The 72,089-nt window shown below is 44.9% G+C and overlaps 1 long non-coding RNA gene across 1 annotated transcript; it reads right to left on the reverse strand.

Moving 5' to 3' along the window:
- Positions 1-12,471: 12,471 nt before the first annotated feature.
- On the reverse strand, positions 12,472-13,925 carry LOC143770184 (uncharacterized). Its single transcript, XR_013214567.1, has 3 exons — positions 13,530-13,925; positions 13,214-13,370; positions 12,472-12,595 (listed from the first exon to the last, which is right to left on the reverse strand). It is a non-coding gene; the product is annotated as an uncharacterized LOC143770184 (long non-coding RNA).
- Between the last annotated feature and the right edge of the window lie 58,164 nt (positions 13,926-72,089).

Consider the following 72,089-nt stretch of genomic DNA (forward strand, 5'->3'; position numbering starts at 1 on the left):
TCTCTCCCGAATCGGGTGATCCATTCGAATTGCCTGGGTCATGGCTGCCCCCAGGGAACAGGGTGGGGTATGCAAATCCAGAGTGTCTTTTAGAGTATCGTGTCTTCAAAGGGAGATTTGTAGTTAACATTCTGCACTGCCGCTAAGATGAATTTCAGGAGAGTATAGTTGATTCAACTATACTCTCCTGAAATTCATCTTAGCGGCAGCGCAGAATTTTAACTACAAATCTCCCTTTGAAGACATTATTTTCTCTGGTCGGTGAAGACCTGTGGATCTGCAGCAGCCGCTATCTATATGCTCTAATCTCATCCTAACGAACTGAGCAAATTTGGTGTATATTCTCCTCTGTGTAACGTGGATAAGACCCTATTGCGCTCTTTGTCTCCCCATTGTTTTGCTTTAGAGTATCAGAAAGGCCATGGCAAAACTGACATCTGAGAGCTGCATCATTCCTCAAAACCTCAGAGGACCATTGCCAGAACTCAGAGCTATAGTCCCCTGCAGTGCGGCTGGAGCCTCCGCCAGGGCTGTGGGAAGACTCGGTACCGGGCTGTTTTTAAGGGAGAAATGTCACAGCAGCAGTGACCTGGTCCTTGGCCCTGGGCATCCAATAAAAGATGTGAAAAAAGGGAATTAAAGTTTATAGGATTACATGTTCGTGATGCCACATGTTGACAATAAAGGTGATGTTAGCCGACGCTGCTTAAAAAGACCGCTGGGGCTGAAGTGATGCACCAGAGTTAGTTACAGCTCTCCACAGGCAGAGCTAAGGTCCCAGGGCACTAAGGTTGTAAAAGATAAAGATGCTGATGGTGGATGTGGTGCAGGGTGGATGGTGCAGTAAATAAGTGTGAGGACACAGCAAGGTGCAGTTTCAAATGCTTTATTCACAGTTCTTAGTTGCCCCAGCCCGAGTACTGTGTCCTCCGGGTTTGTGGTCCAGCCAACTCTCAAGCAATTTGGGTGCACTTTCCAGAACTCTCTTTCTTATGTCCTTGCCTGGCCGTCTCTCTGCGCTGGCTTCCCCTCTCCTGCCCTGCACCTGCCAAACAGTGTCCCAAGCCAGCAGCCATGGATCTTGTCAGGCGGTGAGCTCTAATCCCCCTGGATCCTATCCGGCTGTCTTTTCAGCGAATGTGTGCAGATGTGGCTGTGCTTCTTGCAAAGCCACAGCCTCCGGTTATCTAGCTGAGTCCTTAGTTTCTCTACTAGAATGGGGCCGGTTCCCTGACTGCGACCTGGTCCCTCCACCTGACTATGGTCAGTGCGAATATGATCCCCACGGGTGGACTTCTCACTACCCGTGCCTCTGGGACCCCTTCCTTCTCTTCCTTCTGTAGTTTAACTTTCCTTCAGCTTTTTCTCTCTATCTCCCTCTGAGAGGGAGCTCCTTCTCAGCATGTCTGCTTATTTTCACATCCTATCACTTACTGACTAACTTTCTGGATCTTTCCTGACTCCCCCTACTGTTTCCATGACATCTTTCTCCACCCACACCCTCTACCTATTAACCCTCTCCAGACTGGGATGAGGCCATCCACCCTAAGGGTATACCCAAGTGCCCTGACCGAAGTGTCTAGTGTTGGATGCTGGTGTTAGGGTTCTGTGCAGTGCCCCCTCCTTATCTGAGAGCGGAATACCACACCTCTGGATGAGGTGCAGTATCTCTGTGGTGACTGGACCCCAGGGGCGCCACACAGCCACCCTGCATCAGGTTCATGATCTTAGCTTCTGTGACCCTGTCAGGTTCATCATAGATCATCCCTAAGGTGTCAAAAAAGGCATCAATGGAAGACCATTCTGGGGCTCGTGGGGACAAAGAATGCCCAAGTCTGAGGACCCCCTCACAATAGGGACATGATTATTCCCACTCGCTGGGACTCATCCCCTGAAGACCTGGGTTGCAAGGTAAAAATAGATTGCAACTCTCCCTAAATACCCTAAACTGATCCTTCTCCCCCGAGAATTTGTCAGTAAGGGCAACTACAGGTTCAGGAGAGACCAACTGCACTTAAGAAGGTAAATGATTCGTTACTACAGTTGATGAGCAATTGGAAGCATCCATAGTTGTAGAAAACTGACCCTGCAGCTGGGATTGTGAAGATTCTAGTTTTTGGTGTTCCCTTGCGAGATCCTGAACCATCTAGGTCAGATTAGTCACCTGATCACAGAGTGCACTAATAGCATCCATTGGTGAAGATAGAGAGCGAAAAAAAGAGTACTTTTGTGACCAGTGAAAATGTGACGCTAGTGAATCCATGCAGCCAGACATTCCGGGGTCAATAACAAAAGATCACGTTGTTAGGGTTGGCGGAACGCACCGAATATATATTTATTAGAAGTAGTAGGTGTGTTTGCAACCCGGGATCCACCGTGCAGGAAAGAACCTGCTGCTAGATATGGCGGTACAAAATAGTAGTATAAACAAACTCTGTTACTTCACAGAGTCTGTTAGCAAAGAGAACGCTGTGCCCTGTTTAGCTCACAGAGGAACACAGCTACTTAGTAGAGCAGATAGTGGTCATGCAGTCAAATGCAAACATGCAGCTCCTCTCCGGTGGAGCCGGAATTCTAATGGCTATACGCCAGCCCTGACTCCCCTCACATTAAACTCCTCGCCAGAGGTGCCAGCATTCTAGGGGCTTATTTCAGCCGGGTCCCTGACTGCATACAAAACACGACCACACTGGCGCTGAGCTCATACAAAATTGACACTAGCGCATGGCCGTGCGGACCTGCGGATGTTTTATAGTTGCACCTCTACAGGACCTTCCCGGAGGACCAATGGAAGCTGCCACAGGGCCTGAGCGTGTGACCCCCTACCTCCAATGAGAGGTCCTCCCGTGGGCATGCTCAGTTTGTGCAAAGCAGGACTTAGTCCCAGAAAAGCCTGCTTGCCGCAAACCAGTAAGGCTACTTTCACATTTGCATTTTAATCTGCAGCATTTAATCCGCAAACGCAAGGACACGAAAAATGCAAGAAAATGCGTGTAAACGCAGCGTTTTAAAACCGCATACGGTTACCGCATGCGTCATTAAAACGCTGCGTTTACATGCTTTTTCTTGCGTTTTCCATGCGTTTGCGTTTTTTTGTGCGCATGTTGAAAAAATTTACAGGAGAAAAATCTAGATCACAAGAAACAGCCAATGGGACTACAGAGGGCGTGTATTATGGGATATCTATATATAGACCCTAGGACAGCTGAAATCTTCAGATTTTGCTCCTGTATCCTGTGACAAGATGGATCTTCACATGGATAGCTTTTACTTCAAACTGGATCTAAGCATCAAGATTTTTCTGGCGTGTGCGTTTGCTTGGGAGCAACACTGAAACCGGGAAAGACAGAGAAGGACACGGTGTAGGCGGTTTTGGCAACACCCCATAGTAGAACTGCGGGAGAGCCGTGGTGCATATCACACCCTGTATGGCGAGCTCAATGAGAACCCAGAAAAATTCCCGGAATATACAAGGATGTCACAAGACTCTTTCCGGGATTTGCTTGATCGCGTCCAAGGAGCCATCCGGAGACAGGACACACAGCTCCGTAGAGCCATTCCACCAGAGGAACGTCTCCTGGTTACCTTAAGGTACGTAATAATTCTAAACAAAAGCTAGCCATAATTTTTGCAGGTCTGACTTGTATTTTTGGCATTTTTGTAAATTATTTATTCTTTCTACAGATTTCTAGCAACTGGAGAGAGCTTGTCATCCCTTCATTTCCAGTACCGCCTTGGAATTTCCACGCTGTCCGAAATTGTTTTTGACACCTGCCGGGCTTTATGGACCATTCTCCGTGAGGAATTTATACCCATACCCACGGAGGACATGTGGAAAGAAATTGCTGAAAAATGTTGGACTGTTTGTGATTTTCCCAACTGTTTGGGTGCGGTGGATGGGAAGCACATCCGGATTATCAAACCAGCCAGAATGGGATCACAGTTCTTCAACTACAAAAAATATTTTTCAGTAGTTCTCATGGCAATAGCCGATGCGGACTGTCGCTTCATTGCTGTGGACATTGGTGCTTTTGGCCGTGGCAACGATTCACAGACTTTTAAAAACTCTGATATGGGCCGACGTGTTTATGGCAAAAATTTTAATTTCCCACAGCCACGACCACTCCCCTACACTCAAGGCCCACCGCTGCCATTTGTAATGGTTGGGGATGAGGCCTTTCAGATGAGTGAAAATCTCCTGAAGCCCTATTCAAGTCGGGACTTGAACCGCACAAAATGGATCTATAACTACAGACTAACCAGGGCACGCAGAACAGTAGAGTGTGCCTTTGGGATTATGGTGTCCAAATGGTGCATTCTAGCAACTGCCATAAATCTAAAAATGGAGACAGTGGATGAGGTGGTTAAAGCCTGTGTGGTTCTCCACAATTTCATTCTGGCTAAGGAGCGACCCACCATAGAACTTGATGAACCTGTTGCAAACCCTTTGCCTGATTACCGTCATCACCCGCTGCGGTCAACAGTTAAAGTAGGCCACATGCGGGACCAGTTTGCTGCCTTTTTTGATTCTGACATTGGACGTGTGCCATGGCAGGACAATATGGTGTAAAATGTACTGCTGGCTTCGGGTCTGCAAAGTTATGTTTGAAATGTTAACGTTTTTTCTAATAAAATAATTGTGTTTTACTTTCTTCACCATGTCATCTATTTCCTTAACAAACCACTTTGGGTTTTTGGGCTTAGGTTGTTGACGTCTTTGAGTCCTGTCTTGGTTCACCATTAGCTATTTGCCGCAGACTGTATAGACGATGGCTGTTATTGTCGCAGTATTTGTCCAGTATTTAACATCAGTATTTGTAAGCCAAAACCAGGAGTGGTAGTTAAATGCTTTTAGTGGTGCATATGTGTTTATTGAACTTTTCCTCACATAGCTCCACTCCTGGTTTTGGCTTACAAATAGTGCTGTGAAATACTGAGCAAATACAGACAGTGTGACGGCAGACTTCACCACAGATCTATAGTCATCAAGTCAGGTGTCAGAAATAATGAATTCATGATGCAAATGGCTCTTGAATTCATTTTTCCTGACACTTGTCCGGGTGAGTATATATATGCCATGTATGACGTAAATTGTCCCTTCACTTTGTGTGAAATATATGTAATGTACCAAGAAGATAAAATGGAGGTAATACAATGCATTTCTCAAATCAGCAGGTCAGGGGTCATAAATAATGTTTCTGATAAGACACGACCTGTTGAGTATAGTTGTGCTGTGTATTACCACCATTTTGTCTTCTGTGGGCGACAAAAAGTCATGGAGTAAACAGAAAGAAGTGTTTTTGGAGAAAATACAAGTGTTATTTTTGGGGTCAACCTCATATCTCTCAACCAAACACACACCAAGCTTCAGTGTTCTGCTAAGTAAGTACTAGAGATTGGAGGTGGCCCCCAATAAAGTGTTCGATGCATTTTTTGTTATTGGCGCACGGTGTGTGTTGACGGCGGCGAAATACACAATTAACCAAACCTTATTGGGGCAAAACACAGGTTTATTTTAGTAAACACAAACAACAACAAAAAAAAATTAACTGCGCCTGCTTGGGGTTGAGTGCCGATATTGTGGGGTGTCGAGCTGTGAGGTCTGACTTATTGTAGCCGACATAGGGGTGGCAGGAGAAGGCGCTATAAAACTGCTGGGGTCAGGAAATTCAGGGATTGGGCTAGACACATGAGAGGGCTGAGACACACTGGAAGGGTGAGACAAACCAGACATTACAGACACATTGGAAGGTGAGGGGGGAGGGATAGCTATGTTTTGTTTTTTTTTTGTTTTGCCTTTCCCTTTCTTTGGTTGGCGCGGGTTAGTTGTTTGTTGTGAATTTGGATTCTGGGCTCCCCCGGTGGCCGCTTGTGGAATTGGACTTGTCATCCTCTTTCCTGTTTCACCTGATTCCATCAGTAGTGGGTGTCGCTATTTAAGCTCATTTCTCTGGTGGTTTCTTGCCGGTCATCAATGTTATCTGATGCCTCTCAGTGCTTGTTCCTGCTTCTGACAACTACTAGATAAGTTGGACTTTTGTCCATGTTTTGTTTTTGCCTATTTGTTCCAGTTCACAGCTGAAGTTTTGTTACTGTGTCTGGAAAGCTCTCGTTGATCAGGGATTGCTACTCTGGCGTTATGAGTTAATGCCAGAGTTTAAGGTAATCTCTGGATGGTGTTTTGTTAGTGTTTTTCTGCTGACCATGAAAGTATACTATCTGTCTTCTGCTATCTAGTAAGCGGACCTCAAATTTGCTAAGACTATTTTCCTGCTGCGTTTGTTGTTTCATCTGAACTCACCGTCATTATATGTGGGGGGCTACTGTCTTCTTTGGAATATTTCTCTGGAGGTGAGCCAGGTCTTATATTTCCCTCTGCTAGCTATTTAGGTCTTAGGCCAGAGCTGGGCATCTAGCGATAAATAGGAAATGCTACCTGGCTATTTCTAGTTGCGCGGCAGGCTTAGTTCATGGTCAGTATAGTTCCATCTTCCGAGAGCTTGTCCCTCTATAGGCTTGCTATGATCTCTGCCTGCAGAGATCATGACAGTTTGACCGGCCAATAAAGTGTTAAAGACCCAGGTTGAGAAAGGAGAGTTATAAGAAGTCTGCTGGAATTTTTTTTTTTTTTTTTTTTTTTCCTCCAGTCTGCCTTGCTGCAGTCTTTTTTCTCTCTCTCCTCCTAATCTCTGTATGCTCTGTGTGCACCTGACAATAATGGATCTCCAGAGTGTAACTGCGGGTTTGAATAATCTCATCACGAAAGTACAAAATTTACAAGATTTTGTGGTACATGCTCCGGTATCTGAGCCGAGAATTCCTTTGCCGGAGTTCTTCACAGGGAATAGAGCTAGCTTCCAGAATTTCCGAAATAATTGTAAGCTTTATTTGTCCCTGAAGTCTCGTTCAGCTGGAGACCCTGCTCAGCAGGTTAGGATTGTGATTTCCTTGCTCAGGGGTGACCCTCAAGATTGGGCCTTCTCATTGCCAGCAGGGGATCCTGCGTTACGCGATGTGGATGCGTTTTTTCTGGCCTTGGGCTTGCTTTATGAGGAACCTCATTTGGAACTTCAGGCAGAAAAAACTTTGATGGCACTATCTCAGGGGCAAGACGAAGCTGAAGTTTTCTGCCAAAAATTCCGTAAATGGTCTGTGCTTACTCAGTGGAATGAGTGCGCCTTGGCGGCAACTTTCAGAGAAGGTCTCTCTGATGCCGTTAAGGATGTTATGGTGGGGTTCCCTTTGCCTGCAGGTCTGAATGAGTCCATGACAATGGCTATTCAGATTGATAGGCGTCTGCGGGAGCGCAAACCGGTGCACCATCTGGCGGTGTCTATGGAAAAGACGCCAGAAAGTATGCAGTGTGATAGAATTCTGTCCAGGAGCGAGCGACAGAATTTTAGACGGAAGAATGGATTGTGTTTCTATTGTGGGGATTCTACTCATGTTATATCGGCATGCTCTAGGCGTACAAAGAAGCTTGATAAGTCTGTTTCCATTGGCACCATTCAGTCTAAGTTTATTTTGTCTGTAACCCTGATTTGCTCTTTGTCATCCATTGCCACGGACGCCTATGTTGACTCTGGCGCCGCTCTGAGTCTTATGGATTGGTCCTTTGCCAATCGTTGTGGTTTTGATTTAGAGCCTTTGGAGACTCTTATTCCTCTGAAGGGGATTGACTCCACCCCATTGGCTAATAATAAACCACAATACTGGACACAAGTAACCATGCGTATCAATCCGGATCACCAGGAGATTATTCGTTTCCTGGTGCTGTATAATTTACATGACGATTTGGTACTGGGATTGCCATGGTTGCAGTCTCACAACCCAGTCTTGGACTGGAGAGCAATGTCTGTGTTGAGCTGGGGATGTAAGGGTATTCATGGGGACGTACCTTTGGTTTCTATTTCGTCGTCCATTCCCTCTGAAGTCCCTGAGTTCCTCTCTGATTATCAAGACGTCTTTGACGAACCCAAGCTTGGGTCGTTACCTCCGCACCGTGAGTGCGATTGTGCCATAGATTTGATACCGGGTTGTAAATATCCAAAGGGTCGTTTGTTTAATTTGTCTGTGCCGGAACATGCTGCTATGCGGGAATATATAAAGGAGTCTTTGGAAAAGGGACATATTCGTCCATCTTCTTCTCCCTTGGGAGCTGGGTTTTTCTTTGTCTCAAAAAAAAGACGGCTCTCTGAGACCATGTATTGATTATCGGCTTCTGAATAAGATCACTGTTAAGTATCAATACCCATTGCCATTGCTTACTGATTTGTTTGCTCGTATAGAGGGTGCTAAGTGGTTCTCTAAAATTGATCTTCGTGGGGCGTATAATTTGGTGCGGATCAGGCAGGGGGATGAGTGGAAGACCGCATTTAATACGCCCGAGGGCCACTTTGAGTATTTGGTCATGCCTTTTGGTCTTTCTAATGCCCCTTCAGTTTTCCAGTCTTTTATGCATGATATTTTCCGCGATTTTCTGGATAAATTTATGATAATATATCTGGATGATATTCTGGTTTTTTCTGATGACTGGGACTCTCATGTCCAGCAGGTCAGGAGAGTTTTTCAGGTTCTGCGGTCTAATTCTTTATGTGTGAAGGGGTCTAAGTGCGTTTTTGGGGTCCAGAAAATTTCCTTTTTGGGGTATATTTTTTCTCCCTCTTCCATTGAGATGGATCCCGTCAAGGTGCAAGCTATTTGTGACTGGACTCAGCCCTCCTCTCTTAAGGGTCTTCAGAGATTTTTGGGCTTTGCCAACTTTTACCGCCGATTTATTGCTGGTTTTTCGGATGTCGTTAAACCACTGACTGATTTGACCAGACAAGGCGCTGATGTTGCTAATTGGTCCCCTCATGCTGTAGAGGCCTTTCAGGAGCTTAAGCGCCGTTTTGCCTCTGCCCCTGTGTTGCGTCAGCCTGATGTGAATCTGCCTTTTCAGGTTGAGGTTGACGCTTCGGAGATCGGAGCTGGGGCAGTGTTGTCGCAGAAAGGTTCCGACTGCTCCGTCATTAGGCCTTGTGCCTTCTTTTCTCGCAAATTTTCGCCCGCAGAGCGGAATTATGATGTTGGGAATCGGGAGCTTTTGGCCATGAAGTGGGCGTTTGAGGAGTGGCGCCATTGGCTCGAGGGGGCTAGGCATCAGGTGGTGGTATTGACTGACCACAAAAATTTGATTTATCTTGAGACTGCCAGACGCCTGAATCCTAGACAGGCGCGCTGGTCTTTATTTTTTTCTCGCTTTAATTTTGTGGTGTCATACCTACCGGGTTCTAAGAATGTTAAGGCAGATGCCCTTTCTAGGAGTTTTGACCCGGACTCTCCTGGTAATTCTGAACCCACAGGTATCCTTAGGGAGGGAGTAATTTTGTCGGCCGTTTCTCCTGATCTGCGGCGGTCCTTGCAAGAGTTTCAGGCGGATAGACCGGATCGTTGTCCGCCTGATAGACTGTTTGTTCCGGATGATTGGACCAGCAGAGTCATCTCTGAGGTACATTCTTCTGCATTGGCAGGTCATCCCGGAATTTTTGGTACCAGGGATTTGGTGGCAAGATCCTTCTGGTGGCCTTCTCTGTCACGAGATGTGCGAGTCTTTGTGCAGTCATGTGACGTTTGTGCTCGGGCCAAGTCTTGTAGTTCTCGGGCTAGCGGACTGCTGTTGCCCTTGCCTATTCCTAAGAGGCCTTGGACACACATCTCGATGGATTTTATTTCAGATCTGCCTGTTTCCCAGAAGATGTCTGTCATCTGGGTGGTCTGTGACCGTTTCTCTAAAATGGTCCATTTGGTTCCTCTGCCCAAGTTGCCTTCTTCTTCTGAGTTGGTTCCTCTGTTTTTTCAGAATGTTGTCCGATTGCACGGTATTCCTGAGAATATTGTTTCTGACAGAGGTACCCAATTTGTGTCTAGATTTTGGCGGGCATTCTGTGCTAGGATGGGCATAGATTTGTCTTTTTCATCTGCTTTTCACCCTCAGACTAATGGCCAGACCGAGCGGACTAATCAGACCCTTGAGACATATCTGAGGTGTTTTGTCTCTGCTGACCAGGATGATTGGGTTGCTTTTTTGCCATTGGCAGAGTTCGCCCTCAATAATCGGGCCAGTTCTTCCACCTTGGTGTCCCCGTTTTTCTGTAATTCGGGGTTTCACCCTCGATTTTCCTCCGGTCAGGTGGAATCCTCGGATTGTCCTGGAGTGGATGCGGTGGTGGAGAGATTGCATCACATCTGGGGGCAGGTTATGGACAATTTGAAGTTGTCCCAGGAGAAGACTCAGCGTTTTGCCAACCGTCATCGTCGTGTTGGTTCTCGGCTTTGTGTTGGAGATTTAGTGTGGTTGTCTTCTCGTTTTGTCCCTATGAGGGTCTCTTCTCCTAAGTTTAAACCTCGGTTCATCGGCCCTTATAGAATATTGGAGATTCTTAATCCTGTTTCTTTCCGTTTGGACCTCCCTGCGTCCTTTTCCATTCATAACGTTTTTCATCGGTCGTTATTGCGCAGGTATGAGGTACCTGTTGTACCTTCAGTTGAGCCTCCTGCTCCGGTGTTGGTTGAGGGTGAGTTGGAGTACGTTGTGGAGAAAATTTTGGACTCTCGTGTTTCCAGACGGAAACTCCAGTATCTGGTCAACTGGAAGGGTTACGGCCAGGAGGATAATTCTTGGGTCAATGCATCTGATGTTCATGCTTCTGATCTTGTTCGTGCCTTCCATAGGGCTCATCCTGGTCGCCCTGGTGGATCTGGTGAGGGTTCGGTGCCCCCTCCTTGAGGGGGGGGTACTGTTGTGAATTTGGATTCTGGGCTCCCCCGGTGGCCGCTTGTGGAATTGGACTTGTCATCCTCTTTCCTGTTTCACCTGATTCCATCAGTAGTGGGTGTCGCTATTTAAGCTCATTTCTCTGGTGGTTTCTTGCCGGTCATCAATGTTATCTGATGCCTCTCAGTGCTTGTTCCTGCTTCTGACAACTACTAGATAAGTTGGACTTTTGTCCATGTTTTGTTTTTGCCTATTTGTTCCAGTTCACAGCTGAAGTTTTGTTACTGTGTCTGGAAAGCTCTCGTTGATCAGGGATTGCTACTCTGGCGTTATGAGTTAATGCCAGAGTTTAAGGTAATCTCTGGATGGTGTTTTGTTAGTGTTTTTCTGCTGACCATGAAAGTATACTATCTGTCTTCTGCTATCTAGTAAGCGGACCTCAAATTTGCTAAGACTATTTTCCTGCTGCGTTTGTTGTTTCATCTGAACTCACCGTCATTATATGTGGGGGGCTACTGTCTTCTTTGGAATATTTCTCTGGAGGTGAGCCAGGTCTTATATTTCCCTCTGCTAGCTATTTAGGTCTTAGGCCAGAGCTGGGCATCTAGCGATAAATAGGAAATGCTACCTGGCTATTTCTAGTTGCGCGGCAGGCTTAGTTCATGGTCAGTATAGTTCCATCTTCCGAGAGCTTGTCCCTCTATAGGCTTGCTATGATCTCTGCCTGCAGAGATCATGACAGTTGTTGTGGTGGCGGGGAACGCCAGGCCAGGGTCCGGCAACGGCACTCTTGTGGTGGTGGCGGGGAATGCCAGGGCATGGTCCGGCAACGGCAGTCTTGTGGTGGTGGCGGGGAACGCCAGGCCAGGGTCCGGCAACGGCACTCTTGTTGTGGTGGCTGGGAACGCCAGGGCAGGGTCCGGCAACGGCACTCTTGTGGTGGTGGCGGGGAACGCCAGGCCAGGGTCCGGCAACGGCACTCTTGTTGTGGTGGCGGGGAACGCCAGGGCAGGGTCCGGCAACGGCACTCTTGTGGTGGTGGTGGGGAACGCCAGGCCAGGGTCCGGCAACGGCACTCTTGTTGTGGTGGCGGGGAACGCCAGGGCAGGGTCCTGCGGCGGCAGCATGGTGGTGGCAGTGGAGGAGGCCCAAGCAGGAGCAGCAGTTGTCATGGTGGTGGTGGTGGGCTGACCCACTGCACTGGGCATGGTGGTGGTGCTATAATACGGTCCGGCAGTGTTTGGAATGGAGGTGGCCGGGCAGTGGTAGGCAGCAGATGTTGGCATTGACGTAAAGCGTGACAGTGTGGGCACTGGTGGAAATGCCCCAACTGTCTGCTGAAAATACCGACTCTGCTGCATAGCCTGCACGTAAGCAGCATTGCAGGCCTGCATAACAGTAATCTGGAGATCGGGACTAAGGTGTTCCGACATGCCCTGTTCTATCTGATTAAAAAAATGATGTGCTGGCTTCTGGAGGTTGGCTTTCACTTGGGCAAGGGCTGTGGTAACCTCCTGGATACGTGTGCTCATATGACTAATGGCAGTAACCAGTCGGTCACCCATTGCCTTGAGTCCCTCGTGGAAGACCGAGCTCAAGTGCAAAAACTCGGGCATGAGTGACCTGTCTGCGGCCCTCTGCCGCTGCCGGGAGGAGCCCATAAAAAATTGGCTAGAGTCAGAGGGCTGGGAAAGGGGAACACCTGATGGACCAGCTTCCTGGTCTCCAGGTTGTGTGGCAGGCCCACTTGCTGCAGCGCAGGAGGATGGCTGGAACGGGTCCGTGGCTGACTGATGAAGGACCGCTCCAGAACCTGGGCCAACAGTGGAGCTCCAAGTGCTGTGAAAAAAAAATAAAATAAAATTAATACAAAACATTTACAAAAAGATAACTACAGAGTTATATAAACATTCAGATAGGGAGAGGTCACACTAGCACTATTTTGAGTGAATTTTACATCAGAATTTGCAAGCCAGGAGTACAACAGTAGGAAGAAAAGTTTCATAAAACCACATGCTCAACTTCTGCATGCATCAACCACTCCTTGTTTTGGATTAAAAAAACTGATGGAAAATATTAAGAGACGATGGAGGCGATACAAGCCATATCTCTATACAAGCCACATGTATACTCACCAGGACAAGTGCCAGGAAAAATGAATTTAGGAGCCATTGGCATCCTGAATTCATTATTTCTGACACCTGACTTGATGAGTATAGATCTGTTGTGTAGGCTGCTGTCACACTGTCAGTATTTGCTCTGTATTTCAAATCAGTATTGGTAAGCCAAAACCTGGAGAGGAACTATGTGAAGAAAAGTATTCAAAGAACACGTATCCCACTTCTGCATGTATCAATCACTCATGGTTTCGCATTCCAAATACTGATTCAAAATAGTGACCCAAAAAAGCTAGCATTATACAAAACTTTTTTTTTCTTTTTTAACCAATATACTTACGTTCTTCGTGCAAGGACCGGTCTCAAAAACGCAAGGATGCGGTGGTACTTGTATTTTCGTATCCTTGCTCCAGAACCACTTGGAAGCCGGCTCTCTTGGCGCAGGTCCTTGTTGAAGCGGTCCTTCATCGATCGCCAACGTGTTTTGACTTTTGACACTGTTGACAAAACAAAACATAATTGTTAGGACAATGGTCTTTTGACCCTGGTCACACAACTGTGTGTGCTGTGAAAAAGTAATGACTTTCTCTCATCATACACAGTTGTGTGAGCATGGCCAAGGTATTGACTACATCACACTGCATTGCGATACTTACCAAATGCAGAACGGACCCGAGCCGGGGCATTGGCCCAGCCATCCCACAACGCTGTGGCCACCTCATTCCAAAGCCTCCGGATCGTCACGTTGTTGGCGTGCAGTGGATCCCAGGTGTCCCACAATGGGACTCGCTCATGGACCAGGGAGATGAGGTGTTCATTCTCAATGAGGTCCTCATCCCCTTCTGGAACCTAAAAACAAAAAGGACATTAATATTGGAGACATTCACATAAGGAAGACAGAAAACAGAATCAGAGGAATGGCATGAATATTGAAATTAAAAAAAACACTGGTGCTGAAGCAAAAGGGAAAGAAAGAGAGAAGTAGAAAGAAATGAAGATTCAAGAATTGTAAAGTGAGGATACAATAAACAGTCAGCCAGGTATACTTACACGCTGCCGCCATGCCACCCGACCGTGACTACGCTGCTCCTACCCAGTCTCCTGCCCAGTCTCTTCTGCTGTAGAAGAAGTGGTCTGAAAAAAGGAAAATATACATTGTAATATGTGTAGATGTGACAGTGAATACTTACCAATCTGAGGAGGTGAATACTCACTTCGCTGACATGTTCCCCTTGTGCAGGCCCAGGCGTTTCCTCATCAGAAGAAGAAGACATTCTGATGTGTGCAGAAAGAAAGAAATGGCAGAAATTAGGGCATATAGACACAGATTATAGAAAACAAATGCATTGGATAGGATATACTCACATAGTTCTGAGGCTTGTTTGCTTGTTTGCTGCTCCAAGGGGTTGTGAGGCGTCTAGTCTGCAAGACAGTCTGATGAGTAGTGAACTGCAAATGTCCACTCCCTCCCTTTATCACCTTGTATGTGGGGGGTGGCTTATCAGTGTCTAGACATGTTTTTCTCAATTGAGACGCATGCGTCGGCAAACGCAACCAAACGCATGTGCTGCAAAACGCATGCGTTTACATAGACTACAATGCGTTTTTTTGGCGCAAACCTTGTGCAATCAGCTGCTTACGTTTCCAGGCGGCAAAATGACGCCTCTAAAAATTACTACATGTTGCATTTCCGCGCCAAGACCCAGACGACTAGACGTCGTTAAATGCGGCAAAACGCGAACAAACAAAAACGCATGCGTCGATAATTTTAAAGATAGGAATACACAACGCATGCAGATATTTGCGGAAGAAACGCTGCGGACACAACCGCAAATGTGAAAGCGGCCTAAAGGGTACAATAGCAGAGCCTGGAAAGGCAGCAGTAACCCTTTGTACAATATCAGACTGAGCGAGACGCTGGGACCGACATCTCCGCTGAGCAGGCTCCACTGCGGCTGATGCAGAATGGGAGACCGCAGCAGATATGGTTCGAGATTCCCCCTGTGCAGCAACGGGAACTCGACTCCTAACATTACCCCCCCTCCTAGGGTCCCCCCCTCCTTAAGCCTCGCTATGCTCAATGGCTGCAATGAGCAGCGGAGCCCGAATGTGCTCCCCAGGTTCCCAGGTTCTATCCTCTGGACTGTGGCCCTTCCAGTCCACCAGATAATATTTCTTGCCACATATCACCTTGCACCCCACGATAGCATTCACCTCAAAATCATCCGTGGATGAACCCGATGTCCCGGCAGATGACTCGGAAATCCGGGACAAATGGATGGGCTTTAAGAGAGAAACATGAAAGGTGTCGGTGATACCAAGGCGTGGAGGAATAGCCAAACGGTAGGACACAGGGTTAACCTGTTCCAGAACCTTGAAAGGACCAATGTAGCGAGGCACAAACTTAGTGAACTCTACTCGCAGCCTGATGTTACGGGCGGAGAGCCACACTAAGTCGCCAGGAGCAAAGGTCGGAGCGGGGCGCCGGTGTGCATCAGCAGAAACCCTCATTCTCTCCTTGGAGGCCCGGATGGCATCCTGTGTGCGGTCCCAAATGTCACGTGCCTCCAGCGCCCAGTCTGCCACCCTAGAATCGGTGGATGACACGGGCATGGGCACAGGGACATGCGGATGCTGGCCGTAATTAAGGAGAAAAGGAGTCTGCCCAGTGGAATCGGCTACAGCGTTGTTCAAGGCAAATTCTGCCCAAGGTAGCAAAGATGCCCAGTCATCCTGCCTAGTAGAGACAAAATGTCGCAGGTATGTCAACAGAGTTTGGTTGGCCCTCTCTACCAACCCATTCGTCTCGGGATGATATGCAGAGGAGAGATTTAGCTCTATGCTGAGTAAACGACAGAGCTCTCTCCAAAACCGAGATGCGAACTGGGGACCCAGGTTGCTGACAATTTTATAAGGCATTCCATGTAAACGGAAAATATGTTTTACGAACAATGCCGCCAAGGCCCGTGCAGAAGGTAACCGCGGAAGCGGCACCAAGTGCACCATCTTAGAAAAATGATCGGTGACTACCCAGATAATGGTGCAGTTACGAGACTTGGGTAAGCCCACCACGAAGTCCATCCCGACCATCTCCCAGGGCCTGTCTGCCACCGGCAGGGGGTAGAGTAACCCAGAAGGCCATTGCCGAGGAGACCGATTCTTGGCGCAGGAGACACACACCCTAATATAGTCCCCGATGTCACGAGCTATATGCGGCCACCAGTACGTCCTCGCCAAAAGCTCAGATGTCCTCTTGGTCCCAAAATGTCTACCCACCCTGGACGAGTGAGCCCAAGAGAGAACCTCCGGTCGCAAATTTGCTGGTACAAAAGTCTTGCCAGGGGGCACGGACTCTAGCGAAACCGGAGCCACAGTTCTCAGGCTCTCAGAAGGGACAATAAGCCGAGGCTCCTCCTCCTCCTCAGATGACACTATGGAGCGGGAGAGAGCGTCAGCATGAGTGTTCTTCTCCCCGGAGAGAAAATGGAGAGTAAAATGAAACCGGGAGAAGAACAGTGACCATCTGCCTGGCGAGAATTCAGCCACTGGGCCGTCTGTAGATACACCAAGTTCTTGTGGTCAGTGAACACTTGGAAGGGAAAGCGAGCTCCCTCCAAGAGGTGTCTCCACTCTGCGAAAGCCAACTTCATGGCTAGAAACTCCCTGTCCCCGATGGAATAATTCCTCTCCGCCTGTGTGAAAGTCTTGGAGAAGAAGAAGCAAGGATGCTTCCGACCTTGAGCATCCTTTTGGAAAAGGACTGCTCCAACACCAATGGATGAGGCATCCACCTCCATGATAAATGGCTTATCTACATCAGGACGATGTAGGATGGGAGTGCTAGCGAAGTGTGACTTAATCGAGATAAAGGCCTTGGAGACCTCCTCTGACCACAACTTGGGATTTGCTCCCTTCTTGGTGAGGGCAACCAAGGGAGCTTCCAAAGTTGAGAAGTGTGGAATGAGCTGGCGATAGTAATTAATGAACCCCATAAAGCGCTGCACCGCTTTAAGAGAATGGGGTTCCTGCCAGTCCATCACAGCCTGTAGCTTGGCAGGATCCATAGCCAAACCCTGGGCAGAGATGATATAACCAAGGAAAGGCAAGGACTCCTGCTCAAAGACACACTTCTCCAACTTGGCGTAGAGGGAGTTTGCCCATAAGAGGTCGAAGACTTTGCGAACATCTCTCCGATGGGAGTTAATATCAGGAGAGTAGATGAGAATATCATCCAGATATGCTCACCACCTCGGTCGTAGTCTATCCCGGAAGATGTCATTCACAAAGTCTTGGAAAACGGCTGGGGCATTACAGAGCCCAAAGGGCATCATCAGATATTCATAGTGCCCATCCCTGGTGTTAAAAGCCATCTTCCATTCATCCCCCTCACGGATGCGAATCAGGTTGTAAGTACCCCGCAGATCTAATTTAGTAAATACCCTTGCTCCCCGTAGCCTATCAAAGAGCTCAGATATCAGGGGTAGTGGGTACTTATTCTTAATGGTGATGGCGTTAAGACCCCTGTAGTCTATTCATGGACATAGTTCACTACTCTTCTTCTGCACGAAAAAGACCCCAGCCCCAGCAGGTGACACTGACTTCCTAACGAATCCTCTTGCCAGATTCTCTTGGATGTACTGAGACATTGCCTCCATCTCCGGGAGAGATAATGGATAGACTCGACCCCGGGGAGGCTCTGCACCAGGCAAGAGGTCAATAGGACAGTTATAGGGGCGGTGGGGCGGAAGGGTCTCCGCATCCCTTTTGGAGAACACGTCCGCATAGGGCCAATAGTGCTTGGGGAGAGAGGAAAGATCTGCGGGTACCTCGGTTGTAGCAACCTGAACGCACTCCCTCTGACATCTACCCTGACAGGATTTACTCCATCCCAGAATTCTCCCTGGGGACCACTTTATATGAGGAGAATGGTAGCGTAGCCATGGTATCCCCAACAGGACCTCATCAATTCCCTCAAGAATGACCAATAGAGAGATAATCTCCTGATGTGATGGAGACATAGAAAGAGTGAAAGGAATGGTTTGGTGTGTGTAACGAATGGAAACGGAGGCACAGATGTAGAAGTTCACATTCGTATTTATTAAGGTTAGATGTGGAACCACTAGACCACGGTCCGGGGGGCTCCGAAGGGGGCGTTACTGCGTGAGCCCCAGACACCGGTAGTAAGTCCCCTCGAACAGGGACAGAATGGAATGCCTGGAGGACACGGGTGCTACCTTCAGTTAGACCCCGAACTCGTGGCGGCTGTCCCAGCGGAACAGACGATCCAGCAAGGTTAGCGGATGTTGCTGAGCTGACTGGAGGATACCGGGTGTAGGAGTAGAAGCTGGCACCGGGAGTACTGGCGTGGTCTGGAAGTGAGGCTGGCGGACTGGCAGGACTAGACGGGTCCAGTGTAGATACTGCGGAAGCAGTCCAGAATAACCGGGCAACTGGTAGCAGAAGATCTGTGGAGACAGACAGAATGAGCGGAGTTCCTTGCAGATACTTCAGGAACAGAAGTGCAAGATAACAGGAACTGGAAGTTAGCAACAGTAGGTACTTGTTGCTCCGGAGCCCTCCCTATGGTGGAGGGGCCAGAAATAGCAGATAAACACATGCCATTGGCTAGAGACAACATTTGAAAAATGCACACTGTCTCTTTAAGAGACCGGGAGGGCGCGCGCGTGCGACCTAAGAACTCTGCCAGGGAACCTGCTGGCCGCACGCCAGGAAGCAGGAGAGGAAGGAGGGGTGGGGGCTGTGTCCAGACAGCGTGAAGCCGGCACAGAGCAAGAGACGCGACGGAGACCCCCTGGAGGTACAGTAAATAGACCGGGTGTAACAGTGTGTAATCTGTGAGGGTAGTGTCGACCCATTTACCACTTGAACGGTTACTGGTTTGGCGAGCATCACCAGGGGTATTGCGTGTCGCTGGGTGAAAGCGGATGACATAAAATTACCCTCTGCCCTAGAGTCCACGCAAAGCTCTGCCATAAGTCTGGATGGGCCTATGGTAATTGTCCCCTTGAAGGACAACTTAGAGGTAAACGTCGCCATGTTTAGTGTACCTCCTCCAACTGCCACTAGAAGCTGACGTTTCTCCGACCGCTGAGGACACCTGGAGGCAAGGTGTCCTGACTGCTGGCAAACATGACAAACCTTAAGTGCACGAGCGGACCGGGACTTGGATCCCGCTCGTGACACCTCTATGGCCTCATGTGACTCGGATGCCTGGACCGGAGATTCCAAAGGTTTGGCGAAGGTGGGAGCCAGCTGAAACCTCTGCCTACACTGGGCTCGCTCCAACCCTCGCTCGTGAAAACGAAGGTCGATGCGAGCTGATATAGCTATGAGCTCCTCCAGTGTGGCGGGAATCTCCCTAGTGGCCAAAGCGTCCTTCACATGGTCAGCCAGCCCCCTCCAAAATACCAGCTTGAGGGTTTTATCTGACCACTCCAGCTCAGATTCTAATGTCCGGAAGTGGACGGCAAAATGGCTGACCATGGTCGAACCCTAAGTCAATGCCAGTAGTTGGAGCGCCATATCATGGGTGACTTGGGGTCCCAAAAAGACCTGTTTCAGAGTGCCCAGAAACCGAGGAACACTCTGCACCACATGATCATTGCGCTCCCACAGCGGCGTAGCCCACTCCAAAGCTCTGTCCGACAGGAGAGAGATTATGAATCCCACCTTTGCCCGCTCTGTGGGAAAACTTGAAGCCAGGAGCTCAAGATGTATACCACACTGGCTCACAAAACCCCTACAGGATTTACTGTCACCAGAGTATTTTTCAGGCAGTGGGAGGTGAGATAAGGTCTGAACAGAGGTGGCAGTGGGTAAAGCTGCTGCAGCCACGCTAGCAGCCTGAACAGCTATTGCAGTAACATCCACCACCGAGGTTGCATGCTCGAGAGACGCCAACCTGCCCTCCAGCAGCTGGATGTACCCCTGCAATCGATGTTCATCCGCCATAACTTAGCCAGATCCTGGCGCTAGTGTACTGTTAGGGTTGGCGGAACGCACCAAATATATATTTATTAGAAGTAGTAGGTGCGTTCGCAACCCAGGATCCACCATGCAGGAAAGAACCTGCTTCTAGATATGGCGGTACAAAATAGTAGTATAAACAAACTCTGTTACTTCACAGAGTCTGTTAGCAAAGAGAAAGCTGTGCCCTGTTTAGTTCATAGAGGAACACAGCTACTTAGTAGAGCAGGTAGTGGTCATGCAGTCAAATGCAAACACGCAGCTCCTCTCCAGTGGAGCCGGAATTCTAATGGCTATATGCCAGCCCTGAATCCACTCACATGAAACTCCTCGCCGGAGGTGCCAGCATTCTAGGGGCTTATTTCAGCCGGGTCCCTGACTGCATACAAAACACGACCACACTGGCGCTGAGCTCATACATAAATTGACACTAGCGCATGGCCGTGCAGACCTGCCGATGATTTATAGTTGCACCTCTACAGGACCTTTCCGGAGGAGCAACGGGAGCTGCCACAGGGCCTGAGCGTGTGACCCCCGACCTCCAATGAGAGGTCTTCCCGTGGGCATGCTCAGTGTGTGCAAAGCAGGACTTAGTCCCAGAAAAGCCTGCTTACCGCAAACCAGTAAAGGATACAATAGCAGAGCCTGGAAAGGCAGCAGTAACCCTTTGTACAATATCAGACTGAGCGAGACGCTGGGACCAACGTCTCCGCTGAGCAGGCTCCACTGCAGCTGAGGCAGAATGGGAGACCGCAGCAGACATGGTTCGAGATTCCCCCTGTGCAGCGGCGGGAACTTGACTCCTAACACACGTAGTATACCAAGGGAAATTACGAAGTCGTAACTGAGGTCACATGCCAGGGTTAGAATACCAGAAAAATAGCGGATAAGCAAAGGGGCAATAACATGGGTAGTCTGAACATGGTCCAAAGGTCAGCAGCAGAATATCAAATGCAAAGGGGCAATAACAAATGGGTAGTCAGAAGATCAGAACTTACAGCACAGGGCACAGGGTACAGGTGAACACAAGCTTAAAACAACCTTTTGACTGGTAGTGATCTGGGCCAGACAGCTCACCTAAATAGCAGGGCAATTACAAAGAATTAGAAGCAACTGTGGAAATCTTTGCGCCTTCCAATCAGATAGGTCAATCAAAGCACAGCACACCCCAGCCTAGGATAGGATGACAGAGCTGTCCATCACAGAGTCCCAGACACTCTGAGCAGAGAAATCGTGACACACAGTCTATTTTACACAATCTAGATTTCTCTAAGGCTGCCGTCACACTAGCAGTATTTGGTCAGTTTTTTACATCAGTATTTCTAAGCCAAAACCAGGAGTGGGTGATAAATGCAGAAGTGGTGCATAGGTTTCTATTATACTTCTCCACTAATTGTTCCAGTCCTGGTTTTGGCTACAAATACTGATGTAAAATTCTCATGCTTCGCACTGACGAGGGCCAACAGCCCGAAACACCGTGTCTGCGAATTGAGATACTGATTTGGCTTTTATCCTAAGTCATATTGCACGACTCTTTAAAGGGTTGATTGTAACTTGTAGGATCGCTACTTCCAACAGGTGGCGCTATAGAGTTAACTCCTCTTTTTCTCAATTTGCATATATGATGTAAAATACTGACCAAATACTGCTAGTGTGACGGCAGCCTAAGGCTGATATTTTATATAATATAGTGTATATTTATTTTAGATTATAAAATGCTTAATAATTGTGAGAAAACAACTCGTAAATTCAGATTGTGTCATGCAAGGGATCAGGTTACTTATTATATATGAGAAAACACCCTATCATTCTTTGGAAAGTCCCATCTGAAAATATCACCTTTATAGATATAAATTGTTTTATATCAGAGGCTAGAAAACACAAAAATGTTTTTTTCAATTTCATTAACCTGTTTCTTGCATGGACTTGTTATCAGCTTGAGTACAAAGACATATATCTGAAATGTTGCAAGAAATTCTAGTACAGAGTTTACAGTTTTTGTAGACTGTATGGGGCATGATATGGAACCTATTCTTTATGGAGCATTATATGGGACCTATTCTGTATGGAGCATATTATGGGACTCATTATACTGAATGGAGCAATATACAGGGCTCATTATTCTGTAAGGAGCACTATGTAGTGTCCATAATACTGTATGAAGCAATATATGGGGCTCATTATTCTGTATAGAGCACTATATAGTGCCCATAATACTGTATGGAGCAATATATGGAGTTCATTATTCTGTATGGTGTAATTATACTGTCTGAGCTATCGTAGAATTTACAATAGATATCACTCATGCAATGTATTTAGTAAGTGAAATCTTTGGCATTGAACTACACCTATAATACTCTGCTGTATCTGTGCATCATGAATTGTGGTATGTGTTAAAGGGGCCCACTGAGACTCTTTCGCCCAGGGCCCACGAAAACCTGGAGCCGGCCCTTAATATGGATAATAGCCAAGCCAGAAAGGAAATCTCACTCAACCAGCTAAACTGTTGCAAGGCTTGTTTTAGGATTAGATATTAACTTAATTATTTAATTTACTCATAAGGTAATTACTTCTCCTACTTGACACTTGTCATATGGTATTATCTCCTATTGAATAGACAAATAGTGAAAGCTAGAACAGATACAACATGCGGTGCATGTAAAAACCCACAGCATGCCCTAAAAAGTGTGTGTTCTTTGCAACTTTTAAATACAAGTTTGCAAATCCCATTTAGATCAGCCATGTATGGATTTCTATGATACCAAAGTATTGAACAAAGGCATGGCCACTTAGGGCATCTAAATGAAACATGGGTCATTTAAAAAACAAAACAAAACTCTTCTCTATAGGTTTAGAGAAAATTAAAAGCACATTAAGGTTCTACAGTATACATGGAAAAAGACTTCAATTTACAGCTCAGAGACATAATTTGGCTCCAAACATGAGGCAATGCAGGATCAAATAGTAAAATTTCCTTAGATTAATTTTTAGTTTTTCTCTTCATTTACAAAGAAAAGGAATTGAATAGACTGAACCTGATAACCCCAGGTTTTGTAATTGTACAGTAAAGGTATATAGTTATTTACTTAGGTAAGTGCTCGATGGTGGTAAAAGGAGTAATAGGAGACATTTAAAGGGAACCTGTCACCCCCAAAATGGCTGGTGAGGTAAGCTCACCGGCATCAGGGGCTTATCTACAGCATTCTGTAATGCTGTAGATAAGCCACCGATGTTACCTGAAAGAGGAGAAAAAGACGTTAGATTATACTCACCCGGCGCCTCCCATCTTCATTCCATGACGTCCTCTTCGGGTCTTTACGCCGCGGCTCCGGCGCAGGCGTACTTTGTCTGCCCTGTTCAGAGCAGAGCAAAGTACTGCAGTGCGCAGGCGCCGGGCCTCTCTGACCTTTCCGGCGCTTGCGCACTGCAGTACTTTGCTCTGCCCTGAACAGGGCAGACAAAGTACGCCTGTGCCGGAGCCGCGGCGTAAAGACCCGAAGAGGACGTCATGGAATGAAGATGGGAGGCGCTGTACCGGACCTGAGACACCCATCCGACCTGACCGCACCGGGACCGCCCCTGGGTGAGTATAATCTAACGTCTTTTTCTCCTCTTTCAGGTAACATCGGCGGCTTATCTACAGCATTACAGAATGCTGTAGATAAGCCCCTGATGCCGGTGAGCTTACCTCACCAGCGATTTTGGGGGTGACAGGTTCCCTTTAATGTAACAACCATTTTTGTAGCTGGTACGAAGCCATAATTTGTTCTGTGAAATGATTTGGCCTCTTACAACAATCTGTTTAATATATGTGACCTGTTATTTTTGCAGAGCTTTTGCTAGACTATGATTTATTCAGTAGTTTTTAGACCAGGAGAAAATGTTACGTACATAGACAGAGTTGCTGTAAGGCTTGTATATGAAAGATTGAATCTAATTGTAGACTTCTAGCATTCAGTAACTCTCAAGATAGCGTGTTGAGGCAACGAAACATTAGAACAGACTTTGGTCCTCAAGCGATATTTAACTTGCATCCTACTAACAGGTCAGAGTTTCACATACACATATTTTAGTAGTTAGGACAATTACATTATGTAAGACATTGACAAATAAAACATCTGTGGTTCCCACATGTATGATCATATAGAGATTTGTGTTAACACCTGGTAATGTGATATCTGTATATGAAATTCATATAGTGGAGGAAATAAGTATGTGATCCCTTGCTGATTTTGCAAGTTTGCCCACTGACAAAGACATGAACAGTCTATAATTTTAAGGGTAGGTTAATTTTAACATTGAGAGACAGAATATAAAAAATAAAATTCAGAAAATCACATTGTATAAATTATATAACTTTATTTGCATTTTGCAGTGAGAAATAAGTATTTGATCCTTCTGCCAAACAAGATTTAATACTTGGTGGAAAAGCCCTTATTGGCAAGCACAGCAGTCAGACGGTTTTTGGAGTTTATGATGAGGTTGGCGCACGTGTCAGGATGAATTTTGGTCTACTTCTCTTTGCAGATCATAATAATAATAATCTTTATTTTTATATAGCGCTAACATATTCCACAGCGCTTTACACACATTATCATCGCTGTCCCCAATGGGGCTCACAATCTAAATTCCCTATCTGTATGTCTTTGGAATGTGGGAGGAAACCAGAGTACCCGGAGGAAACCCACGCAAACACGGGGAGAACATACAAACTCCTTGCAGATGTTGTCCTTGGTGGGATTTGAACCCAGGACTCCAGCGTTGCAAGGCTGCAGTGCTATCCACTGAGCCACCACGCTGCCCTAAATCATTAAGATTTGATTAGGAGCGTCTAACTGGTCCGTAGGAGCCAGAACTCTTAATGGTTTTTTAGGGGATCCAATACTTATTTCTCACTGCAAAATGCAAATAAATTTATATAATTTGTACAATGTGATTTTCTGGATTTTATTTTTAATATTCTATCTCTCATTGTTAAAATTAACCTACCCTTAAAATGATAGACTGTTCATGTTTTTGTCAGCGGGCAAACTTACAAAATCAGCAAGGGATCAAATATTTATTTCCCTACTGTATAGATTAACTGTTGGGTAAATATTTACATCAGAAATGAAGTAATCAGTGTCATTTGCAAGAAATGTACATGTTCTTCAAAACACCTAAATAATAGAGATAGTGCAAATCATTTCGCAGGCTCCAGTCCAGAAACCACATCAGCAATCTGTGGCCATCAGGCGAACCACCTTTTACCTGATGGCATTACCAGTTCCTCTCTTGATTAACCCCTTAATCCCATATGACGTACTATCTGTCGAGGTGGGGTGGGCCTTAATTCCCACCGATGGGATAGTACGTCATAGCGATCGTCCGCGCTCACGTTGGGAGCGTGGCCGATCACGGCCGAGTGTCAGCTGCCTATCGCAGATGACATCCGGCACTATGTGCCAGGAGCGGTCACGGACCGCCCGCGGCACATTATCCCCCGGCACATTGCGATCAAACATGATCGCAGTGTACCGGCGGTACAGGGAAGCATCGCGCAGGGAGGGGGCTCCCTGCGTGCTTCCCTGAGACGATCGGTACAAGGCGATGCACTCACCTTGTACCGAGCGTCTCCTCCCTGCAGTCCCCGGATCCAAAATGGCCGCGGGGCTGCATCCGGGTCCTGCAGGGAGTACTTCCGGGTGCCGTGCAGGCGCTGGTAAGCCTGCACGGCTGTATGTCAGTTCGCCGATCTGACAGAGTGCTGTGCAAACTGTCAGATCGGCGATCTGTGATGTCCCCCCCTTGGACAAAGTAAAAAAGTAATAAAAAAAAAATTTCACATGTGTAAAAAAAAAAAAAAAAAAAAAAAATTCCTAAATAAAGAAGAAAAAAAAAATATTATTCCCATAAATACATTTCTTTATCTAAAAAAAACAAAAAAAAACAATAAAAGTACACATATTTAGTATCGCTGCCTCCGTTACGACCTAACCTATAAAACTGTCCCACTAGTTATCCCTTTCAGTGAACACCGTAAGAAAAAAAAAAAACGAGCCAAAAAACAACGCTTTATTATCATACCGCCGAACAAAAAGTGGAATAACACGCGATCAAAAAGACGGATATAAATAACCATGGTACCACTGAAAACGACATCTTGTCCCGCAAAAAACGAGCCCCCATATAGCATCATAACCAAAAAAATAAAAAAGTTATAGTCCTCAGAATAAAGCGATGCCAAAATAATTATTTTTTCTATAAAATAGCTTTTATCGTATAAAAGCGCCAAAACATAAAAAAATGATATAAATGAGATATCGCTGTAATCGTACTGACCCAAAGAATAAAACTGCTTTATCAATTTTACCAAACGTGGAACGGTATAAACGCCTCCCCCAAAAGAAATTCATGAATAGCTGGTTTTTGGTCATTCTGCCTCACAAAAATCGGAATAAAATGTGATCAAAAACTGTCACGTGTCTGAAAATGTTACCAATAAAAACGTCAACTCGTCCCGCAAAAAACAAGACCTCACATGACTCTGTGGACCAAAATATGGAAAAATTATAGGTCTCAAAATGTGGAGACGCAAAAACTTTTTTGCTATAAAAAGCATCTTTTAGTGTGTGACAGCTGCCAATCATAAAAATCCGATATAAAAAAGCTATAAAAGTAAATCAAACCCCCCTTCATCACCCCCTTAGTTAGGGAAAAATAATAAAATTAAAAAATGTATTTATTTCCATTTTCCCATTAGGGCTAGGGTTAGGGTTAGGGTTAGGGCTAGGGTTAGGGCTAGGGTTAGGGCTAGGGTTAGGGCTAGGGTTAGGGTTAGGGTTAGGGCTAGGTTTGGGGCTAGGGTTGGAGCTAAAGTTAAGGTTGGGGCTAAAGTTAGAGTTAGGGTTGGGGCTAAAGTTAGGGTTAGGGTTGGGGCTAAAGTTAGGGTTTGGATTACATTTACGGTTGGGATTAGGGTTGGGATTAGAATTAGGGGTGTGTCAGGGTTAGGGGTGTGGTTAAGGTTACAGTTGGGATTAGGGTTAGGGGTGTGTTTGGATTAGGGTTTCAGGTAGAATTGGGGAGTTTCCACTGTTCAGGCACATCAGGGGTTCTCCAAACGCGACATGGCGTCCGATCTCAATTCCAGCCAATTCTGCATTGAAAAAGTAAACAGTGCTCCTTCACTTCCGAGCTCTCCCATGCGCCCAAACAGGGGTTTACCCCAACATATGGGGTATCAGCGTACTCGGGACAAATTGAACTTTTGGGGTCCAAGTTCTCTTGTTATCCTTGGGAAAATAAAAATTTGGGGGGCTAAAAATCATTTTTGTGGGAAAAAAAAGGATTTTTTATTTTCACGGCTCTGCGTTGTAAGCTGTAGTGAAACACTTAGGGGTTCAAAGTTCTCCCAATGCATCTAGATAAGTTCCTTGGGGGGTTTAGTTTCCAATATGGGGTCACTTGTGTGGGGGTTTGTACTGTTTGGATACATCAGGGGTTCTGCAAATGCAACGTGACACCTGCAGACCAATCCATCTAAGTCTGCATTCCAAATGGCGCTCCTTCCCTTCCGAGCTCTGCCATGCTCCGAAACAGTGGTTCCCCCCCACATATGGGGTATCAGAGTACTCAGGACAAATTGTAAAACAACTTTGGGGGTCCAATTTATCATGCTACCCTTGTGAAAATACAAAACTGGGGGCTAAAAAAATCATTTTTGTGAAAAAAATAATAATTTTTATTTTCACGGCTCTGCATTATAAACTCCTGTGAAGCACTTGTTGGGTAAAAGTGCTCACCACACATCTAGATAAGTTCCTTAAGGGGTCTACTTTCCAAAATGGTGTCACTTGTGGGGGGTTTCAATGTTTAGGCACATCAGGGGCTCTCCAAACACAACATGGCTTCCCATCTCAATTCCAGTCAATTTTGCATTGAAAAGTCAAATGGCGCTCCTTTCCTTCCAAGCTCTGCCATGCGCCCAAACAGTGGTTTACCCCCACATATGGGGTATCAGCGTACTCAGGACAAATTGTACAACAACTTTTGGGGTCCAATTTATCCTGTTACCCTTGGTAAAATAAAACAAATTGGAGCTGAAATAAATTTTGTGCGAAAAAAAGTTAAATGTTCATTTTTATTTAAACATTCCAAAAATTCCTGTGAAACACCTGAAGGGTTAATAAACTTCTTGAATGTGGTTTTGAGCACCTTGAGGGGTTCAGTTTTTAGAATGGTGTCACACTTGGGTATTTTCTATCATATAGACCCCTCAAAATGACTTCAAATGAGATGTGGTCCCTAAAAAAAAAATGGTGTTGTAAAAATGAGAAATTTCTGGTCAACTTTTAACCCTTATAACTCCCTAACAAATAAAAATTTTGGTTCCAAAAATGTGCTGATGTAAATTAGACATGTGGGAAATGTTACTTATTAAGTATTTTGCGTGACATATCTCTGTGATTTAAGGGCATAAAAATTCAAAGTTGGAAAATTGCAAAATTTTCCAAATTTTCGCCAAATTTCCATTTTTTCACAAATAAACGCAAGTTATATCGAATAAATTTTACCACTATCATGAAGTACAATATCTCTCGAGAAAACAGTGTCAGAATCGCCAAGATCTGTTAAAGTGTTCCAGAGTTATAACCTCATAAAGGGACAGTGGTCAGAATTGTAAAAATTGGCCCGGTCAGTAACGTGCAAACCACCCTCGGGGCTTAAGGGTTTAACCTGCCTGTCAAGTTGTAAGGGTTGTGGCGTGACGCACATATGACGCTGCACCAAGCCAGCTATTCAAAAGAAGAGCAGTGGCTGCTGGCAGGTAGGAAGCTGTTCGAAAGGCTCCCATCTGATGGCCACAGATTACTGACGAGGCCACTTGACAGGTTCCTGTAAATCAATTGGCACCATTTCTATTAAAGAGCAGTCATATGGTGTTTCCAATGTAAACAAGGGCAGATCACTTTATATCCAACATACAGTTATGCTCAAAAGTTTATGTACCGCTGCAGAATTTTTACTTTCTTGGCCTTTTTCAGAGAATATAAATGATAACACCAAATATTTTTCACCTCTCATGATTAGTGGTTGGGTGAAGCCATTTATTGTCAAACTACTGTGTTTTCTCTTTTTAAATCATAATGACAACCCAAAACATCCAAATTACCCTGATCAAAAGTTCACATACCCTGGTGATTTTGGTCTGATAACACGCACAGAAGTTGACACAAATGGGTTTGAATGGCTACTAAAGGAAACATCCTCGCCTGTGTCCTGTTTGCTTGTAATCAGTATGTGTGCATAAAAGCTGAGTGAGTTTCTGGGATCCAGACAAATTCTTGCATCTTTCATCGAGCCACTGACATTTCTGGATTGTGAGTCATGATGGACTCCTCGCCAGAGATGGACTACACCTCAACAAACCTGGGAAACACACATTCGCCAGAAGACTCACTACACTCATCAGGAGGGCGTTAAACTAGAAGAAGAGGGGACGGGAAGAAAAACATTAGACTCGAACAAAGAAGACCCAGGAAAACATACTCAGAAGGGAGGTAAGAACATTTCTAAAACAATCCACAGCGAGGAGATTGGAACAAAACAAAATCCTCTAAACTGCATGCTCACAAACGCCAGAAGCCTGACAAACAAGATGGAAGAACTAGAAGCAGAAATATCTACAGGTAACTTTGACATAGTGGGAATTACCGAGACATGGTTAGATGAAAGCTATGACTGGGCAGTTAACTTACAGGGTTACAGTCTGTTTAGAAAGGATTGTAAAAATCGGAGAGGAGGAGGGGTTTGTCTCTATGTAAAGTCTTGTCTAAAGTCCACTTTAAGGGAGGATATTAGCGAAGGGAATGAGGATGTCGAGTCCATATGGGTCGAAATTCATGGAGGGAAAAATGGTAACAAAATACTCATTGGGGTCTGTTACAAACCCCCAAATATAACAGAAATCATGGAAAGTCTACTTCTAAAGCAGATAGATGAAGCTACAACCCATAATGAGGTCCTGGTTATGGGGGACTTTAACTACCCGGATATTAACTGGGAAACAGAAACCTGTGAAACCCATAAAGGCAACAGGTTTCTGCTAATAACCAAGAAAAATTATATTTCACAATTGGTGCAGAATCAAACCAGAGGAGCAGCACTTTTAGACCTAATACTATCTAATAGACCTGACAGAATAACAAATATTCAGGTGGTCGGGCATCTAGGAAATAGCGACCACAATATTGTACAGTTTCACCTGTCTTTCACTAGGGGGACTTGTCAGGGAGTCACAAAAACACTGAACTTTAGGAAGGCAAAGTTTGACCAGCTTAGAGATGCCCTTAATCTGGTAGACTGGGACAATAAGACTGGTAGACTGGGAAAATAAGAATACAGATAATGAATGGAAAATGTTTAAGAACATCCTAAATAGGCACTGTAAGCGGTTTATACCTTGTGGGAATAAAAGGACTAGAAATAGGAAAAACCCAATGTGGCTAAACAAAGAAGTAAGACAGGCAATTAGCCGTAAAAAGAAAGCATTTGCACTACTAAAGCAGGATGGCACCATTGAAGCTCTAAAAAACTATAGGGAGAAAAATACTTTATCTAAAAAACTAATTAAAGCTGCCAAAAAGGAAACAGAGAAGCACATTGCTAAGGAGAGTAAAACTAATCCCAAACTGTTCTTCAACTATATCAATAGTAAAAGAATAAAAACTGAAAATGTAGGCCCCTTAAAAAATAGTGAGGAAAGAATGGTTGTAGATGACGAGGAAAAGGCTAACATATTAAACACCTTCCTCTCCACGGTATTCACGGTGGAAAATGAAATTCTAGGTGAAATCCCAAGAAACAATGAAAACCCTATATTAAGGGTCACCAATCTAACCCAAGAAGAGGTGCTAAACCGGCTAAATAAGATAAAAATAGATAAATCTCCGGGTCCGGATGGCATACACCCACGAGTACTAAGAGAACTAAGTAATGTAATAGATAAACCATTATTTCTTATTTTTAGGGACTCTATAGCGACGGGGTCTGTTCCACAGGACTGGCGCATAGCAAATGTGGTGACAATATTCAAAAAGGGCTCTAAAAGTGAACCTGGAAATTATAGGCCAGTAAGTCTAACCTCTACTGTTGGTAAAATATTTGAAGGGTTTCTGAAGGATGTTATTCTGGATTATCTCAATGAGAATAACTGTTTAACTCCATATCAGCATGGGTTTATGAGAAATCGCTCCTGTCAAACCAATCTAATCAGTTTTTAAGAAGAGGTAAGCTATAGGCTGGACCACGGTGAGTCATTGGACGTGGTATATCTCGATTTTTCCAAAGCGTTTGATACCGTGCCGCACAAGAGGTTGGTACACAAAATGTGAATGCTTGGTCTGGGGGAAAATGTGTGTAAATGGGTTATTAACTGGCTTAGTGATAGAAAGCAGAGGGTGGTTATAAATGGTATAGTCTCTAACTGGGTCGCTGTGACCAGTGGGGTACCGCAGGGGTCGGTATTGGGACCTGTTCTCTTCAACATATTCATTAATGATCTGGTAGAAGGTTTACACAGTAAAATATTGATATTTGCAGATGATACAAAACTATGTAAAGCAATTAATACAAGAGAAGATAGTATTCTGCTACCGATGGATCTGGATAAGTTGGAAACTTGGGCTGAAAGGTGGCAGATGAGGTTTAACAATGATAAATGTAAGGTTATACACATGGGAAGAAGGAATCAATATCACCATTACACACTGAACGGGAAACCACTGGGTAAATCTGACAGGGAGAAGGACTTGGGGATCCTAGTTAATGATAAACGTACCTGGAGCAGCCAGTGCCAGGCAGCAGCTGCCAAGGCAAACAGGATCATGGGGTGCATTAAAAGAGGTCTGGATACACATGATGAGAGCATTATACTGCCTCTGTACAAATCCTTAGTTAGACCGCACATGGAGTACTGTGTCCAGTTTTGGGCACCGGTGCTCAGGAAGGATATAATGGAACTAGAGAGAGTACAAAGGAGGGCAACAAAATTAATAAAGGGGATGGGAGAACTACAATACCCAGATAGATTAGCGAAATTAGGATTATTTAGTCTAGAAAAAAGATGACTGAGGGGCGATCTAATAACCATGTATAAGTATATAAGGGGACAATACAAATATCTCGCTGAGGATCTGTTTATACCAAGGAAGGTGACGGGCACAAGGGGGCATTCTTTGCGTCTGGAGGAGAGAAGATTTTTCCACCAACATAGAAGAGGACTCACCTCTTCCGACAAGCCTACAACCTGCAGTAACCACCGATCGACCAAACCGCTGCATGACCAGCTCTACCCTCACCTACTGTATTCTCACCCATCCCTTGTAGATTGTGAGCCTTCGCGGGCAGGGTCCTCTCTCCTACTGTACCAGTTATGACTTGTATTGTTCAAGATTATTGTACTTGTTTTTATTATGTATACCCCTCCTCACTTGTAAAGCACCATGGAATAAATGGCGCTATAACAATAAATAATAAATAAAAATAAAAAAAAATTCTTTACTGTTAGGGCAGTGAGAATCTGGAATTGCTTGCCTGAGGAGGTGGTGATGGCAAACTCAGTCGAGGGGTTCAAGAGAGGCCTGGATGTCTTCCTGGAGCAGAACAATATTGTATCATACAATTATTAGGTTCTGTAGAAGGACGTAGATCTGGGGATTTATTATGAGGGAATATAGGCTGAACTGGATGGACAAATGTCTTTTTTCAGCCTTACTAACTATGTTACTATGTTACTATGGGGAAAGCAAAAGAATTGTCAACAGATGTATGGGAAAATGTAGTTGAACTGTATAAAACAGGAAAGGGATACAAAAAGATATCCAAGCAATTGATAATGCCTGTCAGCAACGTTCAAACTGTGATTACCAAATGGAAAATCAGGCGCTCAGTAAAAACAAAACCACGGTCAGGTAGACCAACAAAAATGTTGTACACAACTGTCAGGAAATTGTTCGGGATGCAAAGAAAAACCCACAAATAACATCAGCTGAAATACAGGACTCTCTGAAAACTAGCGGTGTGGCTGTTTCAAGATGCACAATAAGGAGGCACTTGAAGAAAATTGGCTGCATGGTCAAGTAGCAGAAGAAAGCCATTACTGCGCAAATGCCACAAAATATCTCGCCTACAATACGCAAAACAGCACAGAGACCAGCCTCAAAACTTCTGGAACAAGGTAATTTGGTGTGATGAGACCAAAATTGAGCTTTTTGGCCACAACCACAAATGTTACATTTGGAGAGTGATCAATAAGGCCTATAATGAAAGAAACACCATTCCTACTGTAAAGCCCGGACGTGGATCACTGATGTTTTGGGAATGTGTTAGCTACAAAGGCACAGGAAACTTGGTTAACGTTGAAGGAAAGATGAATGCAGCACGTTATCAGCAAATACTGGAGGAAAATTTGTACTTATCAGCCCAGAAGCTGCACATGGGACATACTTGGACATTCCAACATGACAACGATCCAAAGAACAAGGCCAAGTCAACCTGTCATTTGCTACAGCAGAGCAAAGTGAAGGTTCTGAAGTGGCCATCTCAGTCTCCTGACCTCAATATCAATGAGCCACTCTGGGTAGATCTCAAGCTCGCAGTTCATGATAGACAGCCCAGGAATTTACAAGAACTGGAGGCTTTTTGCCAAGCGGAGTGGGCAGCTTTACCATCTGAGAAGATAAAGAACCTTATCCACACCTACCACAAAAGACTTCATGCTGTCATTGATGTTAGAAGGGGCAATACATGGTATTAGGAAATGGGGTTTGTGAGCTTTTTATCGGGGTCATTTGGATGTTTTTGGTTGTCATTATGATTTAAAAAGAGGAAACACAATAGGTTGACAATGAATGGCTTCACCCAACCACTGACCGTGAGTGAAGAAAAAGTTTTGGTGTTATCATTCATATTCTCTGAAAAAATGGCCAAGAAAGCAAAAATTCTGCTGGGGTATGTAAACTTTTGAGCACAACTGTGTATACTTCTGCATGTAATAAAACTGTTTATTTCCAATCCTTAAAAGGATTGTCCAAAGCAGATCTAAAACCAGAGAAGTAGTGTAACTTATTGAATCATAACAGTGTGTTATTTGCACAGATAGGATTCTGTGAGCTTGTACTGATCAATTTTTCTTCCATTTTGATCAATAATTTCAACTGTGACAAGGTGAAGAGTAAGAAATCAGCACGTTACAACGTTTATGCATATTGTATAAAAGCAGTCTCAGAACAACCACAGTGAAATGTTATGAGTATGTACGTCACACTCTGTTAGGATTCAGCATCTTACACTCCTTTCCTGGTTTTACACCTGGCTTAGGGGGTTTCTAGGCCAGGTGTTAAACCAGGAAGGTTATGTTCACATTCAGGGTTTTTACTATGTTTTTTCTGCAGCTAAAACCTGCTCTCTTGACAGGAAAATGCCCAATTTTCACAGCATTTTTTATGCTTTTTTTGCAGCATTTTGGGTGCAGATTACATATGTGCGTTACAGTACATATTTAATAATGTTAGTTTTATTAACCGAAAACGCTTCAAAAACAGTGCGAAAAAGACTGTTGTGTTTCAGCAGCATTTTCTCACTTTTCATTTTCTTTCTATGTGCAAAAAAGCTGCAGAAACACTAAAAGTATTGATATGCTGAAGGTTTAGAAAATACATTTCTTTGAAACTTCATAGCTTTTACTGGTACTGTACAGGCAGCTTTTCATTTGCATTAAAAAGCACAGCAAAAAACACTGCAAAAACATAATGAGTGAACATAGCCATAAGGTGTTTTCCATAGGTTTGGTGATTGTAGAATCTGCAACTCCCACATTTATAATTACCTCTACACATACAGCTCTGGCAAAAACTAAGAGCCCTCTGCAAAATGTTCAGTTTGTCTGATTTTTCTCTTTATAGGTATATTTTTGAGTAAAATGTAAATTGTTCTTTTAGTCTATAAACTTCTGACAACATGTCTCCGAATTTCCAAGCAATACATTTTGGTCAACAATGGTCCAAATTTTGGTCAAAATAAAAAAAAACCAGTGCTTTCATACCTCAAATAATGCAAAGAAAACAAGTTCATAATCATTTAGAAACAACAATACTAATGTTCTAATTCAGAAAGAGTTCAGAAATCAATATTATGTGGAATAACCATGATTTTTAATCACAGCTTTCATGCGTCTTGGCATGCTTTCCACCAGTCTTTCACACTGCTTCTGGAGCAAAAATGTAAGCAGTTCTTTGATGGCTTGCGACTATCTAACATCCTCTTGATTACATTCCAGAGGTTTTCAATGGGGTTCAGGTCTGGAGATTGGGCTGTCCATGACAGGGTTTTGATGTGGTGGTCTCTTAATTTTTGCCAGATCTGTATACCCAACTAGTTAATTCCTGATGGATGCTGTAATTCTGCCTTTTATCAATACATTGCTTAGGTTCGAACAACATTGAAACTAATCAATCAGTTTCCGCTAAAAAATATGCCGAATGGTTACAATGGCAGCAGGGGGACTGCTGAAGACCCTTGCAACTGCCATCTTAGTCTTCCTGCTAAGCTATGCTATGGACTGAGCTTCATAGTAGAACAGTAGGGTGTCTCCTGCATTGTGCCATCAGTAGTAACTCCTCTAGCATGGTTGTAAGATTGGGTAGTGCGGGACAGCCAACTCTATTGGTTTCAAAAGCAAGGCATAGCAGCAATACCTAATCTCATTATTGTTGGGGACAACCATGCTGGAGGAGTTACTGCTGATGGCACAGTGCGGGAGACACATGATGTAGTAGTGCTTATGCTGTACACACTGCACGATCCTCTTCGACATTGAGGGGAGGATACCAGCACTGAATATATAGTTTGTACTCCCAGTGCATAGTAACAAAATGCAGAAAATCCCGAATAGTAGATTAAGAAGTAAGGAGTGGTTTGGAGACCACAGAGGTATATATTTTTTTTACAGTTCTGTAGGAAAATCACTTGTTAAGGGATAAGAATATGGAAATATCATTCAATGTTGTACAGAATTACAAAGCATTTTTTAAAATGTTGTTTTTTAAAGATTTTGATAAAAGTTACCACCAGAAAAACAGTTGATTGCTCAGACTGAGATACGAGATTCCCTATATTATGTAAAGGTAATGTCTAATCATCTGATAATGCCCTGTGTCTTTTTTTTGCTGAACACTGGAAAAGACCTTCATAGTTTTGCTAAGATGGTACTAATTACAATTTTTTTGGCCAGACAATTATAGCCTCCATATGCTTGAATGACAGCCAGTTCTTCCCATTACATTCTTGTGAACTGGTTTAAAGTTTAAACAAGAATTGACTTGTTTTGTTATTCTTCAGCATTGCCACTAATTGGTGGGTCTCTGAAGAGGTCAATGCCCTAGCGAGTGTTCTGAAAATATGTGGTTCAATTAAATCTGTATCTGTGCAAAAGATATCAATTTTCATCAGCTCACTGTAATTTAAGGATTTCGTAGCTAACCAATTTATACATATATACATGTAATGTAGACTAGCTGCAACACATTATGTGGCACCGCAAACTCAAGTTAAGTCTAGGGAACAACAATTGAGGTGTTGCTCACAAAATTAGAATGTCATCATAAAGTTAATTTATTTCAGTTCTTCAATACAAAAAATAAAACTCGTATATTATATAGGTGAAAAATACACAAGTCAATTGAAGTGTAATAATGTATTACCTTGGGACATTGTGAATGCCGCATGCAGAGATGCTGGTGAGACACGCAGGAGCCTTCGGCTTCGTCAGAAGGCTTGATTAAATAAAAATCGGCAAGAGGTATGTGGATAAAAAGCTATGGACCCATCAATGAATCGGCGCACAGCCTGGTGTGATGCCCCGCTCAGCGATGGAGCGAGTTGGCGGGCGACATGGATGATGGGAAGGAGGACGTGCTTCTTCTGTCCGGTGTTGTGGAGCGCCCCCACACCGCCGCAGGGCCGAGGGGTACCCGGAGCCGGGCCTCTAGGTCTCAGTCCTGGGGTTGTCACGGTGGCTAGACCCGGTCCGTGGCCCTGTCTGTCAGTGGGGGACGTCCGGTGCAATAAGTGGTGTAGTTGTGGGGTGCAGGTCGCGGTAAATAACGAGGACACCAGGTTGCAGTCTCTTTACCTCTTTACTGAAGCTCTCTGGGTCCTCAGTCCAGAATACGGCTCACCAGGCTGCGCAAGTCCGGCCGGTCCAATGGCACTTCCAGAGCTCTCCTTGCAGGTGGAAATCGGTGCCTTCCTTCTAGCGCTATGTGTTGCAGTCCTTCCCTGCTGTGCTTACGGAAAGTACCCCACAACTGTTGTGTCTGTTTCTCGTGTTCCCTCACAACAACTTAATTCGCAATGATCTTCCTCGTCCCTCCAGATACTATGGTAGGAACGCACCCGTATGACGGGGAGGCTCGGAGATCTTCCGGGACTCTATCTGCGCCCCTCTCCTGTTGGTACCCCCCTTTGCCTTCCTGGGTGATGCGTGAGACAGTCCGCCTAAAGCTAACTGCCCTGCCGTAGGTCTGAGGTATGGCTTGAAACTCTTTACCTCCTCGGCGTTCCGGCCACCGGTAGTGCGCCTCAGTAAGGTGCTGCCTCTTTCAGCACAACCCTCACTGGTATCTCCTTTCGCTTGACTTCGTTTCTCACTCAGCACAATCTATCTCGCTTCTAGTCCTTTCTTGAGTCCCGCCGCTTCCAGGAGCCTGCGCGGACCCGTTACGTTCTTTCAATGCCAAGCCTCTGCCAGGATCCCACCCCTGGCAGAGACCCTACAGTCTCTCCCTTCACAACACCCCCTGCCACAGGGTGTTGCTCCGTTCAATCCCGTCAGCGTACTCCCTAACTTCCTGCCTGACCCCCAGTTTACCCACTATGGTGGGGAGTGGCCTAATGAATAGCACCCTTAGCTCCCCCCGGAGGCCCAGCTGTGAAATGTATTGGTGACTGTGATACCTGCTCAGAGAACTCCTTCAGTGCCATCGAACGCACCATGGCCCCCCTTAGTGGCTGAGCCATGATACTGCAACGACCAGGACTCTGGGGCGCTGCACTCCCCCCTGGTTAAACACAGTACTCCGGGACTGGGAAGAAAAACAACAATACAGGTTAGCAAAAAGACATACAATTTTGTTGAGTGCAAATAACAGTAAGTATACTTAAGTAGGCTTCCCTTTATGGGAGGTGAGGACACTTTTAACGTTACAAACATAATCAACATTATAAATTACAGAGCATAAATAACTTCTGTTACCCAACCGGGTATTCTACTCAGTGCAACTTCTGGAACAATAACTTAACATTGCCTTTAAGAAACTCACACTCTTAGTCTATCAAAGGCCTTCCTATAATCACATTATAAGGCATTTCAACTTTACATTCTCCTTCTTGTGAACCTGCAGGACCGCCTGTCCCTACGGCACCAGACCTACTGCCTCTCCTTTCTTTTACAGGACCGCCCTGTTCAGCCAGGGCCTACTGCCTTTCGCTACTATACACAGTATAGACATAACATTCCTTTCAGTTGAAGAACTCTGAGCCAGCTCTACTCGGCCCCTTTAAGGACTCACTCTCTAACCCCTACGGGTTCACTCTCTGTCCTTAGTAACAAAGTAACTTTTCAATGGGGACGCGGGGTTTACCTTCTATCCTCACCTTCATTATTACTTCTTTTACTTTCAACTATGCAGGCTTCTACATCTACCCCTACGGGCTCTCTGCATCTTTCCTTTCTACAAAACATTATTCAGATTTCACATTTCAACAACTTCAACACATATAACTCGGCATGTAAAACAGTTACATTTTCTTTTTCAAGGCATCATTATCACATTACTGTTCGGTAACAGTATCTCTTTCAAATTTACTTCGTCACATCCCCTTTAAGAGGGGACCAAGTCTTTCGGAAGTAGCTCGTCTTCTCAGCCTACCAGTCTTATGCAAAGTTCCAGCCCGGGATCTTCACAAAGTGTCCTTAACTAGGACTAGTAGGAAAGGTTTCTTCGCAAAGTGTCTTTAACTAAAACCAGTAGGGAGCACCTTTAAGAAGGTGCAAACTATTTACAAAGGAAAGTTCGAATCATGCACAGTCCATGATTTCTGCAGTTCTCTTTTTCAAAACTGTATAAACTTCAGGAAACAACAGTGACCCCGGGTCAACAAAGGGGTCACCTTTAACCCTAGACGGGTTTAGTAGCAAACAGGAACAGTTAAAGGAATGAACAGTTAACTATTTACATTTTCCATCCAATGATAGTACTTTCAAAACTTTCCACGAGGCGCCACCCGGCAGGTGGATCCCTGCAGTTCAGGGTTCAGATCCACTCCTACTGCCAGGTACACCCCATGTGTTCGGGTCTGTTGTATGACCAGATCGTGCGCAGCGATGAAGGTCTGGGTTCCCACTGCTCTCTGCGCTGGCTCCTCAAGAGTCTCAACCACCCGAAGAGGCACCCCCTTGGCCACTGCTGTGGTGGCGGTGATCAACCTGCGGGCTCCAGGTTCCGCAGCCAGGCAGGTGGAGGTGACCGGAGTGGCTTCAGATCGATCACACGGTGACACCTTGGCTACAGGGGCTGGCCTCTCCTGCTTGTACACATTCAGAGCAAACCACCCCTTCTCTCCAAAGTGCCGGGTGTAGGTAACGCTGTCCCCCGGGTAGAGGTCCCGATCCGGGTGACCTTCCCTGAGGTGCGACTCCACATCCCGGCGATTGACAAAGACCTCCGCATACAGCCCCGGTTCCTTGATAAAGCCCCAGCCTCCTCGGAGCTTGAAGATGGTGACGATGCCCTGCCTGCGCGGGGCCTGGTGAGTGGTGGGGTCCTTACGGGCCCGGTCCTTGACCGCCAAATCTTTTTGATGGTAGGCCTCCCGTTTAGCCTGATGTGCTTTCTCTTCCTCCCGCCACCGCTGTTCTAGCTGGATCTGATATTCTTCCCAGCTTAGGGCCTGTACCATTTCTCCCTTCTGGGTCTCCACCCCGGGGAACCCCATGAGATTGGATCCAGGGTTCACCCAGCGGCACACCGTGCGCTCCGCACTGACCTCGCACGGTAAGGGAGTAGGGGTGATAGGGGCTCGCATACGGTGTTCCATGCCCGTGGCTTCCTCCCATGGTAACAGGCGCTGAAGTCTATGGGTCCCCGGGAGAGGTGGTGCTGCTACGGGTCCCACTAACACACCCTCTGCTGGTGGGGCAGGATCGGCGGACTCACCCACTGGTACGATTCCACTTTCCGCAACAGGTCCCGCTGGTTCTTCCGATGTCCGGGAATCTGCTGCCGGTACCACCTGATGCGGGGCCTGGACTCTCACATGCAGTTGGAGGAGCTGGTTATATAAATCCTCCATCTCGGCTCTCAGGAATTTGGTGTTATCCACGGAGGACAGGCTGCTGGGCTCATCCGGGTAGTCAGGGGAGACTTCCACTTCAACCCCGCTGTCGGGTTCGGAGCTGCTGGCCATAGCGTCCTCCACGTGGGTCGCTTCCTGGTCTTTTTCCCGCTCTCTCCTGCGTGAGCAGTTTCGTTTTCTCTGCCTCCGCCCCCCATTAAGGATTAGGAGGCGGATCTCTGCTGCTGACGGACACGTCCTCACTGCACAGAAATACTTAGACTGGGCGGCCATTGTTGTTCGCGCTCTGCAGCTCGTCTATGCCCACTCCACGCCCCTCTTCTCTTCCTGCGCTCTTCTCAGCGCTGCAATGGCGGCGGATTTTGGCGCGAACTCTCAACGGCAAGCAGTAGCACACAGTTCTCTCAATAAAGTACAGTCCAAGCACAACAAATCACAGTCTCTAGGCACACATGACCCGATTCTTCAGGCTTAAGTAGATCCTGTTCGTGACGCCAAATTTGGAGCGCCCCCACACCGCCGCAGGGCCGAGGGGTACCCGGAGCCGGGCCTCTAGGTCTCAGTCCTGGGGTTGTCACGGTGGCTAGACCCGGTCCGTGGCCCTGTCTGTCAGTGGGGGACGTCCGGTGCAATAAGTGGTGTAGTTGTGGGGTGCAGGTCGCGGTAAATAACGAGGACACCAGGTTGCAGTCTCTTTACCTCTTTACTGAAGCTCTCTGGGTCCTCAGTCCAGAATACGGCTCACCAGGCTGCGCAAGTCCGGCCGGTCCAATGGCACTTCCAGAGCTCTCCTTGCAGGTGGAAATCGGTGCCTTCCTTCTAGCGCTATGTGTTGCAGTCCTTCCCTGCTGTGCTTACGGAAAGTACCCCACAACTGTTGTGTCTGTTTCTCGTGTTCCCTCACAACAACTTAATTCGCAATGATCTTCCTCGTCCCTCCAGATACTATGGTAGGAACGCACCCGTATGACGGGGAGGCTCGGAGATCTTCCGGGACTCTATCTGCGCCCCTCTCCTGTTGGTACCCCCCTTTGCCTTCCTGGGTGATGCGTGAGACAGTCCGCCTAAAGCTAACTGCCCTGCCGTAGGTCTGAGGTATGGCTTGAAACTCTTTACCTCCTCGGCGTTCCGGCCACCGGTAGTGCGCCTCAGTAAGGTGCTGCCTCTTTCAGCACAACCCTCACTGGTATCTCCTTTCGCTTGACTTCGTTTCTCACTCAGCACAATCTATCTCGCTTCTAGTCCTTTCTTGAGTCCCGCCGCTTCCAGGAGCCTGCGCGGACCCGTTACGTTCTTTCAATGCCAAGCCTCTGCCAGGATCCCACCCCTGGCAGAGACCCTACAGTCTCTCCCTTCACAACACCCCCTGCCACAGGGTGTTGCTCCGTTCAATCCCGTCAGCGTACTCCCTAACTTCCTGCCTGACCCCCAGTTTACCCACTATGGTGGGGAGTGGCCTAATGAATAGCACCCTTAGCTCCCCCCGGAGGCCCAGCTGTGAAATGTATTGGTGACTGTGATACCTGCTCAGAGAACTCCTTCAGTGCCATCGAACGCACCATGGCCCCCCTTAGTGGCTGAGCCATGATACTGCAACGACCAGGACTCTGGGGCGCTGCACTTGTTTTTTCAATAATCTCCATCTAACACCAGAGTCTTCAGCTGCTGTTTTCTCACCTGTATACCTTCCTATTTTTGTCTGCTACTTAATGTGTGCAATAAAATTCATCTAATTTTTTCATGGTAAATCCCCTTAATTCTTTATTTGGATCTTGAGTTTATATGTCATTTTATAGCATGGTCTGATCACTCCTTTAGGATCATTCTCATGTTTTAGATCCTCCTTTTTTTTGGTATGGTGTTTTAGGCCCAAGGGATGGGTCCCGTTTGGCCACGGTGACACTTTTATAGGTTTACATATGATCTATTTTAAGTGTTTATTTCTGTTAATGTTGATGATTATGGCTTGCAGCCAATGAAAACCCAAAAGTCATTATCAGAGTAAATTAGAATAATTAACAAAAAACACCTGCAAAGGCTTCCTAAGCATTTAAAAAGGTCCCTTAGTCTATTTCTGTAGGTTCAACAATCATGAGAAAGACTGCTGACAGATGTCCAGAAGGCAGTCATTGACACACTCCACAAGGAGGGTAAGCCACAAAAGGTCATTGCTAAAGAAGCTGGCTATTCAGAAAATGCTGTATCCAAGCATATTAATGTAAAGTTGAGTGGAAGGAAAAAGTGTGGTAGAAAAATGTGCTCAAGCAACTATGATAACCACAGCCTTGAAAGGATTGTTAAGAAAATGCCATTCAAAATTTAGGGGAGATTCCAAAGGAGTGGACTGCTGCTGGAGTCATTGCTTCAAGAGCCACCACACACAGACATATCCAGGACATGGGCTACAAGTGTCGCATTCAAGCCACTGATGACCAACAGACAGCGCCAGAAGCATCTTACCTGGGCCAAGGTGAAAAAGAACTGGTCTGTTGCTCAGTGGTCCAAGGTGTTGTTTTCAGATGAGAGTAAATGTTGTATTTCATTTGGAAATCAAGGTCCCAGAGTCTTGAGGAAGAGTGGAGAGGCCCACAATCCAAGTGGCTTGAGGTCTAGTGTGAAGTTTCCACAATCAGTGATGGCGTGGGGACCCATGTCATCTGCTGGTGTAGGTCCACTGTGTTTTATCAAGACCAAAGTCAGCGCAGCCATCTACCAGGAAATTTTAGAGCACTTCATTCTTCCCTCTGCCGACAAGCGTTTTGAAGATGGAAATTTCATTCCCCAGTAGGACTTGGCACCTGAACACACTGCCAAAAGGACCAATACCTGGTTTAAAAACAACAGTATCACTGTGCTTGATTGGCCAGCAAACGTGCCTTACCTTAACCCCATAGAAAATTTATGGGGTATTGTCAAGAGGAAGATGATAGACACTAGACCCAACAATGCAGATGAGCTGATGGCTGCTATCAAAACAATCTGAGCTTCCATAACACCTCAGCTGCAGTAATTGATGCAAAAGGAGCCCCGACCAAGTACTGAGTGCATTTACTGAACATACATTTCTAGAGTCCAACATTTCAGATTTTAAAATCATTTTCAGGTTGGTATTATAAAGTATTCTAATTTACTGAGGTAAAGACATTTGGGTTTTCATTGGCTGTAAGCCATAATCATCGACATTAACAGAAATAAACACTTGAAATAGGTCACTCTGTTTGTAATGACTCTATATAATATACGAGTTTTACTTTTTGTATTAAAGAACTGAAATAAATTAACTTTTTCCTGATATTTTAATTTTGTGAGAAGCACTTGTATATGAGGAAATAGGGGAGACACGAAAGGTATATGTGCTTGCATTGTATGGTCCAGCCATCAATATAATGAATAGGGTATTCAAATAATGCTGTATGAACCAGATATAGATGTGTATGGATAAATACATATATTTATATCAATAATCAAAATTATATACATTTCATATACAAGTTTGTATGCATTTTACATATATAAATATTAACCTTAGTCGAGCAAAAATTGTTGTTTCTATATCGCACATTATTTTCAAGGAAAACTTATCTATCATTCCAGATGACTTTTTCAGAATAAGCCATCATATGTGTGACCAGTAATAATGTACCTCTGACCATAATATTGCTTGTAGGACTCATTTTTAACAGTTCTCCTCATCTTTATCTTTAACAAAGGTTATCTAAGTTTTTGAAAAATCCAGAAAGGTACCAATTTGTGTTTGTGTGCTCATCAGATGTAGCCACTATTGATCGGAAGTATATATTTTTTTCATTATCTTGCTCAGCTCTGGCAGCACATATGCTTTAATGTTGCCATTGCTTATGTTACCAATTTAAAGGACAACTATTCTCATTATTTCTCTCCTCTCTCAAACACTGCCACTATTTAAGGTCACGTGGTGTAAGGTGGATACATTTTACTTACTGTGTGTACTGCTATTCTTTTGATTACCATCTTTGAGTTTCTTGATAAAAGAAAAATAGGCTCACATTAAATCTAATACCTAAAAATAAATTTTATAAAATTTATTTTTTAGTTATTAGATTTAATGCGAGTCTTTTGAGTTAGTAAAACCTTGTTATCTTCAGTTAATTTCTACATGATAAATAGGATGCCTCAGGAGACAGAGAATATGAATATGGCTCTGCTGATATATCTTGTCATTTCACATATATTCTTTGCAAGATCAGGATAAACACTGTCATTTGAAATATTGCAAGTTTTTATTGCACATTTGACTGTGAATATACTCAAATATTCCTAAAGGGGCTTTCTATTACTTTTATATTGATGACCTATCCTTTAAATAGTTCATCATTATAAAATTGTTTGGGATCTCACAACTGTCAATCTCATGATAAACTGTCATCTCTTTCTAAAGTGTCCGAATGTTAATGAATGGAGTGGGACCCCACGGGTCCAGACAGTGTTTAGTGGTTGATACTGTGTACCGCAAATCACCTGTTATTGAAGAGAATAGGTGGTAACCTGCTGTACCCCGGGATTGGCTACTAATCAGCATATGGAGCAGTGATGTTCTGCTCCATTAAATTGTTTACAACCATTCACCACTGGAGAAACTGATTGGTGGGGTTGTTGGACCACCACTGATTTTTTATGGATAATCTTTCATAAGGCATATCAGTCTCTATTTGGAATGTAGCATGTACTTGAAAAATATGTGTGAATGTATTGTTATCAATCGTACATTTTGCAGAAATGGTCATTTATTTGTAAAATAGCAGAAGTAGTCAGAGTTTTTTCATCTTTGCACACGCTTGGCATTCTCTTGATGAGCTTCAAGAGGTAGTCACCGGGAATGGTCTTCCAACAATCTTGAAGGAGTTCCCAGAGATGCTTAGCACTTGTTGGCCCTTTTACCTTCACACTGCGGTCCAGCTCTCCCCAAACCATCTTGATTGGGTTCAGGTCTGGTGACTGTGGAGGCCAGGTCATCTGGCGTAGCACCCCATCACTATCCTTCTTGGTCAAATAGCCCTTACACAGCCTGAAGGTGTGTTTGGTGTCATTGTTCTGTTGAAAAATAAATGATGGTCCAACTAAACGGAAACCGGATGGACTAGCATGCTGCTGCAAGATGCTGTGGTAGTCATGCTGGTTCAGTATGTCTTCAATTTTAAATAAATCCCCAACAATGTCACCAGCAAGCACCCCCACACCATCACACCTCCTCCTCCATGCTTCATGGTGGAAACCAGGCATGTAGAGTAAATCAGTTCAACTTTTCAGCGTTACACAGAGACATGGTGGTTGGAACCAAAGATCTCAAATTTGGACTCATCAGACCAAAGCTCAGATTTCCCCTGGTCTAATGTCCATTCCTTGTGTTCTTTAGCCCAAACAAGTCTCTTCTGCTTGTTACCTGTCCTTAGCAGTGGTTTCCTAGCAGCTATTTTACCATGAAGGCCTGCTGCACAAAGTCTCCTCTTAACAGTTGTTGTAGAGATGTGTCTGCTGCTAGAACTCTGTGTGGCATTGACCTGTCTCTAATCTGAGCTGCTGTTAACCTGCGATTTCTGAGGCTGGTGACTCAGATAAACTTATCCTCAGAAGCAGAGGTGACTCTTGGTCTTCCTTTCCTGGGGCGGTCCTCATGTGAGCCAGTTTCTTTGTAGCGCTTGATTGTTTTTCCCACTGCACTTGTGGACACTTTCAAAGTTTTCCTAATTTTTCGGACTGAGTGACCTTCATTTCTTAAAGCAATGATGGCCACTCGTTTTTCTTAGCTGATTTTTTCTTGCCATAATACAAATTCTAACAGTCTATTCAGTAGGACTATCAGCTTTGTATCCACCAGACTTCTGCACAACACAACTGATGGTCCCTTCCCCATTTATAAGGCAAGAAATCCCACTTATTAAACCTGACAGGGCACACCTGTGAAGTGAAAACCATTCCCGGTGACTACCTCTTGAAGCTCATCAAGAGAAAGCCAAGAGTGTGCAAAGCAGTCATCAAAGCAAAAGGTGGCTACTTTGAAGAACCTAGAATATAAGACATATTTTCAGTTGTTTCACACTTTTTTGTTAAGTATATAATTCCACATGTGTTAATTCATAGTTTTGATGCCTTCAGTGTGAATGTACAATTTTCATAGTCATGAAAATACAGAAAAATCATTAAATGACAAGGTGTGTCCAAACTTTTGGTCTGTACTGTACAGCTGCAGTAAATAGAACGGCTTCACTGTCAATTAGCAATTCTGGCTTTCTTTGCTATGGTACGGCAATGGTTAAACTACGTAGTTGGAACCCTGGTGTTATCTGTCTTGGGTTGTATCAGCGGTTCTGAGTTTGTAAGGCTGGAGTCACACTGCTGTATTTCTCGTGCGATAATCGCATAGCACTGCACGGACTGGACTGGCCGGCACCTCTCCTGACCTGAGCATGACAGCATGATGGATCACTATGCAGCTGTCAAGCTCAGGTCTGGAGAGCCAACAGCCAGTACAAGTTTTACGATGCGATGCTCACAGGAGAAATACGGCGGTGTGACTCCAGCCTTACTCTCAGCAGGTATAAGAACCGTCCTCCTTGCTTCTGACCCTGCCAATGATAATTACCACTACCTGGTTTTGAGTTGAAGAAGAGAGTCCAGTGTTTGGAGTAGGCGTTTGGAGAGTTTTTCAGGAGATTGTTGGGTGGAGTTGGTTTTCATGTTCATCCTTATGCTCTCCCATTTGGTTTCTTCCTTCCTATTCCTCACCTGTATCGCACTACGTGACACTGGTGGAATTGCGCATTATCATGATACATTAGACTGCAAAGTGCCCATATATTGTTCTTGGATAGGGGATCTCTTCTGGCTATGTCTGCTCCTGCCAACAACATTTTAGTCTCTTTGTAAGTTTATAAAACTTAAAAAGTGATGAACATTATTGATGCATTTTCTGTTGTCATCTTTTGCAAGAATAGCCACTGAAACGGAATAAAATTGAAAAAAATTGATTTTTGGTACACTTCAGGTCTGATTCATGACTGCATTTGCACCTATATTTGTCTAGTTTTTAGGGTTTTGCACCAATTTTTTTGCATATTTTTATAATTCTCCTGTTTTTTTCTTTTTAGTTTAGTTTATTCTAATCAGCCTTTTTACTTTTATGGCATGGAATAGGAGGAAATGGAAGACATGAGTCTAAAGCCAAGCTGTGTTGTTGGCTCTGCGGGCTGTGGTGCTTTGGACAATCATAGTGGCAAATGCAGTCTGATCCATGGCAAATCTCAGGGAGGCAATGCGCTAAAGGCCATTTCCCACACAGCAGCAACTGTTAGCTAAAACAGTGATTACAATGAAGATGATGATTCTGTGGTGGAAAATACTTGGAAACCTCACAAAAATGTTGAGCAGTTGATGTCATCACAGGAGGAGTATGTTGGCATTGATGATATGTGAGAGGGTGGAGAGAAGCTCTTTCTCTATCAAAAAGAAGTCCTGTCAGGTGTATTAAAATTACTAGGAGTTAATATTGTGTGATTACATTGTTTGCATATGATATATAAAATGTGTATTTTATCCTGATGCCCAGTGTGTGTCAGGTTCCTGGAGGGTTAACCTCAAGGCCATCAAAAGGTAGGAGGAGGGCCATCCAATAAGGAAATCAGTGGGAAGGCTATAAGGATATAGGAAGTAGTTAGTCAGTCTTGAAGTAGCAGAGTTTGGAGTTGGCTGTGTGCGGAGAGGAGGTGACAGGAAGGAAGACAGGTTGATCGGTCGTAGAACTACAAGGCTCAGCATGGAAAGAAGCTAGTTACAGAGGCAGCAGGACATCACAGGTGAGTGTGGAACCCTGCAGTGAGAAGAGAAAAGCTTTGAAGTCCAACTCTGAGAATACAGCTGGTGTAATGTGTGGAAGATGGAGAAAGAAAATGTATAACCACTCACACGACTACTGCCAGGGGCCAGCTTACAGATTCACAGTGCACACAATGTGTTTCTAAAAGATGTTAGGAGGCAAAATCTGCTTCCTTTGCTTAGGAGTAGATGATGCCGCATATTCTTTTGGTGCAGAAGGCTCACGAGTGTCTGAAAGCAGTGGTAGTGATTGTGGTAGTGGTGATTCTCATTCCTATGTGTTGGCGTTTCATGTGTGATAATAATTTTCCACGTTGCTGAATGACCAATGTACAGTGAAGAGCAAAATGGTAAAAATGTTTTGATCTTTTGACTTTCAGGCTCCATATTTCACCATCCACTACTACATTTATATTGAGACTACCATCATTTTTTAGACAATCATTTTAGCTATCTCATACATAAATTTGACTTGCAACTATTTAGCATATAACTAGTTATACAGATTCTTGTCTTGTCATTGCATTGTTACTGTTTTGCTCCTGGTAATGGAAAAATATTTTTCTGCCTGAAAACTATAAAATACAACCTGTTCTCACATTCCCTAATACCTCATTGAATTATTATTTTGATTTCCAAGTGAAAGGTCATTGGTTTGAATCGAGGAGCAGCCATGAAGATGATTTCCCAAGAAAAGAGAAACAGCATCATCCAGCTCGTCGATTGTGGTTTCTTGGCCAAGAGAATTGGCAAACTGCATCATGTGAATGCATGACAGTTGCAAGAATACAAATTTAAGTCCTTCCATCCATTCAGAGGCCAAAAGGTAGACATCTACCTGGCTTCCGGTCACACCATTCCACTGAAACTGCCCTAACTAAGGTCACCAATGACCTCTTAACCGCCAAGAGCAAGCGACACTACTCTGTCCTCCTCCTCCTCAACCTGTCGGCTGCCTTTGACACAGTGGACCATTCCCTATTATTACAGACCCTCTCATCCCTTGGCATCACAGACTTGGCCCTATCCTGGATCCCATCATACCTAACAGACCGGACATTCAGCGTCTCCCACTCACACACCACCTCCTCACCTCGTCCCCTATCTGACGGAGTCCCACAAGGTTCAGTCCTTGGGCCCCTGCTCTTCTCCATTTACACCTTTGGCCTGGGACAGCTCATAGAATCTCATGGCTTTCAGTATCACCTCTATGCTGATGACACACAGATCTACATCTCTGGACCAGATATCACCTCCCTACTAACCAGAATCCCTCAATGTCTGTCCACTATTTCATCCTTCTTCTCCGCTAGATTTCTGAAACTTAACATGGACAAAACAGAATTCATCATCTTTCCCCCATCTCACGCGACCCCCCCAACGAACATATCCATTACAGTTCATGGCTGCCCACTCTCCCCAGTCCCACAAGCTTGCTGCCTCAGGGTAATCCTTAAACTGATCAGAGCTGGAATCTATGCATTATGCTGGTCAAGCCTCCAAGGTCCAACTACACCTGTCAACAGCTGAGGCCCGGTCATCTCTGCCCCGAGCTTGAGACTTCTGACGGTCAAGCCGACAAGAGCCATGCGGCGACAGTGAAAGGAGAGTCCTGCCTGCGAGAGAGGAGGAACAGTGCGAGCTATCACCTACGGTATCGGGGTCGGTTGGGACTAGCATTACAGGTTAGGAGGGGGCCGGTTGGTGCGGTGGAGGTTCAATGGGCTTTAAAAGGCTATGTCAGGAAGAGACTTGTGGCCTAGCAGGAAAACACAGTGATGAACATTAGGGCCAGTGCTTCAAGTGAGGACTCATGTGGTGACTCCCAAGACTGGGTGCACCACTAACGTTAAGTAGTGAGAGACTTTCTGGCTTATTCGAAACCTGTTGTGATTCCCTATACTGTTAAGTTGCATATCTACTAACACTAATTGTTTAAAAGTTACTGTTGTATATAAATACCATTATATCAACCCCTGCCTGTTTCCGCCTCGTGATCTCTGTTCATTGCATCCTGACACCTGCATTACACTTTTGTACTCCAAGATGTCTGACTAGAGGAATTTCATGAGTAATTCTCAATAACTATTTCCTGAACAGATAGAAAGCAACCAGGTGCTTCTCATAGTCCCATGACTCTGTTGCGTCTGTGGAAAGAGTCTCTGAATACAACTTTCCCTGGTCCCAGTACATTTTTTACTTGTCAGATCCAGAAGGGGGTTAGTCTGCAAGGCTTTGCAGCTTCTCCAGAATGGCATCTATTAGCGAGGGTGTCTAGAAGCTCTGACTATTGGTCTGCAGGTCACCACCACCTAATGGGGATGACAGGCCGTGGTCAGATGATGGGTTACCTGAGTGTGCCAACTGGGACTTAGGTAGATTTGCAATGTGAAGACTGGGCAGTATTAGGGCTCTCCTTTTCTGGCAGTTTTGTCTGGGTTTTAACCACTAACATCAGGGTTGAATCTTAACAACATCATGACTGCGAGTCACTGATGCAACATAACTACATTCCTCAATATCTGCTCTATGCAGGCCCAGTGCACTATTCATTTGGACATTTGTTCTACATAAAAATCTGTAAATTTTACCGCATCCCGCAGAACCTCAGGCTGGTCGCTTATCTTAACTTGTTCTGGTTCATTCACATATTGAGATACCATACTGCTCAGGTCTGTGCCCAACAACACATTGGTAATGATAGTGTCTGATACTCCCACTTCCCTCAATCCTTTCCCTGCTCCCCAATCTAGATAAAGACAGGCTATGGGGGAGTCAACTCTGGTTACAGACATTGTCTTTCCTGGAATTATATCAGCAGAGGTCACCATCCCTGGATGCACCATGGTTACCGCTGCTCCCATGATTCTGAGGCCAATTGTAACTTGAGTACTCACAGTGACAGATTGACAGTTGTCATTATTCCTCACTTCAGTGCTAGCCACAAATAAAACAGAAGATGGAGACCCAGATAGATTTATGGTCATAGTGGGGATTTTCTTCCTATCAGGGAAATCGACACTAACATATCACGTTACATGTAAAATATCGGCGTGCATCAACAAAAGAATGTGTAGTCCAAGAAGCACCAGAGGAAGCTGAAACAGAATAGTGATCGGCCGGCAGAAGTACTGGACTCAAATTTCCAGGATAGCCTATATTGTATTTTTGAAATTGCAGGTCTATAACTGAACTGTGTCATAATAAGAAGGCACATTGTCACTCTCTGTAGTAAATGGGAGATGTTCAGCCTCGCTACAAAGGACCATCTGCCTAAGGTTTGACACTCTGTCTTGTTGGACTCAGGTTCACTAGTGTCAGGATTTACACTTTCTGTAGTCTAAGTTATAACCCCTGTGGTGCAGTGACCAATGTTACAGCCAGGGGGCGCTGTGTATGCACTTGAAGATGCACTTGGAGGCATAGTTGTGATGAAACAGTGACTGGCAGTGTTGTGAATGGCTGATATGTGTCGCAGAGGGAGTCTGCGTGGTAAGTCTGATGTAACGTGGTTGTTCTGGGACCTGTAGTCCCTCAACAGTTTGTGTAGTGTTGTATAATAGTCAAGGTAGACTTACTAGGCTAGTTGTGTGAGATGGGCGGGACAAACTAGCCACACACCCACACTCCCACCCTGGGAGTGGTTACAGGTAGATAATGCGACCAGGGTGTGGGTCACATGTTCCTGTGAGGTTCTTGTGTATGGATCCATTTGTTCCTGTGCAAGGTCCTGGATGGTCAGTGTTGGAGGCTCCTGGGAGTGGAGTCGTCCTGGAAGCACCTAGAGACTGTAGACCTGGACGGTCAGTGTTGGAGGCTCCTGGGAGTGGAGTCGTCCTGGAAGCACCTAGAGACTGTAGACCTGGATGGTGTGTGTTGAGGACCTGGGACTGATGTGAAGTCAGCGTGAGGAGTGGAACTCCTGAAAGGTAACCCCGGACAAGGGGATTGTAATATATGGCAGAGAAGTTTATCTGCTGCATGAACAGACTGGTGGTCGTGATAAGTTCATGGACATAATGAAATAGACTGTATGTCATGTGGTTTATGAAGTTTAATAAACCGGATTTGACTAGATTTGTGTGAGGTACCGTGCCTGAGTGCTTGAATCCTATGCCAAGCGAGTGTCCCCCAACACACTCAGGTAGCATATCACCACACCCCCTTGGTTGTAAGTACCTGTAATAAGAGTATATAGAGGTTATGGCCCTTTGTCTAGTGTTAATCATGAGAATGGCATATGTCATGTCCCATGACTCGGGAATCATACAGTATTGTATTGTCAATGTATTGTTGCTGTTTCTCTGCTACGGAATCAGTTTGACTTTTAGAAGTTTCTCCTCTCTCTCTCCATGAAGCCTGGCTCTGATGTAAGTAATCCCTTCCTTCCTTCCTCCTGTCTCAGTGTTTCTCAGCCATATTTATCTGAGTTTCATCTCTATACACATCTGGTTCAGAATGATCTTTTTACCTGTTGCTACTGCAGCTGCCGCAGGTACTGCTATTGTGTATAGCAGAAGAGATCACCTTGAAAATAAAACTTCTGGAATCTTCATTCATGCCTCTGCAGTTGAGTTGAAACTATCTGATGAAATCACTGTGTGAGGACTGGTTCAATGCACACATCCAAAGAAATGGTGTCTCTACATTCCCCACACTTGCAGCCTAGTTATGGAATCTGGATAGCAGATTTAGTCTTATGTTATAATTTCCATTACATACATTATTATAAATATTAGAACTTAAGTATAAATAACAAAACCTTGAGGCCATTTTCTAATATGTATTGTACTGGTGGGTTTTATAATATTTTTTATCTCACTTTCTTTATAAACTATAAAAATATATGTATATATGCATGACAATGTAAAAGTAATTAACATTACATTTTGAACATTTATTTTTACAAAAAGTACACACAGAAGATGTACTTTTTTTACAATGACATTTGCTATTCCAGTTCAGTAAAAAAAAACAAAAGAAAAAAAAAACACTTTGTCCTCGTGGCATCTTATTTTTGAAACTAGATACTATGGGAACTGTTGCCATGGGGATTTTACCTACATGACTGCTTTAATAGTTTACTCTGTTGGTCTTTGATAGACATTATTGAATGAATACCTCTTACATTTCATAATTTATCCAACAAAGAGTGTTTGAATATCACTGCCAGAAGCAGTTATGAAGGAATACTGTTTTTATTATCAGTTTATGTCATTCAAGCAGATAAAAGAAAATTGAGCAGTTATAAGAATAAATATGCGGCACTCACCCTCTATCTTCGGTTGAAATATCCTTTATTCAGCTCTTAAAAATTCACAAACATGATGCGGCATCGGCAGGAGTACATGAGGGAGCGGGGGAGTGACAAGGGAGGACGACGGCCGTTTCGCGCACAAGCGCTTCTACGGGTCCATGTGTATTACAAAGGTGATGTCATTTCCTTTATAGGAGCGCTTTGACCACCTGAATAAAATAACTTTACAAACATATTAAAAACAAACCTTAATTACAGACTGCTTTCTACTACATAATTGGATAAAGATCATCATATTAGATAAAGATCGCCATATCTAGTTTATCGTTTAATCCTAGGGGGCCTTGTGCATTGGTTTTTAGTATCCATTTGGCTTCACGCTGCAATAGTAGCTTTCCATGATTACCTCCTTGTTCAGGAAAATTAACCATCTCAAGTCCAGCAAACCGCAAGAGGTTCGGATTACCGCTGTGTTCCTCCTGCATGTGCCTTACAAAGTGCACTCGCCCCTTCCCTGTGGATATGGAGTTAAAGTGTTCTCGAAACCGGACCATTAACGGTCTTATGGTTTTTCCGATATAAAATCGGTTGCATGGACAGAAAATCTCATATACGATAAACTTACTTTTGCACGTTATGAAATCCCTTACTGTGTGCTGTATGGATCCCAATTTAAGGGGGTTGTCGGTACTGTGCCATTGGCAGTAATTACAACTGCCACATTTAAAGTTTCCCTGTAGAGATGTTTTTTTAATCCAGTTATTCTCCACCCGGGGAAGACGATTTTTAACCGCTAAATCCCCTATGTTTTTTGATCGTTTATAGGAAAATAGGGGGGCTGATACGGTTAAGTTATTAAAATCCGTATCTCTTTGCAGAACGTGCCAATTTTTTCGTATAGCTGCATGTATTTCTTTATCTATCGGGCTATGTCTGAATGTAAACGTGAAGCGCCAATTATTAACTGAATTATCCGCACTATTTTCTGCAAGATTTTTTATTTTGTTTTTATTCTTATTTTTACCTTTTTTCCCCTTTTCCAAAAGTTTTTTCTGGGATAAATTCATCGCACGACATTCCGCCTGTTGTAAGACATGATCGGGGTACCCTCTATTAATCAATCGTGTTTTTAATTCTTTACTTTGTTTTTGATAACTAACCTCATCGTTATTGATTTTTCTAAGCCTTACCATCTGGCTATATGGAATACTTTGTTTGGTATGGCTAGGGTGGGCACTCTGAAAATGCAGAATGTTATTTGTAGCGGTTATTTTTCTGTGAACACTTGTCTTGATTAATCCCTCTTTAATTTCCGCTTTAACGTCTAAGAATTCTAGTTGATTTTTTCCAAATACTGCCGTAAACTTCATATTTTCGTTGTTACTTTCATTTAAATGTGCCACAAATTCGTTGAAAGTTTGCTCTCCTCCATCCCAGCGTTCGCAGCGTTCGAGGAGAGGCATGTCACCGGACCCCAGAACCCGTACCTTAAACATATACGGTTATATCTGCGATTTGCCGATGATGTTTTTCTAGTATGGGATGGAGGAGAGCAAACTTTCAACGAATTCGTGGCACATTGAAATCAGTGCCGGTTACAAACTTTTTCTTCTTTTTTTGTAGATAAAAGAAAACCACACTTAATTCTCACATCTGCTTACTGATTGTGAAGTGCCTAAAATTTGTGCCTAAAAGGAATGTGTAATAAACATTATTTTCCAACAATTGAAGAAATGTAAAGTAATAAGTTTGATTTTTTTTTACATATTCACATTTTTTTTATTGGTATAAAATCTGAAAAATAATTGTAAAAGTTTTGATATGTTCCACTATTAAACATTAGGGGAAGCAGTTGCTGAAATTACCCATGAAAATGTAGTGTACAGCTAGCTCGCATTACGACAGTGTCACCAAAGACGGATGACAATGAGGATTCTGATAGTTGGTACTGCTTGGCAGGGCCGGACTGGCCATCGGGCAGTTCTGGCAAATGCCAGAAGGGCCGGTGGCAGTCGTGGGCCGCTCGCCAGTGCCGACTCCTCCCCCGACTCACCCCCCCTCGCCGCCGCCAACTCACCCCCCTGCCAGCGCCGCTGCATTCAACTATACCGGCGTCTATGACGCCGGTACAGTTGAATGCAGTGATGGAGGATAGAGCGTCCGCTGACACTCCCTCTCCCATCATTCCCCGCTCTGCCTGGCGCTGACACTGCGGGTGCGCAATGACGTCATATCATCGCGCACCTGCTGTGTGACCGGGCAGACTGCAGCTGCTGAGACCGGAGCCAGGAGCAGCACTGGGCACGAGGAGAGGTGAGTGCTTTGTTGTTTTTTTTTAAATATATCACTGAGTGATAACTGGATTGTGGGGCTATTGGGGGGGCTGCATTACATTCTATAGGGGCTGTGCTCCATTACATTCTATGGGGGCTGTGCTGTATTACATTCTATGGGGGCTGTGCTGCATTACTTTCTATGGGGGCTGTCCTATATTACATTCTATGGTGGCTGGCTGTATTACATTCTATGGGGGCTGCGCTGCATTACATTCTATGGGGGCTGTGCTGTATTACATTCTATGGGGGCTGTGCTGCATTACATTCTATGGGGGCTGGCTGCATTACATTCTATGGGGGCTGGCTGCATTACATTCTATGGGGGCTGGCTGCATTATATTCTATGGGTGGCTGGCTGCATTACATTCTATGGGGTGCTGTATTATATTCTATGGAGGGGCTACATTATGATCTATGAGGGGGCTACCATATATTATATATGCAGGGGCTGCATTATACTATATGAGGGGGCTGCATTATATTCTCTGGGGGGTTACATTATGCTAATTGGGCTACAATATATTCTGTGGGGTGGCTGCATGGGGGAATCATTATACTATATGTGGACCATAACCCCTCAAATGGACCAAATACTGAAGAGAACTACGGACCATGCGAGAATCCACAATCCATTCTACTTCAAACTTGGTCTGACCGTCCACAGAGACAGGAGGCGGAGGGGATGGAGGCCCAGCGGAAGATGGTACAAAGGACTTAAGAAGGGATTTATGGAACACATTGGGGATCCGAAGCGACTGAGGAAGGCGTAACCGAAAGGCAACTGGATTGACCACCTCAATGATCTCGTAAGGACCAATAAACCTGGGACCAAGCTTAGCAGAAGGAATCTTTAGATGAATGTTCTTGGTAGACAACCACACTTTATCTCCTACTAGAAATATAGGTCCTACAGACCGTCGCTTATCAGCAGAAAGTTTATGTTTGCCCTGAGCCTTCCCAATGTTTTTCTGGACCTCCCTCCACACCTCCCCCAATCGTTGCACTGCTGTATCAGCCCCTGGACATCCTGAATCCAGCCTAGAAAATTCACCAAAATGGGGGTGAAACCCGTAGTTACAGAAGAATGGAGAGGTGCCTGTGAACTGGTTAATCTGATTATTAAATGCAAATTCAGCCACGGGCAATGAAGAACACCAATCATCCTGCTGAGACATAGTAAGACACCTCAAAATCTGTTCAAGTGACTGATTGGTCCTCTCCGTCTGCCCGTTGGTCTCAGGATGGTAAGCAGAGGAGAAGGTAAAACAAATACCCAATCGTTTACAGAATGCCCTCCAAAATTTGGACACAAATTGTACCCCTCTATCAGAAACCACACTCAAAGGCATGCCATGCAGCCGTACAACGTGCTCAACAAACAATCTAGATAGTGTCTCAGCATTAGGCAATCCTGACAGAGGTACAAAATGCGCTTGCTTACTGAATCTGTCGACCACTACCCAGATTACAGTTTTGCCATTGGAAGGAGGGAGATCAGTGATAAAATCCATGGACAAATGAGTCCAAGGTCTATCTGGAATTGACAATGGCATCAATTCCCCGGCCGGCCGGTTATGGGAGCTCTTAGCACGGGCACAGGTATCACAAGCAGACACAAACTCAATGATATCAGAGTTCATGGAGGGCCACCAAAACAGCCTAGCAATAGCTTTCCGGGTGGCAGAGATCCCCGGGTGACCACTAAGAGCAGAATCGTGGAACTCCCGGAGAATCCTCAATCGGTACTGAACTGCGACAAAAAGCTTATTGTCAGGCAGAGAGGGAGGAGCAAGAGACTGAGCCTTTCGAATCTCCTGCTCCAATTTGAAGGATACCTCCGCAACAACCACCCCGTGCTGAAGAATGGAGGAAGGAGGTTCGGGGGGTGATATCGGATCAAAACTGCGAGATAAGGCATCAGCCTTGACATTCTTGGAACCAGGCCAAAAAGTGATTGAAAAATGAAAGCGAGAGAAAAAAAGCGACCACCTTCCCTGTCTTGGAGTTAACCGTTTGGCGTTTTCAATATAAGACAAATTATTGTGGTCTGTAATCACCGTAATCCGATGAACCGCCCCCTCCAAAAAATGCCTCCATTCTTCAAAAGCCAATTTTATGGCCAATAACTCCCAGTTCCCAACATCATAGTTCCTCTCAGCAGAAGAAAACTTACGGGAGAAAAAGGCACATGGTCTCAAGTTGGTCAAAGTAATGGGTCCCTGAGACAACACCGCCCCTACTCCCACCTCTGATGCGTCCACCTCTACAATGAATGGTTTAGATGGATCGGGCTGAACTAATACAGGAGCAGACATAAAACATTTTTTTAATGTAATAGATGCTTCAACTGCCAAGGATGACCAAACTTTGAGATCAGCCCCCTTGCAAGTGAGATCGGTGAGTGGCTTGACTATCTGAGAAAACCCTTTGATGAATTTCCGATGATAATTGGCAAAAATGCTGCAACCCCCCTTGAGGTCTCTGGGTTGCACCCAATCAGCAATGGCCTGTACTTTTCCGGGATCCATCCGAAACCCATTCGCAGAAAGGATGATCCCAAGAAAAGAAAGCTCCTGGACACAAAACAAACATTTCTCTGGTTTAGCAAACAAAGAATTTCCCCGTAACCGGTGAAGAACAGCACATAAATGACCAATGTGAGATTCCTTGTCAGGCGAGAAAACAAGGATATCATCCAGGTATACAACCATAAAGCGCCCGATAAAATCAGAAAATACATCATTCATGAAGTTCTGAAAAACCGCAGGCGCGTTAGTGAGGCCAAAGGGCATGACTAAATTTTCAAACAAGCCCTCGGAGGTGAGAAATGCCGTTTTCCACTCATCCCCTTCCTGAATGCGGATAAGGTTATATGCTCCCCTAAGATCGAGTTTGGAAAACCACTTAGCCCCAGACAATTGATTATAGAGATCAGGAATGAGTGGGAGAGGGTAGGTATTTCTCACCGTAATTTTATTTAGTTCCTGAAAATCAAGGCATGGGCATAAACCACCATCTTTTTTCCTGACAAAAAAAAAACCTGCGGCCACAGGTGAGACAGAGGGATGGATGTGACCTTTGCGTAGACTATCAGAGATATAGTTTTTCATAGCAGTACGTTCTGGGCCAGAAAGATTGTATAAACGGGCTTTGGGCAATTTAGAACCCGGAATAAGATTGATGGTACAATCATAAGGACGATGGGGTGGTAAGACCTCAGCCTCTTTTTCGGAGAACACATCACCAAAGTCCTTTAGGTACTCCGGAATACCCTCCGGACTAATGGTGGACACAAACACAGCAGAAAGACAACCATTGGAACAATTAGGACCCCATTTAACAATATCACGAGATCCCCAGTCTATAACAGGATTATGCCTCTGCAACCAGGGGAACCCCAACACCAGTCCCGCAGGAAGATTATTCATAACATAACATGAAATTCGTTCCTGGTGCAAAGCACCCACCTGGAGGACGAACTCCTCAGAGACAAATTTAAGGACATTTTGAGCCAACGGTGTCTTATCAATGGCAACGATATGGATGGGAGTCTCTAGCCTAACTGTCCCTAACTTTAACTTGGACACCAGACTATAGTCAATGAAGCTCATGGAAGATCCACAGTCCACAAACGCTGAAGTGGATGCAAAAACACCTCCATAATACAGTTCCCCCTCTGAAAAACTTTTTGAAATGACGAAAAAGGTTCCTGTGAGTGTGGATGACCTCCTAGACCATCACCCAGACTCGGTAGCTTGTTACTCGATGGACAAGAGGGGCAGTCCTTCTTCCAATGTCCCGGGTCTCCACAGTAAAAACATAATTTCCCATCATGTCGCCGTTTCCTCTCCTTCTCCTTGAAATTGATGGTACCAACTTCCATAGTCTCCTTGAATGACATCACCTCAGATTTGGCAGGCAAAACAGGAATCTCACGCTGGATAAATCTCTCCCGTAATCTCCAGTCCATACGAATGGCCTGAGTCATGGCCTCCACCAGGGAACTGGGAGGCGTGTGAAGGGCCAGTGCGTCTTTAAGATGATCAGAAAGTCCTCTCTCAAACAAGCGCCTCAGAGCAGAGTCACCCCAAGACACCTCAACGGACCACCGTTTAAACTCAGAACAATACTGTTCAGCAGTGAGTTCATTCTGGGAGAGACTCATGATCATGTCCTCTGCAACCCTGACCCGGTCCGGTTCTTCATAAATAAGTCCCAGAGCCTCAAAGAATCTATCCACAGACACACGTTCAGGGGCAGAAGCAGGTAAAGAGAAAGCCCATGATTGAGGTCCCTCCCGCAGTAAGGAAATAATTATCCCCACCCGCTGACTCTCATCTCCAGAAGATCTGGGTCTAAGAGAAAATAAAAGCTTGCAATTCTGCTTAAAAGTATGAAATCTCTCCCTCTCCCCAGGGAAGGTAACTGGGAGCTTGACAGTAGGTTCGGGAGAGTGCAAAGAAACATCCACAGTGTCAGAGTGCTTACAGTCAGTCTGCAACAATTTAACTGTGTCAGAAAGCTCCCTTTGCAGGTGGTTATGAGACGAGGACATGGCCCTCTGTTCCACAAACAGGTCTTGTAACATAGTTGTCAAACTGTCCATTTGCTCCGCCAAGTTATGGAGCGGATCCATAGCAAACAGAGCAGAGGAAAAAAAAATGCAGAAATCCCTTTAAATGAATGGGTCAGTTATAATGTCAGGCTGCTGCAGTGCAGTACAGCGCAACCTCCACCAAAGGGGGCTTGGGACGAAAGTAAGACTGCACTCACAGGCAGCAGAACAGACGCCACCAAGTGGCGAGAGAATGGTCAGACAAGCCGAGTCAAAAAACACTAGATAGCACGACAGTATAATAGGATTAGACAGATGGATAGTCAGAACATAGCCAGAGATCAGTAAACCAGAACGGGCAAATATGGTACAAAAGGGACAAACAGCAACTAAGTAAATAACCAAGCCAGAAGATCAGAACCGGAGAATCAAGCAGACAAACAGACAGAGAAATACTGGGAAAAGGGCAGACAGAGGGAGTTAACAAACACAGGACAAGTCAGGGTTCACAGCAGGGCAAATCAAGAGTTACCAGCAGGGTCAGGTTAACACGCTGAAGGCAGAACTATAACTGACACTGCCAACAAGATTCATGGGAGCTAAATAGCAAACCTGAGCCCAGAATGAGGCAGAGCAAAGTTAACCCTTGACATGATCCGTCCAGAAAAAAGGGCAGACACTAATAAACCCTGGAACGGATCATGACAATTATACTATATGGAGCACTATGAGGAATGTATTATACAAGTCTCTCACCTTGACTACTGCAACCTCCTGCTCTGTGGCCTCCCCTCTAACACTCTCGCACCCCTCCAATCTATTCTAAACTCTGCTGCCCGACTAATCCACCTGTCCCCCCGCTATTCCCCAGCCTCTCCCCTCTGTCAATCCCTTCACTGGCTCCCCATTGCCCAGAGACTCCACTACAAAACCCTAGCCATGACGTACAAAGCCATCCATAACCTGTCTCCTCCATACATCTGTGACCTCGTCTCCTGGTACTTACCTACACGCAACCTCCGATCCTCACAAGATCTCCTTCTCTACTCCCCTCTTATCTCCTCTTCCCACAATCGTATACAAGATTTCTCTCGCGTATCACCCCTACTCTGGAACCCTCTACCACAACACATCAGACTCTCGCCTACCATCGAAACCTTCAAAAAGAGCCTGAAGACCCACCTCTTCCGACAAGCCTACAACCTGCAGTAACCACCGATCGACCAAACCACTGCATGACCACCTCTATCCTCACCTACTGTATTCTCACCCATCCCTTGTAGATTGTGAGCCTTCGCGGGCAGGGTCCTCTCTCCTCCTGTACCAGTTATGACAAGTATTGTTTAAGATTATTGTACTTGTTTTTATTATGTATACCCCTCATCACATGTAAAGCGCCATGGAATAAATGGCGCTATAACAATAAATAATAATAATAATAATAATACTATTTGGAGGACTGAGGAATGTATTATACTATTGGGAGGACTGAGGAGTGTATTATACTATATGTAGGAATTGCAGTGTATTTTATTATATGGAGGTCTATGAGGAGTGTATTATACTATATGGAGGACTATGTGGAATGTATAATACTATATGGAGGACTGAGGAGTGTATTATACTATAAGGAGGACTGAGAAGTGTATTACACTATGTGGGGGACTGAGGAGTGTATTATACTATATGGAGGACTGAGGTGCACATTATAATATATGGAGGACTATGGGGTGTATTATACTAAACAAGCAAAATGCTGCCTATTCATCGAGTGATTGGATTGATTATGTGGGAACAGAAATCCTTGTTCTCAGCAGCACATCGCCAGTGTAAACTGTAGTTGTGCTGCTGATAACATGATACTGTATGTAGACAGATTGATCTAATTGTGATTGTTCTGTTCCCTTCATTTTTTCTCAGTTGGTGTAAAGAGGCCGGGAAACAAGCGAACAACTTCACTATTGTCGATCACACTCATTTAGTGGCCTGAGATAAATACAGAAGAAATGCTTTGCAGGGAGACCAGGCAAGGATGATGACAGTTGTAGTTAGCACCCGGCGCCTGGAAATATCGCTAACTCTACTGCTTTTCCCAGCAGCCAGATGGCGTAAACCACCATCTTTTTTCTTGACAAAAAAGAATCCTACGGCCACAGATGAGACAGGGGGACCGATGTGACCTTTGCGTAGACTATCAGAGATATAATTTTTCATAGCAGTACGTTCCGGGCCAGAAAGATTGTACAAATGGGGAATTTAGGACCCGGAATAAGATTAATGGTACAATCATAAGGACGATGGGGTGGTAAGACCTCGGCCTCTTTTTCTGAGAACATGTCCCCAAAGTCCTTTAGGTACTCCGGAATACCCTCCGGACTAATGGCAGACACAAAAACAGCAGAAAGACAACCGTTGGAACAATTAGGACCCCATTAAACAATATCACCCATTAAATAGATCCCCAGTCTATAACAGGATTATGCCTCTGCAATCATGGGAACCCCAACACCAGTCCCGCAGGAAGATTATTCATAACATAACATGAAATTCGCTCCTGGTGCATGGAACCCACCTTGAGGAGGAACTCCTCAGAGACAAACTTAAGGACATTTTGAGCCAACAGTGTCTTATCAATAGCATCGATATGGATGGGATATGTCTCTAGCCTAACTGTCCCTAACTTTAACTTGGACACCAGACTAGAGTCAATGAAGTTCATGGAAGATCCACAGTCCACAAACACTGAAGTGGATGCAAAACCATCTCCATAATACAGTTCCACCTCTAACAAAACTTTTTGAAATGATGAAAATGGTACCTGAGAGTCTGGATGACCTCCAAGACCATTACCCAGACTTGGCAGTTTGTTACTCGATGGACAAGAGGGGCATTCCTTCTTCCAATGTCCCGGATCTCCACAATAAAAACATAATTTCCCATCACGTCATCGTTTCCACTCTTTCTCCTTAAAGTTGGTGGCACTAACTTCCATAGTCTCCTTGAATGACATCACCTCAGATTTGGCAGGTAATACAGAAATCTCACGCTGGATAATTCCTCTCTCCCGTAACCGGTCCATACGAATGGCCTTGGTCATGGCCTCCTCCCGGGAACTAGGTGGCATATGAAGGGCCAGCGCGTCCTTGAGATGATCAGTAAGTCCTCTGTCAAACAGGCATCTCAGAGCAGAGTCACATGTCTCATTGAGGGAGAGGTTGAGGGCACAGGTGGAGGCCCTACAGGAGGTGGAGGAAGCAAAACCAGTGGAGGAAGGGTTACATACAGAGGTTTTTCCCGCAAGCCTTGGGAATTCCAAAATTTGTTGTCTTGGTGTCTTTTGTCTTAGTTCACCATCCCTTATTGCGTAGTGGTTTAGTTCTCCAAAACTGGGTGTTTAGCAATTCAGTTCTCTAATCCCTGTTGTCTAGTTGTTTAGTTCTCCACCTTATGGTGTGTAGTGGTTTAGCTATCCAACTTTAGTTGTTTAGCAGTTTATTTCTCCAAGCCCTGTTGTCTAGTAATTTAGTTCTCCATCTTCCGGTGTGTAGTGATTTAGGCCTCCATCCCCAAGCTCCCTGCAAGCCTGGGGATTCCAAGACTTGTTGAGCAGCCCCTTCTCTGCTTGCCCCCACAGCCACCAACGTAACCAAGTGCCTAGTCAGTGAGATGTAACACCCCTGTCCATGCTCGCTTGTCCAGGTGTCAGTGTTGAAATGCATCCTGTCAGTCATACATTTTTTCAAGGAACGGGTGATATCTGGTGTAGGACAGTCACATCTTTCTTAGATAAGTAATGGCGACTGAGCAACTGGTACTGGGGGATTGCGATGGCTATTAGCTTTCAGAAACCATCTGTATCCACAAGGCAGAAAGGTTGCATTTCAATGGCCAACAGATTGGACTGGCCATCCAATTATCACTGAGCTCACAGGCCAGGAGTCATGCAGAATCACCCACTGTGATCTTTGGAGCAAATAACTCTCAGCTAGCCCCTATCGTCCATACAATTACACGATTGGGCGACGATCAACGGAGGAGGCCGTAGGCTGTTTTCAATAATTAGTTAATGGAAAATTATCAGTGAGCATAAGACATATTCACCTCTGGATTACAACTCATGGAATATGTGTATATACCGCCGTATGATCACTGCTAAATCCACTATAACCCCACACTCCTCGCTGCCACCACCAATCCTGTTTTTTAAAAAAATAAATAAAAACAGGCTGATTGGACGCCATTCTTCTTTTGAAGTTCACACCATCAGGATCATCCATCCCCTCTCCCTCAGAATAGCAGTGATATACCGTACCCCAGGCTCACCCACCTGTTGTGGATTCTGTTTGTGGGCTCCCTCTGGTGGTTACTGCTGGTACTGGGTGACTTTGGTGGGTTGCGGCCTTTGGTTTCCACCTGTCCATCAGAGGCTGGGTGTTTCCTATTTTACCTGGCCTTTCTGTCATTCCCTTGCCGGCTATCAATGTATTCAGATGTGCTCTGTTTGGTTCCTGCCTACCTGCTCCCAGATCTTTCAGGATAAGCTAAGTGCTGATTTTCAGTTGTTTGGTTTTTTGTCCAGCTTGCTTATTATGTCTCTATGCTAGCTGGTAGCTCTAGTGGACTGAGGTTCTCCCCATGTGCCATGAGTTGGCACATGGGTTCTTGTAATCTCAGGATGGTTTTTTTGATTAGGGTTTTTTGCTGACCGCTCAGTCCCCTTTTGTATCGTTCTGCTTTCTAGTTTACAGCGGGCCTCAATTTGCTAAAACTATATATATCATCTCTATGTGTGTGCCTTCCTCTCATTTCACCGTCAATACATGTGAGGGGGCAACTATATCTTTTGGGGTTCATTCCTCTGGAGGCAAGTGAGGTCTTTATTTTCTCTGCAGTACTAGTTAGCTCTTAGGCTGGTGCGTGGCGTCTAGAACCAACGTAGGCACGCTCCCTGGCTATCTCTAGTTGCGTTTGTCAGGCGTAGGGCAGCGGTCAGCCCAGGTTCCATCACCCTAGAGCTCGTCCGTTATCTATTTGTACTTTGCTTGTCCTGTGCTATCCCTAGCCATTGGGGATTCATGACAGTATAGCCGGCCCACAAAGTGTTAATTGTTTGGGCTGAAGCAGGAGAAAAAGAAGTGTTTAAGGGAAATTTTTTTTTTTTTTTTCCCTTCAGAGTTTTGCTGCCTAGCCCTTAATTGCTGTCTAGCTGCTTCTTACCTCCTCTTAACCCTTGAATGGCTCTGATCTTAGCTGTTTAACATGGATGTCCAGAGTTTGGCTTCCAGCCTGAGTAATCTCGCGGCAAAAGTTCAAAACATACAGGATTTTGTTGTTCACACTCCCATGTCTGAACCTAGAATTCCTATTCCAGAGTTCTTTTCTGGAGATAGATCTACCTTCCTGAATTTCAGGAACAATTGTAAATTGTTTCTTTCTTTAAAATCTCGCTCCTCTGGAGACCCTGCTCAACAGGTCAAGATTGTAATATCTTTCCTGCGGGGCGACCCTCAGAATTGGGCATTTGCATTGGCACCAGGGGATCCTGCATTGCTCAGTGTGGATGCGTTTTTTCTGGCATTGGGATTGCTCTATGAGGAACCTAACCTAGAGATTCAGGCTGAAAAGGCTTTATTAGCCCTCTCTCAGGGACATGATGAAGCGGAAATATATTGTCAAAAATTTCGGAAATGGTCGGTGCTTACTCAGTGGAATGAGTGCGCCCTGGCTGCAAACTTCAGAAATGGTCTTTCTGAGGCCATTAAGGATATTATGGTGGGGTTCCCTACGCCTACAGGTCTGAATGAGTCTATGGCTATGGCCATACAGATTGATCGGCGTTTGCGGGAGCGCAAACCCGTGCACCAGTTGGCGGTGTCTTCTGAACAGGCACCTGAGACTATGCAATGTGATAGAATTCAGTCCAGAAGTGAATGGCAAAATTATAGGCAGAAAAATGGATTGTGTTTTTATTGTGGTTATTCAGCTCATGTTATATCAGCATGCTCTAAACGCACAAAAAAGCTTGATAAATCTTTTGCCATTGGTACTCTGCAGCCTAAGTTCATTTTGTCTGTGACTCTGATTTTTTCACTGTCTTCCATTTCCGTTGATGCCTATGTGGATTCGGGCGCTGCCCTGAGTCTTATGGATTGGTCATTTGCTAAACGCTGCGGTTTTAGTCTGGAGCCTCTGGAAGTTCCTATTCCTCTGAAGGGAATTGACTCTACACCATTGGCTATGAATAAACCGCAGTATTGGACACAAGTGACCATGCGCATGACTCCCGTTCATCAGGAGGTGATTCGCTTCCTTGTACTGTATAATTTACATGATGTACTAGTGCTTGGTCTGCCATGGTTACAAACTCATAATCCTGTCCTGGACTGGAAAACAATGTCTGTGTTAAGCTGGGGATGTCAGGGGGTTCATGATTATGCACCTCCGATTTCAATCGCTTCATCTACTCCTTCTGAGATCCCTGCGTTTTTGTCTGACTATAGGGATGTTTTTGAGGAGCCTAAGCTCAATTCGCTCCCTCCTCATAGAGAGTGTGACTGTGCTATGGAATTGATTCCTGGCAGTAAGTTCCCTAAGGGTCGTTTATTTAATCTGTCACTGCCAGAGCATACTGCTATGCGGAATTATATTAAGGAGTCCTTGGAAAAGGGACATATTCGTCCATCTTCGTCCCCTCTGGGAGCAGGTTTCTTTTTCGTGGCTAAAAAAGATGGTTCCCTGAGGCCTTGTATAGATTATCGCCTTCTGAATAAGATTACGGTCAAATACCAGTATCCATTGCCATTATTAACTGATTTGTTTGCTCGCATTAAGGGGGCTAGGTGGTTCACTAAGATAGATCTTCGCGGTGCGTATAATCTGGTGCGGATAAAACAGGGTGATGAGTGGAAAACCGCATTTAATACGCCTGAGGGCCATTTTGAGTATTTGGTAATGCCTTTTGGACTCTCCAATGCTCCGTCAGTCTTTCAGTCCTTTATGCACAATATTTTCCGTGAATATCTGGATAAGTTTATGATTGTGTATTTGGATGATATTTTGGTGTTTTCTGATGACTGGGAGTCTCATGTTCTACAGGTCAGGAAGGTGTTTCAAGTTCTGCGGGCCAATTCTCTGTTTGTGAAGGGTTCAAAGTGTCTCTTCGGAGTCCAGAAGATTTCTTTTTTTGGGTACATTTTTTCTCCTTCTACTATTGAGATGGATCCCGTCAAGGTTCAGGCTATTTGTGACTGGACACAACCTACATCTGTTAGGAGCCTTCAGAAGTTCTTGGGGTTTGCTAATTTTTATCGTCGGTTCATTGCTAATTTTTCCAGTATTGTCAAACCATTGACTGATTTGACTAAAAAGGGTGCTGATGTTGCTGATTGGTCTCCTGCGGCCGTGGAGGCCTTTCAGGAACTTAAGCGCCGGTTTTCTTCTGCTCCTGTGTTGTGTCAACCAGATGTTTCACTTCCTTTTCAGGTTGAGGTTGATGCTTCCGAGATTGGAGCGGGGGCGGTTTTGTCACAGAGAAGTTCTAATGGCTCGGTGATGAAGCCATGTGCATTCTTCTCTAGAAAATTCTCGCCCGCCGAGCGCAATTATGATGTGGGTAATCGGGAGCTTTTGGCCATGAAGTGGGCATTTGAGGAGTGGCGTCATTGGCTTGAGGGTGCTAAACATCGTGTGGTGGTCTTGACTGATCACAAGAATCTCATTTACCTTGAGTCTGCCAGGCGTTTGAATCCTAGACAGGCTCGTTGGTCGTTGTTTTTTTCTCGTTTCAATTTCGTGGTTTCATACCTGCCAGGTTCAAAGAATGTGAAGGCAGATGCTCTTTCCAGGAGTTTTGTGCCTGACTCTCCTGGAGACTCTGGGCCTACTGGTATCCTTAGGGATGGGGTAATATTGTCCGCCGTATCCCCAGACTTGCGACGTGCATTGCAGGAGTTTCAGGTGGATAAACCGGATCGTTGTCCACCAGAAAGACTGTTGTGGATTCTGTTTGTGGGCTCCCTCTGGTGGTTACTGCTGGTACTGGGTGACTTTGGTGGGTTGCGGCCTTTGGTTTCCACCTGTCCATCAGAGGCTGGGTGTTTCCTATTTTACCTGGCCTTTCTGTCATTTCCTTGCCGGCTATCAATGTATTCAGATGTGCTCTGTTTTGTTCCTGCCTACCTGCTCCCAGATCTTTCAGGATAAGCTAAGTGCTGATTTTCAGTTGTTTGGTTTTTTGTCCAGCTTGCTTATTATGTCTCTATGCTAGCTGGTAGCTCTAGTGGACTGAGGTTCTCCCCATGTGCCATGAGTTGGCACATGGGTTCTTGTAATCTCAGGATGGTTTTTTGATTAGGGTTTTTTGCTGACCGCTCAGACCCCTTTTGTATCGTTCTGCTTTCTAGTTTACAACGGGCCTCAATTTGCTAAACCTATATATATCATCTCTATGTGTGTGCCTTCCTCTCATTTCACCGTCAATACATGTGGGGGGCAACTATACCTTTTGGGGTTCGTTCCTCTGGAGGCAAGTGAGGTCTTTATTTTCTCTGCAGTACTAGTTAGCTCTTAGGCTGGTGCGTGGCGTCTAGAACCAACGTAGGCACGCTCCCTGGCTATCTCTAGTTGTGTTTGTCAGGCGTAGGGCAGCGGTCAGCCCAGGTTCCATCACCCTAGAGCTCGTCCGTTATATATTTGTACCTTGCTTGTCCTGTGCTATCCCTAGCCATTGGGATTCATGACAGTATAGCCGGCCCACAAAGTGTTAATTGTTTGGGCTGAAGCAGGAGAAAAAAGTGTTTAAGGGGAATTTTTTTTTTTTTTTTCCCTTCAGAGTTTTGCTGCCTAGCCCTTAATTGCTGTCTAGCTGCTTCTTACCTCCTCTTAACCCTTGAATGGCTCTGATCTTAGCTGTTTAACATGGATGTCCAGAGTTTGGCTTCCAGCCTGAGTAATCTCGCGGCAAAAGTTCAAAACATACAGGATTTTGTTGTTCACACTCCCATGTCTGAACCTAGAATTCCTATTCCAGAGTACTTCTCTGGAGATAGATCTACCTTCCTGAATTTCAGGAACAATTGTAAATTGTTTCTTTCTTTAAAATCTCGCTCCTCTGGAGACCCTGCTCAACAGGTCAGGATTGTAATATCTTTCCTGCGGGGCGACCCTCAAAATTGGGCATTTGCATTGGCACCAGGGGATCCTGCATTGCTCAGTGTGGATGCGTTTTTTCTGGCATTGGGATTGCTCTATGAGGAACCCAACCTGGAGATTCAGGCTGAAAAGGCTTTGTTAGCCCTCTCTCAGGGACATGATGAAGCGGAAATATATTGTCAAAAATTTCGGAAATGGTCGGTGCTTACTCAGTGGAATGAGTGCGCCCTGGCTGCAAACTTCAGAAATGGTCTTTCTGAGGCCATTAAGGATATTATGGTGGGGTTCCCTACGCCTACAGGTCTGAATGAGTCTATGGCTATGGCCATACAGATTGATCGGCGTTTGCGGGAGCGCAAACCCGTGCACCAGTTGGCGGTGTCTTCTGAACAGGCACCTGAGACTATGCAATGTGATAGAATTCAGTCCAGAAGTGAACGGCAAAATTATAGGCGGAAAAATGGATTGTGTTTTTATTGTGGTGATTCAGCTCATGTTATATCAGCATGCTCTAAACGCACAAAAAAGCTTGATAAATCTTTTGCCATTAGTACTCTGCAGCCTAAGTTCATTTTGTCTGTGACTCTGATTTTTTCACTGTCTTCCATTTCCGTTGATGCCTATGTGGATTCGGGCGCTGCCCTGAGTCTTATGGATTGGTCATTTGCTAAACGCTGCGGTTTTAGTCTGGAGCCTCTGGAAGTTCCTATTCCTCTGAAGGGAATTGACTCTACACCATTGGCTATGAATAAACCGCAGTATTGGACACAAGTGACCATGCGCATGACTCCCGTTCATCAGGAGGTGATTCGCTTCCTTGTACTGTATAATTTACATGATGTACTAGTGCTTGGTCTGCCATGGGTACAAACTCATAATCCTGTCCTGGACTGGAAAACAATGTCTGTGTTAAGCTGGGGATGTCAGGGGGTTCATGATCATGCACCTCCGATTTCAATCGCTTCATCTACTCCTTCTGAGATCCCTGAGTTTTTGTCTGACTATAGGGATGTTTTTGAGGAGCCTAAGCTCAATTCGCTCCCTCCTCATAGAGATTGTGACTGTGCTATAGAATTGATTCCTGGCAGTAAGTTCCCTAAGGGTCGTTTATTTAATCTGTCACTGCCAGAGCATACTGCTATGCGGAATTATATTAAGGAGTCCTTGGAAAAGGGACATATTCGTCCATCTTCGTCCCCTCTGGGAGCAGGTTTTTTTTTCGTGGCAAAAAAAGATGGTTCCCTGAGGCCTTGTATAGATTATCGCCTTCTGAATAAGATTACAGTCAAATATCAGTATCCATTGCCATTATTGACTGACTTGTTTGCTCGCATTAAGGGGGCTAGGTGGTTCACTAAGATAGATCTTCGCGGTGCGTATAATCTGGTGCGGATAAAACAAGGTGATGAGTGGAAAACCGCATTTAATACGCCTGAGGGCCATTTTGAGTATTTGGTAATGCCTTTTGGACTCTCCAATGCTCCGTCAGTCTTTCAGTCCTTTATGCACAATATTTTCCGTGAATATCTGGATAAGTTTATGATTGTGTATTTGGATGATATTTTGGTGTTTTCTGATGACTGGGAGTCTCATGTTCTACAGGTCAGGAAGGTGTTTCAGGTTCTGCGGGCCAATTCTCTGTTTGTGAAGGGTTTAAAGTGTCTCTTCGGAGTCCAGAAGATTTCTTTTTTGGGGTACATTTTTTCTCCTTCTACTATTGAGATGGATCCCGTCAAGGTTCAGGCAATTTGTGACTGGACACAGCCTACATCTGTTAAGAGCCTACAGAAGTTCTTGGGGTTTGCTAATTTTTATCGTCGGTTCATTGCAAATTTTTCCAGTATTGTTAAACCTTTGACTGATTTGACTAAAAAGGGTGCTGATGTTGCTAATTGGTCTCCTGCGGCTGTGGGGGCCTTTCAGGAACTTAAGCGCCGGTTTTCTTCTGCTCCTGTGTTGTGTCAACCAGATGTTTCACTTCCTTTTCAGGTTGAGGTTGATGCTTCCGAGATTGGAGCGGGGGCGGTTTTGTCACAGAGAAGTTCTAATGGCTCGGTGATGAAGCCATGTGCATTCTTCTCTAGAAAATTCTCGCCCGCCGAGCGCAATTATGATGTGGGTAATCGGGAGCTTTTGGCCATGAAGTGGGCATTTGAGGAGTGGCGTCATTGGCTTGAGGGTGCTAAACATCGTGTGGTGGTCTTGACTGATCACAAGAATCTCATTTACCTTGAGTCTGCCAGGCGTTTGAATCCTAGACAGGCTCGTTGGTCGTTGTTTTTTTCTCGTTTCAATTTCGTGGTTTCATACCTGCCAGGTTCAAAGAATGTGAAGGCAGATGCTCTTTCCAGGAGTTTTGTGCCTGACTCTCCTGGAGACTCTGGGCCTACTGGTATCCTTAGGGATGGGGTAATATTGTCCGCCGTATCCCCAGACTTGCGACATGCATTGCAGGAGTTTCAGGTGGATAAACCGGATCGTTGTCCACCAGAAAGACTGTTTGTTCCGGATGATTGGACCAGTAGAGTCATCTCCGAGGTCCATTCTTCTGTGTTGGCTGGTCATCCTGGAATATTTGGTACTAGAGACTTGGTGGCCAGGTCTTTTTGGTGGCCTTCCTTGTCTAGGGATGTGCGTACCTTTGTGCAGTCTTGTGAAGTGTGTGCTCGAGCTAAGCCTTGCTGTT

The sequence above is a fragment of the Ranitomeya variabilis genome, chromosome 1 (genome assembly GCF_051348905.1).
Source record: "Ranitomeya variabilis isolate aRanVar5 chromosome 1, aRanVar5.hap1, whole genome shotgun sequence".
Taxonomy (NCBI): Eukaryota; Metazoa; Chordata; class Amphibia; order Anura; family Dendrobatidae; genus Ranitomeya; species Ranitomeya variabilis.